The following is a 72,089-nucleotide window of genomic DNA, read 5'->3' on the forward strand; positions in this document are numbered from 1 at the left end:
AAGTCCCAAAATCCATGGGTCAGGCATCAGGCTGGAGGCTTCTCCTGATTCACGTGGTTGTAGGAGCTGATGAACCCAAAATCAGCAGGTCAGACAGCAAGCTGCTGGCTCATGGGGCTATGGGAGCTGGCAAATTCCAAAATCTGAGGCCAGGCAGCAGGCTGCTGGCTCAGGTCCCAAGAACTGCAGTCAGATGATGACGAGTCAGATGTGCAGGATTGAGTAAGAGTGAGTATTGCTGGAACATCCATTTACGTACTGGAGGCAGGCTATATCCCCAAGGAAATCCCCCTTTCAACAGATTGGCTGCTAACAGCAGATCTGATCATAGATGTGATTATATCAGATCTCTTCATGGATGTGATTATATTACATTATGGAAGAGCAATCAGTTCAATGTCTGCCAAATCACTGAGAATCATAGCCTGGCCCAGGTAACATGTAACATTAACCATCACAGTCCACCCCTTGTCATCTTTGCACCTCTACACATCTCCTTAAACAATACATAATCTCTATATAGTTATAAAGTCATACTTACACCCAACATGATACAACTAACGTGCGTACAACCGAAAACACACTAGCCCTGTTCACATCTTATATAAGTAATGGGATAAGGGGGGAAGAAAAAAATGTTGTGTGTGTGTGTGTGTGTGTGAATACACATGCATGTATAATAAAACAAGGAAGAAATACTCATAACAATTACAGTCCTCATTTCTGCAACTGGTCATGTGGTCATAACTGGTATTTAGAACTACCTTCTTCTACCACCCATTCCATATTTCCTTTACCAGCAGCAAGCACCTCAGCTAGTCATGGTTCTTTCCCTGGTGGAGTGAACCAAATCTTCATTCCTCAAGGGTCTAGGCCATTAGCAGCCATGTCAGAATTGGGTTGCTGTAGTTTTCCATTGACTTTAATGACAGGGCTTGGTAATATTAACAGGCGCCCTAAAGGATCTTCTGTATTCCAGACATATTCTTCCTCACCCTCCACTATGCAATAGCAATCTGATTTTCCGTTGGTAATCAGGGTCAATCACACCAGCCAATATGGTAACTCCCTTCTTTGCCTGTTGATCCAGAGGTACAAGGAGACCAAAGTGGCCAGATGGCATCATTAACTTCCAGTTCAATGGAATCACTGTTTTGTCTCCAGGTGGGAGTATTTCACCCTTTGGAACTAAGTCCTCTAGACCCACAGAGCATAGGGTCCCAGGGAAAGGAAGCAAAAACTTTGCAAGTGGGTCACTAGTGGTAATAGTGAGTGGCGCCACTCCCATTTCCACCCCTTGATTCCTGGACCCATGAGTTCTGACTATGGGAGAAACAGTACCATGTATTGGATACTGGTTTAGAGCATATACAGCCTCCTAATAACATTGCCCCAACCCTGCGAAGTAGTCACCTAGCTGGTGCTGTAACTGTGTCTTTAGAAGGCCACTCCATTATTCTATCAAGCCAACTGCTTCAGGATGATGGGGAACATGGTAAAACCAGTGAAGTCCATGAGAAAGGGTCCATTGCTCCACTTCACTGGCTGTGAAGTGAGTCCCTTGGAATTGAGAAAAAGGCATTACCCATACCAATAGCTGCATACCAGGTACCAGTAGATGTATTAATTGCTTAAGCAATGAAACCACATTTGGAACAGCAGCTGCAATTGGAGTCGCCATCTAGGTAAGTTTACAACAGTCCAGTCATTACCCATGATTCATTTGCTTTCTGCATAGGTCAATTAGACGAACTGAACGGGGATGTGGTGGAAATCATCAGCCCTGCATCCTTCAAGTCCTGGATGTTGGCAGAAATCTCTGAAATCCCTCCAGGAATGTGGTATTCCTTTTAATTTACTATGTTCTTAGTTACGGGCAGTTCTAATGGCTTCCACTGAGCCTTTCCTACCATGATAACCCTTACTCCACATGTCAGAGATCCAATTTGGGGGTTCTGTCAGTTGTTGAGTGTATCTATTCCAATTATGCATTCTGGAACTGGGAAAATCAGTAGAGGATGGGTCCAGGGACTCACTAGATCCACGGTAAGTCAGACTTGAGCTAAGACTCCACTAATAACTGCACCTTCATATGTCCCTACTCTGGTGGGTCACAGTGATGTTTCGGGTCTCCTAGAATGTGTCAGTTCAGAGCCAGTGTCCAGAAATCCCTGAAAAGTCTTATTCCTTTTCCCCAATGAACAGTCACTCTCATAAAAGGCCACAGGTCCCTTTGGGGAAGGCTAGGAGAAGGATTAACAGTATAAACTTTTGACAGTGTAGTGGGATCCTTCCTCAAGGAAATCTGGCCTCCTCTTCATTAAAGAGGTTGTGGGTCTAGGAATCAGTTGAGGGGACATGACTCTCTAATCTGGTGATTCAAGTTAGATTGCTGTTCACTTGACCTAAAATTCTTCCACTTGTACAGATCAAATAAGTATTTAGATGGCCCATCTATTTCACTCTTAAGGACACCATGACTAAGTAGGCAATGCCGTAAGCCCATATGGGTCAGATTATTCTCATCACTACTTTGACTTTGCCATATATCATGGTAATCATTAAATTAAATGCCACCACTTGGCCCCTACTACCATGGGGTCCAATCAGCCAGTTTGTGGCTAGTAGTCTTAATTCAGTTAGGGCAGTTCCTACTGCCAAATCTGACTTACATAAAATAGCAATCACAGCACTCTTCAAAGATGCTGGGACTGCCTTCACAAATTTGTTCCTCGCTATTGTGGTAAAAGGTGTGTCCTCTGGGTACTCCATGAGTGGGCCTGTGTGTCCAATCTGATAAATTCACTCTAACGTGCCAACTTCCCTAAGCCTTTGGATACCTTCTTTACAGTATACCTAGGCAGGTCTGGCATTTCAACTTTAGTGTAGGCCACCGCTTAATCCATGCTTCGTTCAGTGAACCAACCAAATAAACTATAAGATCCTTTTCTAGCCTCTCAAGCTGAAACTCTGAGTATTTAGTGGGCCCATATTAATAAACTCAGACTGATCCAACTTTATGTTCCTTGCACGATTATCCCATACCCTTAATAGTCATTCCCACACATACTCCCCAGGTTTCTGTTTGTATAAGAAATACCAAGCAGTTCTTTCGGAGTGTAGCATACCTCCTTTCTGGATTACACTCTGTATTTCCCCTCTTGGGGCTCACTGGAACTTAAGTCTAGTTACCAGTCTAGAAGCAAAAACGGGAGATGGGGTGGGTCCTGGGGACATTTAGATGTCTTGTAAGGCATCTGCCTCAGGTGATGCTCCAGGCAATACCCCAGACATCTCAAAGACTCCAGGCACAGCTTGGTTGATCTCATCAGATGGGGGCGGAAGGGGTAACGATTTTACTAGGTAGGGTGATTTAGAAGACGAAGATGGGAGCAGAGGGCTGGTTCTGCTGGCAGGACTAATTCAACAGAATTTAGGAGCTCAACGTCCCCAGCTTCCTGATTATCTGCCCATATGTCCTCATCCCAAGTTTCAGGATCCCATTTCTTCCCAATCAATGCTCTCATCTTAACTTCACAGACCATTCGAGGTTTGAAATTCAACTGCACTGTAATTCTGCCAGTCTTACGATAAGACTCTGGGTTTGGTTTTCAGCAATATCAACTCCGTTACTAACAAGAAATAAGATTTTCTTTCAGGGTACGAGCGGCAACTTTGAGGCTGTTTATGCAGTGCTAGAGCTGTGACTTTGAAGCTCTGAGCTCTTATCTTTCTTTCACCACTTTGCCTAGCAGAAGTAGGACCAACAAACCAGCTTCCTTATACTTCTCATTTTGACAAAATTGTAGAAAAGTGTCAAAATGCAAACACCCAGAACCTTGTCTCTTACCTGTATTTGATCCATTGGTGGTGATATTTTACGTATTTCTACTGCGACCTCACACCATAGATTAGCAGTGCCCTCTTTACTTCTGGAGGTAGTCATCAGCACCTTTAAACTAGCCAGCCTTGAGAACCAATTGAGAAAACTCATCCTTATGATTTTGTTCCTCTAGAACCACTCTCAGTACCAGACGTCTTAGGCTGGGTTTTCTAGAGGAGTAAAACCAATGAAACACACACACACATATATATATATATATAAACATATACAGAGAGATTTAACTTAAGGAAATGGCTCCCACATTTGTGGAGGCTGATAAGTCTCAAAATTCATGGGTTATGCATCAAGCTGGAGGCTTCTCCAGGCTCACGTGGTTGCATAAGCTCATAAACCCAAAATCAGCAGGTCAGACGGCAGGCTGCTGGCTCATGTCCCAAGAACCAGAGGTCAGATGATGACAAGTTACATGCAGGATTCAGAGTAAGAGTGAGCCTTGCTGGAATATCCATTTATATACTGGAGGTAGTCACACCCCCAAGGAAACTCTCTTTTCAACTGATTGGCTGCTCATAGCAGATCTCATGATGGATGTGATTACATTATATCAGGTCACATCATGGAGATGATAACATTATACTACATTATGGAAGAGCAGCAGTCCAGTGTCTGCCAAACCACTGAGAATCATAGCCTAGCCAAGTTGACACGTAACATTAACCATCACAGGATTTCACTTGGATTTTTAAATAAACTACCCAGGTTTCTGACTACCTGAGAACTAGAAGATACCTACCTGGAAAGGAAAGAGGTGAAAATACCTTGAAGACGTTAGCACCCCTTCCAAACAACTACTGAAATTTACATCGATTTTTGCATATAACGGGCACATTATTCAAAGTTTGAACAAACATCCCATGAGACAGTTTACCATAACTGACCTTTTATTTAAAAAATTACAGGGAGTGATTTCCAGCATATCTCATTTTATAAAAGTACTACCTGTATCAAACATTTTATATCACTGTTAATTCCACTGAAGAGCTGCCTTTTTTTTAAAGGTACTAATTCCAATTAATGGGATACATGCCCTTAAAATAGAAAGTTTCCATTATTCTATCCAAATTTCAAAATTAAAGATTATTGAGTTTATTGCTTTATGGCTGGGCAAGATGCTACTAGCACATTTTAGGTAAATAATATTCTTTGTTAAAAACTATGAGGTCATTCTGTTTAAAACTTTTAGGATAATTCACAGAAAATAGATATATTTATTCAAATTACACATTGGCGGGCGGGCTACTGACTATAGACATTATGTGAAGCAGCTCTTTAAAGAAATAAGATGCACAAATAGGTCTATCTTGGTATAATGTACATAATTGAAATGAATAAAACCTGGAAGACCAATATTGTTACACTACGTTCCGTTAGAATTTAAACAAAAAAAAAATCACAAATTTAGTAGTCCATTTGTGCTTAAAATATTCATACGCATGAGAAGCTTAAAGAAAAAACATCTCTGTACATGATGATCAAAAGTAAGTTATAAATTTTTTTTTGAAATTGCACTGTTATTTAAAACACTTTCCTAAAGTCAAACCCTCCTTTGCAGCTGGCATAATTTTTCAGGTCTAATTGGCAACCTGGGGAGGCCCCTCTGGTATGAGTGAAGTAAAGAAGGTGGTGATAAAAGACCAAGCTGAAGCCATTAATCCAGGCCTTTGAATTGCACTGGCATCTTCCCCTGCATCTTCTCCACTCTCATCTTCAAGCCCATCATCCATAAGACGCTCCTTTCAAACAAAACAAGAAACATACTCCTAAGTGATATGAACTGCTAAATATTAACTCATGACAGAAAGGAGGGAGTTAAGTTCTTTGGTAGCAAGGAATATGAGCATGTAATAAGGAAGTGGTACACAGCTGGTCATTAGAGATCTTTGCTAAGTTCAAAAAAAATCAATTCTTTAGTGTTTAAGTTCAAAGGAGACACATGCCAATTCAGTAAAATAAATTCTCAACGTGCATAATTTTCTTTCTAGGTTATTTTCAGGAATATTGTTAATCTTTCCTATTTAATCCTAATATATGACTGACTCAAAGTTATATTTTAAGTTCTCCAGGATAAAACCACCACAATTCATAATTTAGTTTTTCTTCATGTGCCATTCCACAAATTGAACATGTGGAAGACCCAAGATTCTTTTATTACTTTGGTACCATACAGTCCTGAGGAAATATTTATATTTAAAATATACAAAAACATCATTAACATACCATTTCTTCTAGTTCTAGATTGTTTACATTTTGCCCATCATTGTTAACTTCAGCATTATTGTTGGGAGCCTGTTGCTGACCTCCTTCCTGCCTAAAAGGAAACCATCCAGCTTGGTGTCTGTTCAATAAAATAAAGAGAAAAGCCACAATTGTGTTTATTTGTAACATTATAAAGCGTTAAGTGTCCTATAAGAGAAAAACGATTACAACTATAATAAATGAAAAGACCACATCTCTTACTTCAGGTCAGAAACTTTTCTCTCTCAAAGCAATGACAGCAAAACCAGAACCAATTCAAGTCTAAAAGTCTACTGTGGCTTAACTGGCTCTATGATCTATCAGGACGTATCAGGAGTCATAAAATCTTTGAGATTTTCCCAAATGAAATTCAAATTTATTTACCCCCTGGAGAAAAGGAGGCAAGGGAAAGTTAGCCTACTTATACAAAAAAATCTGACCTATACCCACAGCACTTCCTGTTGAAAACTACTATTAAAAAAGGGCACCCTTCTGTAGGAGTGCATCATATACCTTCTCAAGTTCTAAATAATTAACAGAGCACATCTAGCAAAATTAACAATTTATATAAAAGATAGTACAGGAAATAAATCTGCCTCTACACAATTCTGATAAACATTCTTATTCAACACAACCTGCCTTACTTTTGGCATCAGAAACATACCAGGTATCAGAAGCCTGGCATTCACATTCCTTCATTCAACATTCCCTGTCAGATTACCGTTATGACAGATTCTGTGCTAAGTAGCTTAAGAAAGTAATTGAAAGAAACCACAAAAAGTTAGCGAACATCACTTACAGATAAACCAGTAGCATGGCTCCCATTACCATGATAAACCTACTAAAAGAAGAATAGAAGTAGACAATGCTAAGGAGAATTGCAGCTCGTGAGAATGTGTACATCCAGTCTAGCCAGTCTCGATTGAAATCGTCTTCGTTTAGCACTGGGCCTCCCTGTGCATTCATTTGAACGTTCTCATTCATGGGTCGATTTTCTTGAACCACTAGGTTTGGAGCTGGTGGGGGTTCTTCTCCAGGAACATGTGCCAAATTTAGAGGCTGTGGAGCAGTAGGCTGGGCTGGGGTGGCATTTGATGTGGCCTGAGCTGAAACTGCAGCTTGACTGAAATATTCACCAAAATAAATATTAAAAAGAAAAAAAGTTTACCATACTGTATTTTTTAAAACTTCCTGAAGAGCCATATTTATTTTTCATAAACCCATCATGGAGTACCCCAACTTCTGTCCCACACTCCTTAGATAAGCACAAATTCCAATGGAAAAGTGGTGCAAAGTCTGAGGGTAGGTGCAGGCCTCTCTCAGCCTGGTAGTCCACGATGGTGGAGAGAGGTGGAAGAAGTGAGAACGGCAAGGTTTCTTTTCTCTCTTTCACTAAATTACCTTCTAAGGTAAGAGCCAGTAGGTCCAAACCTTTTCATCTTCACTAAGGGCCCTTTTGTTATTCCACATGAGAATACACTGACGCCATCACCACCTCCCTCCCAGACAATGTCTTGAAAGAACTGTCTAAAAATGCATATTAATTATTGCCTTATGTGTCTACTGTCAACAATAAATGCTTTGTATTCATAATTTAAAATATGACATACATTCCAGATAATAATCCCTCAACCCCCATCTTGGACTTTGGGATCTCCAATTGAGGACCACTGTCAACTTATAAAGGATTGTGGTCCTGAAGTTTGCTTACAATTTGATTGCCTAAAAGTCAGAATAAACTGTTTCTATAAAACGTTCCCAGAAAAATGATATTAAACCTGGATTTGCTTCAAAAGTATCCAGCAAGGGGGATATTGCACAATAAGATTGGCCATGAAGTAACAAATGCTGAGGCAAGGTAACAGGTAACCCAGCGATTCATTTTACTATTCTTTTTACATTTTTATGTGTCTAAATTTATCTATAATAACAAGTTTAACATTCAGATAGCAAAATAAAAGTTTCCCTGGCTACCGAACACTAAGCCAGTATGCTAATACCTTGTGTCTGAATCGGGCTTTGTAGTTTTCAAAACACTGCCTACCTCACAGATATTCTAATACGTAAAGTCCTAAGAGGAAACCCTGGTGGCGTAGTGGTTAAGCGCTACGGCTCTTAACCAAGAGTCGGCAGTTTGAATTCGCCAGGTGCTCCTTGGAAACTCTACGAGGCAGTTCTACTCTGTCCTATAGGGTCGCTATGAGTCGGAATTGACTCGACAGCAGTGGGTTTGAGTTTGGTTTTTTTTTAAGTCCTAAGTAGCACGCCACAATAAAACTCACTTACCTTTCATGGTTCTCACGAGATTTATAAATGACACAAGGGACATAAAGCACCCAGCAGAGTACTGAGCACATAGTAATCACTCAAAGGACAGTTATTACCACAGCAACATACAAGACAGAAAGAACCTGCCTAGAGCCATGGGGTTATAAAAGACAGCATCAGGTTAGTTTTATGGAGGAAGGTCAGAGGAATGATAAGGATTTTGGCTTCACAATGTAGGCAAGAGAGCCACTGGATGCTTTGGGGGTTGGGCAATGGCCAATTCAACTACGTGTTAAGGAAGTTAACCTGGCAGTAGTAAAGCAGGTCTAAAATGAAAAAGCACTGGAAGTAGGCTATAAAGTAAAGGAATGAAGCTTAGCCAAAGATAAAGAATTGCGAGTCATCCGCAGAGAGCTAAGATAACAGCTAAGGTTGTGGAAGCAAGAAATCCAAAAGGCCTGACCCAGGACTGAATCCTGTCTTCCCTACCACACTATGGGTGCTGTGAGGCTCATGGTAAGCACACAAATGTCTGTGAAACTGAGCAAGGAATGTTACCACTAAAAAGAAGGAAAAAATGAGGCTACTAAAGGACAGGAAAAAAGTGACCAGAAAGATAAAAAGAATGAGGAGGATAACAATCACAAACACAAGGAGACAATAACATTAAAGAAGCTAGTCAGTCAATGCTAAATGAATGCATAGGAAGAAAGGTGGCGAAAACGCACTCAGTGCTAAGGCTGTTCCACGCCAACCCAAATCAAGGCTTACTACAATTCTGACAGTCCAGTACTAGCCCACTGGAGCCCTTGTCATGGATTGAACTGTATCCCCCCAAAATATCCATCAACTTAGCTAGGTCATGATTCTCAGTATTACATGACAGTCTACCATTTTGTCATCTGATGTGATTTTCCTATGTGTTGTAAATCCTGTCTCTATGATGTTAATGAGATGGGATTAGTGGTAGCACGGCATGTCCTTTGGACCGAAGGTCCTTGTACTGAGAAGCTCCTTGACCAGGGGAAGATTGATGACAAGAACCTTCTTCCAGAGTTGAGAGATAGAGAAAGCCTTCCCTTGGAGCTGGCACGCTAAATTTGGACTTCTAGCCCACTAGACTGTGAGAAAATAAATTTATCTTTGTTACAGCCAACCACTTGTGGTATTTCTGTTACGGCAGCACTAGATGATTAAGATAGCCCTACCTAGACCTAAGCCTCCCTGACACAGGACTTTTCTATTTCCTTTTTCATTCAACCCTCTTTCTCTTCATGTGGGTTTGATACCCGCCAATGATACTTTCCTAAGTGTTCTCCTCTTAAGGATATGAAGTGTTAGATTAAAAAAAGCATCTGAATATTGCTGCGAAGTATAATTAGTGGGGAAAAAAGGAGGAGCCAAAGTTAGGTTTAGCTGATGTGAACTGGAAATACTAAAAAAATGGACTCAGGTTAACTTACTATTGCATGTAATACTGATGAGCATACATCTGTTGCCACCACAGCATCTGCAGTGGGCTGAAGGCAGGGTACACTGGGAGCCCAGCCGCAGCAGCCTGCCCAGGAAGTTGGTTGTCCACGTTCCTACAACAGAGAGAAGGAGAAAATGTTAATGCTCCAGAAGTTGGGAGCCGGTCTCTCTCTCAATTTTCATTTCCAAATTACAAATTATGCATTGATACAATGTATGGAATCTTACTCAACAGGGAAATACTTATTTTCCACATTATTCAAGATGTTATGACTTACATAAGATGCCCTGGGCTCAAGTACATAGAATAACTACCACTTCAGCCCAGTTTTAATGGGAAAATAAATTAAGCCATCTACAAAATGTATGGCAAACTTCAACACTTATCTTCTCATTTCAGCACACAAGGCCAAAATTACTTTCATTGTTAAGTACATTCTCCTCAACAACTATTCACCAAAGCCCTAAAATAAACTCAATGACAAAATATTTTAAGGAATGAGAGAATGGTGTTTAATATTAACAATAATATACTATTTAAAACAAGCAAAAACAGTTGTAGCAGTACATCAACAGGGAACTGCCAGAAATTCAAGCTGGATTCAAAAGAGGACATGGAACAAGGGCTATCACTGCTGATGTCAGATGGATCCTGGCTGAAAACAGAGAACACCAGAAATATGTTTACCTGTGTTTTATTAACTATGCAAAGGCATTTTACTGTGTGGATCACACTTAATTATGGATAACATTGTGAAGAATGGGAATTCCAGCACACTTAATTGTGCTTATGCAGAACCTGTACATAGACCAAGAGGCAGTCGTTCAAACAGAACAAGGGGACACTGTGTGGTTTAAAATCAGGAAAGGTGTGCATCCAGGGTTGTATCCTTTCACTGTACTTATTCATTACTCAGTCTGTATGTTGAGCAAAAGCATCCGAGAAGCTGGCCTAATATGAAGAAGAGCGAGGCATCAGGACTGGAGAAAGACTCATTAACACCTGTGATATGCAGATGACACAACCCTGCTTGCTAAAAGCGAAGAGGATTTGAAGCACTTACTGATTAAGATCAAAGACTCCAGCCTTCAGTATGGATTACACCTCAAAATAAAGACAACAAAAATCCTCACAACTAGACCAATAAGTAACATCATGACAAACAGAAAAAAGATTGAAGTTGTCAAAGATTTCATTTTACTTCAATCCACAATCAACACCCATGGAAGCAGCAGTCAAGGAGTCAAATGATGTACTGCTTTCTGCATATCTGCTGGGAAAATCGTCTTTAAAGTATTAAAAAGCAAAGATGTCACTCTGAGGACTAAGGTGTACCTGACTCAAGCCATGGTATTTTCAATTGTCTCATATGCATGTGAAGGCTGGACAACAGATAAGGAAGACCGAAGAACTGATGCTTTTGAATTATGGTGTTGGCAAAGAATAGTGAATATACCACGGACTGCCAGAAGAATGAACAAATCTGTCTCGGACGAAGTACGGCCAGAATGCTCCTTAGAAGCAAAGATGGTGAGACTTCGTTTCACATACTATGGACACATTATCAGGAAGGACCTCTCCCTGAAGAAGAACATCATGCTTGGTAAAGTAGAGAGTCAGAGAAAAAGAAGAAGACCCTCAATGAGATGGACTGACACAGTGGGCTCAAACACAGCAACAATTGTGAGGATGGCACAGGACCAGTCAGTGTTTCGTTTTGTTGTTCACAGGGTTGCCAGCAGTTAGAACCAACTTAACAGCATCTAACAACAAGAACTTTAAAAACATACAGCTATTAGCTGTAAAATTTATAAATGAACATTACAAATACCTGCAAGATATTCTTTAAAGAACCAAGATTAGCAGAACATGTATATACATGCATTCTTAGATTAAGTAAAATTTCTATTAAGTTAGTAAAACTTGGGAAAGGTCACAATTAACTTCTCTATGTGTCGGTTTCCTCATCTATAAAACAGAGCTAATAAAAGAACCTTTCTCACAGGGTTGTTATTCAGTACTCAGTAGATATTAACTGTTTTTGTTTTTACTTTCCCCTATCTCTAACTCTGAACATGACTCCAAAATGTGTAATGCAAGATTTGCAGAAATTCACACTTGTATATCAAGATAACTACAGGGAAAAGCACGTAAGTAAAGCCAAAACGCAAACCCAAACCCACTGCCGTCAAGTCGATTCTGACTCATAGCAGCCCTAGAGAACAGAGTAGAACTGCCCCAAAGAGTCTCCAAGGAGCACCTGGAGGATCTGAACTGCTGACCTCTTAGTTAGCAGCCATAGCATTTAACCACTATGCCATCAGGGTTTCCATAAGTAAAGCAGAAGTGGTAAATTCACTAACTCTCCTTTTCTTCATATTACTTGAAATTTATCTTTAGCTGATTACTAGTCTATCCTGAGCGATACAAGCATTAACAAGTTCATGAAATTTATTTTGTTTAGTATTATATTCTAAAACTGTTTACTTAACGTACATTTGGCAATACTCGATTATAGAAACCTAACTTAGAAAAGGTGTGGTGATCCTAAAACTTACCAGTGTTTAATACCTGAGGAAACGTGAAGCTAAAGTGATAGCACCAACTCCCCTGTGTATTACTTGAGCTTTCCTCGCCCTTGGAGGAGTCACGGGAGTCACACAGTGGCTCCCCATTTTCAAAAGACCCTTCCATCTCTTGAATATAGCTCTTCTCCTACTTTCCAAGCCTTCCCCCAACTTACATAAGAAGGAATAGCAGAGAAGCCCCCGTTAGAGTTCCTCCCAACTCTTGATAAATAAGTCCTGTATACAAGAGGGAAAAATAACTTTACCCCAGCTATTCCTTTAGGAAGATATCAGTTAGTTATCAAACCTGGAGAGAAAGCCAGACTACTGGAGCAAAGAAGCATCATACAACATTTCTATAAAGAACTTGGCATTCACACCAGGGAACTGATGCATCTCTGAGTATATCTAAAAATTACCCTAATGAAGTAATGGTAACAATATGAGGCTGTTGCCATATCACACTCAATAAATCTACTCCCACTCCCAGGCCCCTTTCCCGTAACAATAGACGTTCATTTGAGAGAGGGACAACAGCTCATTACATTGAGAGAAATTCAGCACACCATAAGCAATTATTCCCCTTTTGCCCCTCCCTTTCACCCCTGATAACCACTAAGAAACTGGTCTCTATACATTTGCCTGCTCTTCTCTTTTTTTTTAAGTGAGGTCATACAAGAGTTGTCCTTTTGTGATAGACTTAGTTCACCCAGTATAATGTCTTCAAGCTTTATCCATGTTACAGCAGGTATCAAGACTTCATTTCTCTTTCTGGCTGAGTAGTATTTCATTGTATGTATGCACCACATTTTGTTTATCCATTCACATACAATGATGCTCACTTAAGTTGTTTCTATCTTTTCGCTATCGTGAATAATGCTGCAATGCCATCAGAACATTACTGAATGTTCTGATCAAAATTCTATAGAAGAATCCTGATCAAAAGGGAGAATATACAGAACAAAATCTCAAATTCTCACAGAATCCAGACCTTCTGAGGCCATGGAGGCTGGAAGAACTGCTGAAACTACTGCCCTGAAATAATCTTTAATCCTTAAACCAAAAACATCCCCTGAAGTCTTCTTAAAACCAAACAACACTTCAGCTTAACTAGTAAAGAATGTCTGCCTTGAGCACTGTGCTCTTTTAAGAACTATCTATATGGGATCAAACTGACAATAGCAACTCAAAAGATTAGATAGAAAACTTAGGGGAAAGTAAGTTTATGTTAAAGGAAGAGGAACGATTCAGAAAAAGAAGGTGAGAATGGTTGCACAAGATTCATAAAAAGAAGGTGAGAATGGTTGCACAACTTGAAGAATAAAATCAATGTCACTGAACTGTACATGTAAATTGTTGAATTGGTATATTCTGTGTATATGCTCAACAACAATAAAAAAGGGAGGAGGAGAGAGAGAGACCCTTATCATAGTACTTATCATCATGTTGAAATTATCTGTTTTCAATTACCAGACCTAGGTATTTACCCTCTGACCCATCAATCCTACTTCTAGGAATCTATCCTAAATATACCCTGGAAAAAATATAAATGATGTATGACAAAGCTATTCATCGCAGCACTACACATAAAAGAAAAGACTGGAAACAAGTCAAACATTCATCAGTAGGAGACTGGATGTCACAGTTTATACACTCAATTAATGAAGTACTGTGCAGCTGTAAAACGGAATGAAGATCTCAGATACCGCTATGGAGTGACCTCCTGTATCTTACGTGCTATTTTGTTAAAAAGGAAGATGCAAAAGAGCATGTATAATATGCTACCTTTTGTGTAGGAAAGAGAGCAAATACACACGCACACACACTTCTTTGAATTCTGACAAAGAAACAATGGAAGGATAAACCAAAAAATAATAAAAACGGATGAACAGGGGGAGGAGAAAAAATGAAACAGTCCTCTCTAAATGTAGCAGCTTGTTTTACAGTTTAGATGCTGGAACCATGAAAACAGTTTATACAATTAAGAAAAAATTAAATCAAAAAGAAAACAGTAGCAAGCTGTAAAAAAAAAAAAAAAAATCAGAGAAAAGGAACCACACTTGAGTATGAAGTTTTATAGCATAATCATACAGAGACAAATCTTTCTACTGATTTTAAAGCACAGCATTTTAACTATACATCCCTAGTAGGATAAATTCTAAGACAAGAAGGACCAAAAAAATTTTAAGTCACATTATATGAGTGGAAACAGTACTGTTACTTTAAAGCTATTTGATAAAAATAAACACATACTAGATAAAGCAGTAATTATGCTAATCTAAGATTTCATAAAAAAAGATAAATACGTAAATCAAAGAGGTTCTGTAAAAATCCCTTAATCTTTAACCTGAAATATCAGTATGAACTCAGGATTTATTTTTCTTCTTTCTAAAAAAAGCATTGTTTCGTATCTCTGACAACTGAAAAGGCTTAAAGCATGGCAACTGAGTAGCAATGAGGGCTTGTTAGCACCCAGGTTGTGATCTGTAAATACTATTTATTTCTCATCAGGATTCCCCGGAGGCAGGTTCAAGATGAGCCTGAGACATCTTGTCATGCCTGAAATCTAAGACATTATTAAAACCTACTAAAAGTCATGTCAAAAGGACACAGCAGACAAACTGAACAAGTCAAAAAAATGGGACAATGTAAGCATCAAAATGAATGACTACAGTAGACTGAAACACGAATACATAAAAAACTGTAAGTTCATACTGATAACCTATAACGACAACAAAAAAAAAAACCTCATTGGCCACCTTGGCAGGTTACAAGGACATAACTTACTACTCTGAAAATTAATAAAGGTAAAGAATTCAGCATTTATCAGGCTTCTCCTAAATGGACTGAATTCCAAGATAACAAAATAGTTGATAAGAGAATGTTCTTTATACAAGAAGCACAGGCAATAAGCGGAGAAATGATAAAATTAGGAAATTACCATTTTGCAACAACGAATGAAATAATGGATCCAGTCAATGATCACAACCAGTTTCCACTGGGTCGATTCCAACTCATGACAGCCCTACGTGCTGCAGAGTAGAATTGCACTCCACAGGGTTTTCAATGCTGCGACTTTTTGCAAGCTGACTACCAGGACTTAATCATTAACAGCTACTAAAACTATTACCTGGATGATGAAGAACTTAATAATGCATAAATCAGGCTGTTAACATTGAACGCACTGATCAATCCTAACACGACTAGAGGTGAGACAGCCAAATTTTATGTGCCTCCTGGTGTGACACAATAGCAAGGATGTGGCACTACCTATGAAGAATTCTAGGAAAAAAAAAACTGAACGTTAGATCTAACTACCAGTTACAGACAATATGGGGATAGAAGAAAATGCTCAATGATACCATGAGGACACAGCCAACTACAGACCAGGGAAATTACATAGAACAAGAAAAAAGGCATGAAGTAAAAAAGGGAGGTGAAAGGGGATTAGATTAGAAGAGCCTTAAGAAAGATCAACCAAATGCAATATGCCAACCTCTTGAATATCGATTCAATCAAAACAACTATAGAAAGACATTTGAGACAACCAGGAAAAACCAAACACAAACTGGGTATTAGATGATATAAAGATTTGTAATTTTGCTGAATGTTCTAATGGTACTGTGGTTTAGAATATTTAAAGTCCTTATCTGTCATAAAAAAAAAAATAGCTGTTACAGAGAGACAATAAGCATTTACTGATGAAGTTATATAACACCTAGGTTTTGTTTTTTTTAAATATACCCCAGTGTCAGAAAAACAGAGGGCAAACTGGAGTAGATGAAGAATGCTAGTCCAGTAACAGTTGTTGGAGCTGGGTATTAGGTACATGAGGGTCCATTATAATATTTTCTGTACTTTATAAGCATTTAAAAACTATATTTGATTTTTTTTTAATTAAAAAAAAAAAGTGAATACAAATATTGCCTGTTTAACCTAAATATACATCACCAGGGGACTAGTTCATTAAATTATAGTAATCCATATAATGGCATACCGTACAACTGACAGAATGGGACAGCTCTATGTGCACTAATATGACAATCCTTAGTACATTTAGTGAAAAAACGAGGTATAGGCTAGAGTGTATGGTAAGTACGCTACCAGTTGTGTTAAAAAACACACACACATGCTTTGTGTAGGCACAGTTTATCTGGAAGAATACAGGAGAAACAGCTAACAATGGTGGCCTCTAAGGGCAACTGGGTAGCTAGGAGACACAGCTGAAACTTTTGAATGCGTTTTTGTTCCCTTTAAAAATGGTACCACGTGCATGTATTACCTCTTAGAAAATAACTCCAAAAAGAAGTTGCCTATTTACTATCCTGTCTCTCCAACCAGACTCTGTGCCCCTAAGAACAGGGAACAAGCTTTAGCCATTATATTATTATCATCGGTACAATAAATGTGTTGAATGACAGATCATCAAGGTTCATAGCAGGAAAAAGCTGGAAATTGTGATGATTATAAGCAACTATTAAATCTAGTATTTCATTTGAATTTCCCAACTTTAAATGAAAACATATGTTAATGACACAAAAAAATTACAGCTATATTAAAGAACACCACTGCAAAGAAAACGATACTAACACATTTAGGATACTAATCCAGAATCCAGTGCCGTCGAGTCGATTCCGACTCATAGAGACCCTATAGGACAGAGTAGAACTGCCCCCACAGAGTTTCCAAGGAGTGCCTGGCAGATTCGAACTGCCGACATTTTGGTTAGCAGCCGTAGCACTTAACCACTACACCACCAGGGTTTCCATTAGACATGGATAATTTTCCCCTTTCCTTTACTGTTTTTTATTGAAACTCTTTAATATCCATTTTATTACTCAAAATAAATTGTTCTTTTTTTTGGCAAGGAGCCAAGTAAAGTAGTAGAAACATGGGGAAAACATAACTATTTGGAATGTGTAGTATGTCTGTCTCCATACAAAATGTCACATTCTTTATGCAAGTAAAACAAAGTAAAATAATTTGGTCCCTCCTCCCTCTGGCCCTGAACAAGTCAGGGAGAAGAAACTGCTGACAAATACATGTGAGCGGAAATCAGAGATGATGTCAGAAGTTCTGACGGTCCCCCCCGCCAACCCCTTTTTGGAGAGGCTATCTTAGTGCCGTCGAATGAAAGTAAAACACGGGAAAAAAAGGAGGAGGGACAAGTTCACTGGAACAAATGCAACTGGTAAAGTATAATAGAGACTAGGACAAAAGCCAAGAACTTGCAAGACTGCCATTCACAGTCTTTCATAGATATTTAAAAGTTATATCAAAGGACATTAGTTAGTATGTTTTAAAGTCAAGAATTACAAGGCAGAGGAAATGACAGGAACTGGAAACATCAACAATTCGGAAAAAATTATTTCATAGAAAATCTGTTAAATTAACCTTACTTCTCCCACCACTCCACACAAATGATGTAGCAACTGTGTGGAATCCCCACATCATTTCTGGAATATGCCTTTCAAGACTCTCTGAACTTGCTTTGTTCACCCTGCTGCACTCCTCTTACACACGGCTCGATGTTACCACGCATGAAGCCTCCCCATTCCTCCAAGCACAGTCACTCCCTCTCCTAGGTTCTCTCAGTACTTTATTCAAGACCTTAATAGCACACAGGGGATGGTAACTTATTTGCCTATGTGACAAGTACAGAATTCATTTTCTCACCTTCAGTGCCTAGCACATAGCGGATTCTTCAGTAAACATTTACTGAATGAGGTCACAGGGTCCTCCAATGAACAGACTTGCTTACACAGTCACCCACTTAAAATCTGACCAGCAGATCTGACTAGAGGAAAGTTTTAAATGAGGGGAGGGGCGGCTGTAAAAGAAGTCAAAATACAAATGAGAAACTAGGAAAGAATATTGAAACAAATGATTGACAAGGTAGAAAATCACTTCCACAAAGCTAAGAACACAGACTTCTGAGTCAGATAAGCATGTGAATTCCAGTTCTGCTACTGACCACTTTTGTGAACAGAGGCAAGTTACATAACCTTTAAGCCTCATTCCTCTCATCCATAAAATGGGAGAAAATAGTATACAGACCATAGGGCTGGTATAACATTTAATGAAATAAGGGATGTATAAGTGATTAATACAATGCCTATCTCACACTAAGTGCTCAATAAGAATTAAAATCCTTTTAGATTAAAAGAACTGTCAGCACACCTACAAATATGCAAGTCACAAAAACAAAAAGAAATCTTTTTCGTAGTGTCTTATTGAGGACACTCCAATTTATCACACTGGCCAAGTACATATTTGTAAAGGTATGTGGAATCAAACTCTTTAACAACTGTTACTGGGAATGCAAACTGGTAAAACTTCAATATACTTTGGTAATTGTCTTTAAGAGACTCAAAAAGTCTTAAGAACACCTTGACCCAGGAATTCTGCTTCTCAAAATTTATCCTAAAAAAATAATTCCTATTGCATAAGTACATTTACAAATGTTGACTGTGGTGATGTTTAGTGGAAAAAACTTAAAACAACCCAAACATTTGAGGACTGTTCCACTTCTTCACTCCTCTATAAGAGGATTACACACACACACTTAAGTCATACAGTGGCAGAGCAGGCTCATGCTTAGCTCTCAAGAACAGATTGCTAAAGTTCAGGAATTTTGTGAGCCAACCCCTTGGAATCTTGAAATCAGCCACTGTGGGAGTATTTGCACCACAGAAATCAGCAAATGCTACAAATCAGGGCTTTATTTTTCTCCCCAGAAGAGCCATCGGGTAAATATTTACCAGCACATCACTGCTAACTTTGCAGTACCTCCCCATCCCAGCGCAACTGAACTTGGCCATGTGACTTAATTAGGCCAAAAGACTGTTAGTGGATATGACTTCGGTATAAAAGTCTTTAAATGTGCTCAGTAGTTTGCCTGCCCTCTTGCGTTCCTGCCATTTGCCATGAGAAGAACTTGCCTTAGGGAGTTTCTGGTCCAGAGAGAACGAGAAATACAGAAAGACCTGATGTCAACCTGCGGCATAAAGCAAAGCTGCCCCATGACTGACAAACTGAGCAAGAAAAATAAGCCACTGACATCCTGAGGTTGTTATGCAGCAGGACCAACTAACACACACATTCTCCACTGACAGAGAAGGGGAAACTAGCAGAGCCACATAGCAAAAAATCACACGGACTTGCAATGTTATCGATTTATATTTAACCTGGAAATACGCCTAAGCTATACAATTTTTTAAAAGGTTTATAAAAACCAAAAAAACACACGATATTTCTGTTAAAATATATGTACACAGAAAAGTATTCAGAAGAATCTTTACAGAAATGTTAACACCGGTTCTTCCTGAGTGGCAGAGCTACAAGCAGCTTTGACTTTAAAAAATGAGACAATACAGAATGGTACAATGAGTAGATTTTCACTTCTATTAATTACAAAACAAGGCTGTTACTATTTCGGCGGGAGAGAGGACTGAATGTACAAAACAGTGAGTATTCTATAAACCAGCCAGCAACTTTTGGAGCTAAAGTAAATAAATGTGACAGCACAGCAGACTGAATTCAGAATGGTCAGTCAGGATTTATAAATGTCACACTGTAAGTGGACAGTCAATGTGACGATGCACATGTACTGCTTTGGTGTTCTCACGTTTCCTCAAGAGCTTGATGGGCAAATAATCACCTACAAAGTGAGACTCCCAGGGTATTACTAAACTGGCAGATCCTGGGCACCACCTCAAATCTAGTGATTGAAAATCTCGGGGAACAGGGACCAGGATTTATTGATTTTAAAGATTGAGAATACTGACCTATGTGGCAGAAGCCACATGAAGACTAGTTAAATACAAACTGTACTGAAGTTTGACAAAGGACAGCAGAGAGTACACTTTGATGGTGACTTCTTCAAGTTCACTAAATTACTGCTCTCGTACATTGAAGGCTATGTTCAATAAAATTTCCATAAAGACAGATATAAAGTCTTCATTAACAAAAATGACAACTATGAGATCAAGCAAAATTATGTTCATTGTTGAACTAATAATCTACTAACTGACCTTTGATATACATTGCTCTGGAAATCACACAGTGCTCTCTCTAAATATCAAGGTTTTCCAGCATCTCACACTGGTATTCACTCATCTGGACGTTTCAGTGTACCAAACACACATTAGTCTGTGTGCCGAATGAATTTATAAGAAATTGCTAACACATCACTATGTGCCAATTATTGGGCTAAGCACTTACATAAAAAAATCCACACAGCAACTGTGTAAAATAGGTGCCATTATTCCCATTTCCAGATGAACAAACTGAAGCAGAGTGGGGAAAGGGCTTGCCCAAGCTGGTAAGTGGACAGAGGAAGGATTCATACCCAGTCAGGCTGGCTCCAGAGTCTGTGTGACCTCCTGATTTAAAATTAAACATTATTCATCTAGTAATAGCCTCTTAAACGAATCTCAAATATCTTTGAAAGGTTTTGTTGCTTACCATTTTAATAATTTGTTTTTGGCAAAATATATACTATGTCAGACTTTTCTAATCTGTTTAAGACATTTGTAAGAGCTGAATGTCTTTTTTTTTTTTTACTGATTTCCTCAACAACCTAATGTAGAGAAATTATTAATCTTTTCCCAAGGTATCTATGGTCTTAGCCTGAAGACCTGCAATCTTCTCAGGTTTGTTTTGTTTATTACAAAATACATTCACTGTGAATAAGAGTTAAAAAATCTTATCCAGCCATAACTATTAACATGTCATTATACATTCATTCACATATATATTTTTTTTATTTACATGCATAATACTCCCATCTACCACTACCACCAAAAATAAATAAATAAAATACACGAACTCTTTGTATAAACTGAGAATTGAAATACCTTACTCCATACAAAAGAAAGGAAATTAATCACTGTGAAGAGACTAAGTATTTTAAGCTACTATTCCATAATATAAACCCTGAGAACACTGGTTTTTTACATATAACCAAGTTTTGGGTTGTACTAATCATTATCTGAAAACAAAAATAGTTTCATAGGTGCTTTATAAAAGTCTACAGCAGCCTCATCTAAACACTTCTATCAAGAGGAAAGCCTTCACATCTGAGAAATATTAGACAGATCAGTTTTCTTATGTTTTCCTAAATACTTAGCTTTGTTTTCCTAAATACTTAGCTTTGTTTTCCTACATTAAGAATTGAGTTAAGTTAGAAGTTCTAAATAAAAAGTACCTGAATGTTTGTGCTATCCTAATTAGCACAGCACTCGATGGCTACTCCTTAGTTACTTCACTTAATTACCATTCTGGGTCATAGCTATTTCCTCATTTCCAGCCCCATCATCATGGACCTGGAGCACTGCCACACACTCTACAGCATCATGGCTTGCAAGCAACACAAAATTATCATCACTGACCATGACTCATGCTTCCTTTACTCGAAAAGTAACAAATAATAGTTCCCCAGTAAAATACTCTGGTTTCAGACATAACCCGGGACCAAATCATATTCTCCAAGATCCTAGTCTCTGAACTGTTCAAAAAATGTGTGTTACCTGTGGTCGCTGGTTGCATTTTCCCCCTGGAACTGCCTAACCCAAGAAGCCTGCTGTAATTGCTAAGTATACAGGAGCCACACCAAGCTTCTTGAGAAAACTCCTCCAAAGGAACTCTCAAAACAACAAAGATTCTGGATAACATGGAATAGGTGGCATACCCTTTCATAACATGATGGTTTTACTCTACCTCAGCATTACCCAGCCTGCTGATCAGAAACACCTGTGAACTTTTAAAAAACAGATTATTGGGCCCTACACTATTCTAAGTATACTCTCACTCGGCCATTCTTCCAATCCCCAGAAGGTAAACTGAGTACATCTGCAGTGAGACTGAATTTTAAAACAGTTAATTACCTAGATCCTTGCTACTCAAAACATGGTCCAAGAAGCAGCAGCAGCACCTGGGAACTTGTTAAAAATTCAGAATCACAGCCTCCATCAGCCCTAATGAATCAGAACCTGCATCTTAACGAAATGCCCAGGTGACTAGTACAAACATTAACAACTGACCTAGATGATTCTGATGTATGAGCAGCTTTCAATTTCAGTTCTGACTCACAGCGACCCTACAGGACAGAGGAGAACTGCCCCACAGAGTTTCCCAGGGGTATCTGGTGGACTCGAACTGCTGACCTTTTGGTTAGCAGCTGTAGCTGTTAACCATTATGCCACCAGGGTTTCCTTCAAAAGCACTGCTCTACTTAAACCTCTAGCTCTGAAAATAAATTTCAAATGTATTTTAAACTTGTAGCAAAGGGGCTAGAGTGAATATCAGAAGTAACTGATTTTTAAGAGGCCCCGATTATGATGCACAGCTACCACAATGCCACTCACCCTTGCATGACATACGGGAACTGATGACTCTCTGCAGGGTCCGTTTGTACTTGTGGAGCGGTACGTTGCCTCAGTCCTTCTGAGGAAGAGCTGGCACCTATAGACAAGGATTCTTGGCTAGATGATGGAGTTGTTGATCCTGAATGATCCGAACTCTACAAATAAAAATGTAATTATTTTTTCAAGGAGATTTAATTCATTACAATGAGAACACAGACACATTGCTAAAAATATATTCATGAAATTGCTCCGAAAAATAACCAAATGTTAAAATTTACTGATTTGACTCTCAAACCCAGTATAATAGGTATTTAACTCTGATGAGAGTAATGGTTCAAAAAAATCAAAAATTGCTTAATTATACATTGTATTTCTCAAACAGAGAACACTGGGTAGTAATTATATACAAAACAACAGCATACTAAACTGTGAGGATTTATGAATGCATACAAAGCTGCTTTCACGATGTCTGACACATAGAAGGTGCTCAATAAATGGTACAAATTACCATGCCATTTAAACAGCTAGTGCCAGGTACTATATAACATGCTACTGTTACACTGGTTTAAAATTATGAGGAGCATGACAGGAATCAGAAAATCAGAATCTGGTGTTACTACTGACATGAAAGGATCACTTAACCTCTCTCTGAATCTCAGTGTTCTCATAGAAACTGAGGCTGAACTGGATTCTCAAGATTTAGTTCTAAAATTCTACCAGTTTATAGATGCCTCCAATTTTTTTTTTTAACAAAGTGAACAAGATACCAATGAGGATTTTTAAATTCTCATGCTCAAATGATGTCAGTACCTCACTGATTCAATAACCTTAAGCAATAGCCCCTTTGAAGACCATCCCAATTTGTTGCTGTTTGAAAATAGCTTGCGTCATTTAAAACAATGTACATTTTACAAAAATTGTAATTCTCCCACTTAAAAAATCTGGATACAATATCATTTTAACACCCTGTTAAGTTCATTAAAGTTGCACTTTCCCTATTGCCAGGTTGTGTTTTTATATGTGTACCTTCCTCAGTCTTGCCATGTGAAGGGGCCTAAACACACCAGTCTTTAGCAAAACTAACAGCAGCTTTCTCTAATAATCTACTCCAAACAAAATAGATATCAAAATATCTTACTATGAAGTCTGACTGATTCTTAGGGACATAAACTAGGAAAGCTTCTTTTTTTGACAAGATTTCTCATTAAACAGACCATCATAATATAATGTCAGTTAACACAATTAATCATTAAAAAAAAAAAAAAAAAAGGCCTAGCTATTGGCAGCACAACCTAATTTCTCCAGAACCAATGATTTCTAACTTCATCGGGTAACTCTTTCACAATTAGATTTTTAAGACATTTCCAAATCCCTGTGAAATTTCTGAGCCATTAAAAATTAAAGTGAATTCAACTTAACCTTGCTTTGAAACTTTTTATATTTTTATAATATGCTTTGAAAAAAAAAAAAACTGATACATGTTCTAATGATGCAAAAATCATGGCTGAGGGACCACTAAAAAAATTCAATCAAGTGAGATGATTCTTTGCCAACAAAACTGTAGCAACACAACTGTGCCCAAAGACTGCTCACAGAAAACTAGCCCAATGCCAGTGTTTTGTCCCTTCATATGGCAAGGCAAGAAACATAAACGCCCTTGAATTTTATGACAAAGTACATTTCAATTTAATGTAAGCTAAACTCCCATGGTTGGTACTAGAAAATACTGTCCAATGTGGTCATCCTAATATATTAACTAAAGAATCTCGTTTCTTAAAGAAGTAGTTAACTAGAATCTACTAGAACATCTTCCAACTAGGTCTACTCCTCCCTCCTTCCCCCCTTAAATAAGGAAGGTATACTTAGCAGTAAGAAAGCTCCCTGCCCAAGAAATTTATAGTTCACTTCCACTCATCCTTTCCTTTCACCCCCAAAAGTGTCAAAGTTTTTTTGGGCAATCAAAAATAACATAAGCGGATTGGGACACTGACTTTAAAATCTGGAGATAATACCTACACTGAGAAGTTCAACTATTAAAAAATACCCCAAAACAATTTTAGGCAGATAGAAAAGTAAAGAAGGGAGAGATGTACACCCAAGTCTGAAAGAGTTGAGTGTATCAAGTTATTCTTTCCCTGCAGCTGGAATGAATAACCCAGGTATGGTCATTTAAAACACAAAAATTTTAACCAAGAAATCTGCTTCAAGATGATTCAGCATAAACAATTTAACCCAACTGAATAAAATATACCCACTACCATCAAGTCAATTCCAACTCATAGCGACCCTATAAGACAGAGCAGAACTGCCCAATAGGGTTTTCAAGGCTATAAATGTTTACGGAAGCAGATTGCCAAATCTTTCTCCCATGGTGTGGCTAGTGAGTTTGAACTTAACCGCTGTGCCACCAGGGCTCCTCTGAATAAAATACGGGCAGTCCTCGGATTACGAACCGGTTCCGTTCTTAAGTCTGTCTTTAAGTTGAATTTGTATGTAAGTCAGAATAGTTAGGTATGTATCTAACATCAGTTAGTTGTATGTTTGTCTTAGTATATAGTGTACCTCTCTACACATAAAAAACATTAAAGAAACACTTCCAGATACGCTAAAGCATCTTTAACATAATAATACAGTAATAATAATAATGTTTTATACTGGGCACAAAGTAGCACCCATTTGTTATGATGAACCACAGTATTATTGTTATTTTTTTTAAACAAAAGAAAAAGCTTTATTTGGTTGGCCAGGCAAAAGACCACACCAGGACTTGCATCACCAAGATGGCTCCCAGAACAATAGCCAAAGAGTTTATATCGGTGAAGTAAATTGGGTCTTGTACCTCAAATTTTTAATGTAATAGGCTTTATGGAGGTTGGTTCATAACTATGGATTGTATGTTAAGTCGTACGTTCATAACCTTGGGACTGCCTGTATACTAAACTCTTAAATACCTTAAACATCTCTGAAACATCACTGGCCTGAGAGTTTGTGTTATATAACCATAATTTTGTTTTCTGAATATTTCAGTAATTAAACTCCTCTAAATTGGCTCTATTACTGACCTAGCATACAGCAAATTATAACTCATGGTGAACAAGTTTCAAGGAATCACGCTACGTATCAGATCTCTAAAATCAAAGTTTAAAAGCCTAACCTAGCTGTTCAAAACCCCCAAGTACCAATCGTTCAGATTTTTCATTTTATTTTTAGAGGTAAAATAATCAAAAAAACTTCATTCACTCCTCCCAAAATAACTCACAGAATTGCTGCTGGATGCCAATGCTTCATGAGTTTCTCTACTGGTACAAGATTTTGGAGAACTGGGAGGAGTCCGAGAAGTACATACTAGATGAACCATATGATACTCATCTTGCTAAAATTAAAGAAGATTACATTTAAAGGGTAGCACTGGAAAATGCACAGTTCAAAAAATCAGTAGCTTAGCTAATTGAAAATTAAGGTCCCTTCTAGCACAGCCATTTTATTAGTACTAAACTGTCATTTGAAGTTACATCAGCCATTTTGAATTTGGTGCCATTTTGAATTCAATATTTTCTCCATGCTTGGAAAATAATTTAAATACTCTGTGACTGCTATATAAAAAATGATTACTTTGTATAACAAGTAGTGCTGAAGTAAAGAATGCTGTAAATTATATCAACACAATCTATTACTTCAATATAAAAACATCTAGCTCCTTAATATCAAAACTGTAATAGTCACCTTTAAGCTTAGGCCTACCAGCCTTAAATCGTGAAAATGAAATATTTTCATTATTGGAGACATAGCAGCTATTACAAAAAAATTCAAATAATTTCACCATAATCTCATTTGCCTTAATTTTAGCAAGGTGATACATAGTGTTTTGCTTTTTTAAGTCAAAGACTATTTTTTATTTGTAACATTTATATAAAGATATATACAAAAGCATATATTTGAACTATATATATTCTAAATATCCCATGTGTTTCCAGAAAACTATACCTATGAGAGAGAGAAAATATTCTAAGTAATGATTAGGGGAGGCATTTTAGCTTAGTGACATCATCAGTACATTTAAACTTAGTTATAAAGAACAAGCAAGCAAGCAAGATGGAGAAAGGAAAGAGAATAAAGGAAGACAGAGAAAAACAAAGGATGAGTGAGCAATTCAAAAAAAAAAGAGAATGATGGAAAAGGGGGGGGGCGGAGAAGGGAAGGAAGATGTCCAGTGGTGAAGGAAGAACAAAGCTCCCAGAAAGTAAGAAGTTATCAATTGTCTACCATGAAACATAAACTTAGAATTGTGCTTATTCTGTGGTGAATCCCTCCCTTAAAGAGGCTCAAGATACTGTTAAGAGACCAGACCAGCACATTAAAGCCCAATTAGGGAAAAATACAAAACAATCTTTTCCACGAAACTGCGAAGCACAAACTATACTTGCTTTAGCAGTTTAGGGAAGAAGCTCCTGGGGGTCAGAACGCCGGGGAAAGGCTTCACAAAGGCAGTAAGGCACGAGATAGGTCTGACATGGCAGGCTGAAGATGTTTCTAATTTACAATGTCCCTTTAGCTTCTGATACTGAATATTAAAAACCATCTAAGTAGAAGATGTTTATCCTTAGAACCTAGTTTCAAAGGTCATATTAATCATAATTAACTCATAGTATTTCATTCACCTTTAGGGAATTTTTTGTAAAATATTTTATAACTAAACAGGTAAAGCTAGTGGTGGGATTTAATTGAAAAATGTAAAGGGAAACATTGACTTTAACAGAAAGAGTCCAAACAGCCATTCAAAATGTAAACATATTGTTCAAAATGTTTTCTAAAAGGGTACAACAGTCCTTTGAATATAAGTTTTTAAGTCATCTGTGTCTGAAACCATTTCTGCCAGCAAAAGCTTTTTTGAAAGTGTTCATGTGCAGATTCAAGTTACCATTGTTAATAAATACATTTGTATTTCAAAGATCAGAGAGCAGAAAGGTTTTTAAGCATAAAAAGTAAAATTCTGCTGCAAATCCCACTTTTTTTTTTTTTTTGCAAGAAACAGAGAGGTTATTAAATCACTTGGACAAACTGCAACTATATAACTGAAATGAAACAGCAGCAAAAAGTCATACTGGCAAAGCTAAAAGGCCAACTATCAAAGCACAAGAAATACATCTGCATAAATTTTTTTGAAGTTTCCCACCGGTGATCACGAGCATCCAGGAGAGGATATAAATCTTCTAAATCAGATCAGAAATATTAAGAGCAACACGATGGGTTAAGTCAAAGATTTAAGGCAAAGCATAAAAACTATGTATTCAATTCTGCTATATTCACAAACAAAAAGCATTTCAAATGCAGAAAGGTTTTAACAGTATAAAATCCACAAATGAACATGAGCTAAAAGCTACCATTAAAATAACTAGCATTCAAACTGTTTAAAAAAAAAAAAAAAAACACTATATTGAAACATATTTTAGCTCTGGGCACCAGAGTTGAAAGTTTGCTAACTGGTAGACCATTTGGGCTTCATCCTATTTCCAGTTCTGAAATTAAACTCCTAACCCAAGTAACCTGTATTAAAATGTCATGGTTTGGTCAAAAGGGGATTTAGAGAGAGACTGGTATCAGCGAAAATTCTTCTCCACTACTTGAACATTCTACTCCTGCACTACTGACCTGTCAACAGTACTTTCTTAAACAGATGACAAATACCTAAACACCAATATATACTTCTATTTCAGATTTGGCTATCAAATGGGTATACAAAACTGTTACCAAACTCATCAGAACCTATCATCATGTTCTTTACTTTCTAATTTATCTTTACCAACCATGCTACTAAAAGGATTTGTTTTAAGTATCTAAAAACTAAACTGACTGGGTATTGATAAAACTTGAGAACACATCTCCTCTCGCACTCTGAATGTATCTGGTATCAAACAGTCATAGGAAAGCTTACTTTTCTGAGAATGTCTTTCAGCTGCAGATGATCGGGAAGCAGTCTGCCCGAATACACCAATCTCTGATCCTTTGTCAACTAAGAAATGGGACAAAGAGAAAAGTTCAACTTTTTCTAATTAAGCAAATTGAAGGTTGGAAATAACACACCTAAATTTGGGTAAAATAAAACTCCCTTTAGACACAAATAAGTAGAAAGCTGACATAATTCAAGAATTATTGTTTTTCCAAATCCCACTTAAGAAAAGACATTTAAGAGCTCAGCAAACAGAAGTATATCTATTGTAGACATAATAAACTACACATATATTACCAAATAAAAAATACTTGGGGAAAAAGATACATTGGAAATTTGTCTTTTCAGTAATAATGCAATGCGTGTATACTATCATTCAAAACCTTCAAGAATATGAGATTCCCGGCCAACACAGTGGGTATGAGATGGTGGTGACCTTTTATTAAGTCAATAAAGCAAATCCAAGCCCACTGCCATCATCAATCCAACTCACAGCAACTCTATAGAGGGTTTCCAAGGCTATAAATCTTTACAGAAGCCACATCTTTTTCCCATGGAGTGCTGGTGGGTTTGAACTGCCGATCTTTTCGTTAGTAGCTAAGCGCTTAACCTCTGTGCAACCAGGTCTCCTTTCATTAAGTCAGTAGTGGGATAAAAGTTCAAGGTCACCAGAGTTATTCTGGATTGTTTTGTCAGTATTTTTCAACTAAAAGGTAGACAGAAGATTGTTCTTTACTAACATGATGCAGAACAATTTACTGGTTTTCATTCAAAAGAATCATTTGGTTTAGTTAAGTAACTATTCTCTTTTTTAGAATTCTTGCCACACTCACAAATACCTTTGAACGTTTTTCAAAATTACAAGAATAAAGAAAAATCAACACAAGTGCATGGAAATTCAGTCGTCATCTCTATACACAACTCATAATAGGAAATAATGTTCTGGTTATTGCTGTCATATTTTGTACTTGTAATAAATCTACTAAGTTCTCACACTGTTAGCATTAAAATATTTAAAATTAAAGCATTTGTTTATAGTTACTCTAAGATCTCCTGGAAACGCTGGTAGAGTAGTGGTTAAATGCTAAGGTTGCTAACCAAAAGGTCAGCAGTTCGAATCCACCTTGGAAACTCTATGGGGCAGTTCTATTCTGTCCTGTAGGGTCACTATGAGTCGGAGTCGACTCAAAGCAACGGGTTTTATAAGATCTCCTATTTCATAATTGAGAAACGGCCAAATGTTTCTAGAATTCTATCAAAATATTATCTATATCAACAATTTGATATACCAGTTATTTTACCATCATTAAGAATGGAAATGAAATGTTTAGACTGTGAACCATAACACTCATTTAAAACACTTCCTAGTAGTAAACTCATCTGGCTCATTTCTACAAATGGTATTGATACTAGGAGATTACTACGATGGGAGCAGTCATGTAGTTAGTATCCTAGAACCAAATCTTCTCTAAATTAGTGGTCAACTTCTAATAAACTGCTACTTTACCCCTTCACAGCAAGGAACATCAATTTTCAGAAAAGAGAATACAATAATACAGCAAAATTACATGGTACTCCAAAATCCATGACGCAAAAACAAGTGCTGAAGAGAATGCACAGAAATTAGAATCCTGATACACCGCTGGTAGGGCTTTAAAATGGTGCAGCCACTATGAAAACAGTTGGGTGGTTCTTCAGAAAGTTAAACAGTTACCTTAGGACCCGGCAATTCCATTCCTAGGTATACCCAACAGAACTGAAAATATACCTGCGCGTAGCAGCATTATAATAGCCAAAAAGTGGAAACAGCCCCCAACAATATGATACATATGAATACAATGGAATATTATTCATCCATAAAAAGGAATGCAATGCTGATACATGCCACAACGTGGATGATTCTTGAAAATACTATGATAAATGAAAGAATATAGACACAAAAGGCCATATATTGTAAGATTCCATTTATAGAAAATGTCCAGAAAAGAAAAACCCGTAGAGGTAGAAAGTAAATTCGTGGTTGTCAAAGACAACTGGGGATATAGAGTGACTGCTAATGAGCATAAGGATTCTTTTTAGGGTGATGAAAATGCACTGGAATTAGACACTGGTGCTGGCTGCACAACTTTGTGAAACACAAAACACTACTTTATAAAAGGGTGAGCTTTATGTGAATTATTTCTCAAAAAATATATATTGTTACTTAAGTTGCATACTCAAACACCTTCAGATAAGCTGAAATTGTTTCAAAAAGAGAAGGAATTCTTTCAATTTGTGACTGAAAACAAAAAAATTTCTCATGTACCTAACTTAAGCTAAAAAAACAGCCTCTTCAGCTCAGATACCAATTAATTTAGTCTAAACATCAGGCAAGCCAGTTGTCAGGCATGATTTAACAAACAGCACCATGATTTACTGACTGAATTTTTAACTAGTTATTTTGGTACTGTAAGCAACAGCATTAGGAAAATAAAGATTTTGAGAACTCAATTCAAATTCAGTTTAACTTTTAAGAGTAATGCAATTTTGTTTATCCAGATCTGCGAATAATACCACTATCTTTTACTCTGAAATTTCCATTTCGGTATTAAGGTAAGTAATGTTGACTGCTATAACAAACTTTAAGATCTCAGTGCCTTAAAACATAAAAGTTGATTTTTCTCTCAAAAAAGAAAAATGACATGATGTTTAAATATAAGAATTCAGAAGACTCAGGGCTGGCAAATCTAAATAAGGTACCAATTAAATTGTCAATTAAAAATTTCTATCAGTAAGATATTGGCTACACCAGATTAACGTATTTACAGACAAACATAACCACCTCTGTTAACAATACCAGTCTTCCTGTTGCTCAAGCTAAAAACCTTGGACTCACCCTTGACTCCTCTTTCTTACAGCCTAGATCCAAGGGTCATCAAATTCTATCAGGTACACCTTCAACCTCCTCCACTGCTCCAGCTCAGAAGAAGCCCAGTGATATATGGTAGAGCAGAGTCACCTAAATCACCCAACTGGAAACATCCTGATGACAACTACGCCGCTCCAAATAAACAGCTGCTTAACCCCCTGGCCAGAAACCCTGGTGGTGTAGTAGTTAAGCACTACGGATGCTAACCATAAAGGCCAGCAGTTCAAATCCACAAGGCACTCCTTAGAAACGCTATGGGGCAGTTCCACCCTGTCCTATAAGGTTGCTATGAGTCGAAATCGACTCCACAGCAACAGGTTTTGGCCAAAAAAAAAGCTTGCTACCCACTTACCAGACATTGCTAAGAACCACCTGCTGGTACATATGCAAAAATAAACCTTAATCTAGGGAATTTTTTTTCTTCTAGAAGGTCTACATATACCTTTAAGTACTTTGTTCTTTTAATGTTTAACCAGATATCAAAAACAGAAAAAACACTAGGCTTCCCTAATGCATTTAAAATATTCACAAGAATCTGATAGATGGGCTTACAAAGCCAACAATGCTTTTATATTTCAAGAAAGTCAACTACTTGGTATCCAAAAATTAAATTTTTTATGTTAAGGACTAAATGGGTCTCTCATAATTACGTATGACTTAAAAAATCATGTTCATAGTGTGTATGACTTCAGCGTAATCAAATCAATTTCACATGCTAATTTTAAAATATCTAGCATTCTAACAGCTCAGTAAAAGCAATCTTCAACTTACATGTTCAAAGAACTATAAACCAAGTCCCTTGAAACTAGTAACTATTAATACCTCAGTTCTTACATACATAGTTCAGTCCCAAGTCTAAACAGCTTTAAAGAGCTGGTTCTCAGAAGGTGCACAGAATATCTCTTCCGTGGGAAATGAATTCTGTGAATTTGTACTAGAACACCTTTCCTCTCATCACTGGCGTCACTAGGGTTGGTGTCACCCAGTGTGGTAACTCATGGTGGCATCCCCCATGCTGTTGTTGTTGTTAGGTGCCATCCAACTCACAGCGACCCTATACACAACCAAATGAACTAGTGCCCTGACCTGTGCCATCCTCACAATCATTGTTATGTTTCAGCCCATTGTTGCAGCCACCCTAAATACCACGATATTACAGCTAAAACACCAAAATATTTGACAAAACCAGCAACTATAAAAACACCTGCAGCAATGAAAACGACAGTGCATGCTTACAACCCAGACGAAACCATGTGATTTGAAGCGTTGTAGTTGAGTAATGATTAAATGCATCAGAAGGTTCAAAAGTAAATTTAGAATAGAGTTTTAGCCTTGTACGTACACTGATACATGAAAGCTGGGCTTAGGAAATTTTTTTTGTTGTTATAGCTAACTACAGGGATATTTTTACAAAAAATAAATTTCTGCTGAAACACTGCACAAAAATTTTACAGACAACCATTTTGGTATCACCTCCCCACCCCCTCCCAGACAGTGTTACCCAATGTGGTTCGCACCCTCGCACCCCTGTAGCAACTACTGCCTCTCATCTCCCACTAAAGCCACTAGATCTAACATACCAGGAAATTCAAAAACACTGTAAATGCAAACATGCCTTACTCAAATAATCTCCACTCCTTATCTACTTGCACCATCAGTAAGCAAACCAGCACACAGAAGAAAAGCAATAGCTCTGGAACTCCAAGGGGTATTCCAATCACAGGCCGTTCATAAATCAGGTGTTTATACAACAGAGAATGCCAAAACACACAATGGCTATGGTTCACAGAACTAGCAGCGATGTGAAAAGATAGTGCAAAGTCAAAGTGCTTTGAGGACTTTAGATGTTACTTATGATCTTATAACTTCTCTACAACTTATAAGAATAAACAGAACTGCACCCTAAGCTGATGAGTGTTGTAACAGTGTAATGGCTATGCTATCCATTCATTGTAGCTCTTGGACACAAACCATTTAAACACACACATCTCTTTTAATATTTCAATTGCTTCCTTTTAGTTTTTCCTTGTAGTCTTCAAGTACATAATTGAGATGGCCAAGTCCTTAAGATCTTTTCTTCATCTTTTTACATATAATGTAAGCAGTAACAGTAAACGGCCTAGCTTTCAAGTTAGACCAACCTGGGTTCAAATTTCAGTTCCACGGTTTACAGTTATATGACCTTAAACAAACAAAAAAAATAACTAAACCTCAGTTTCCTCCTCCGTAAAATAGCTAATAATAAAACTTACATCATAAGGTAGCTATGAGGAATCAATGTTATAAAGCATACAAAGTCCTTAGTAGGATGCCTAGCTCACACGGCAAACATTTAGTAAACGGTAGCTTAAAACCATTCAGAGCCCCAAGCATGACTGTTAAATAAAAGCAGTCTAGACAATCAAATTAGTAACATTATGTAAAGATGGGAAACTTATAGTCTAAAAGTTCTAGAAAAGCCCTATGTTGAAAAGCAATGAATGATTTTAAAAAATCTTATCTTCATAATACCACTATTTTCCCAAAAGGCATTAGGAGAAAGTTACAAAGGAGTTAAGAAAACAAATTGTAGTCAGCACTCATTCAATACTTTTTGTCTGTTTTTCATCAACGTTTACATACAATTTAATCATAGCCTTTGTTTAAAGAGTTTTAAATTTTTTGAACTATTGCTAGGTGACATAAAATCATCTTAAATTTTTGTATTCAAATGTTCTAGACACTGGTTCAAAATTATTTATGTGTATGGACTATAGACCCTAATGCAACAGTTCTGAGGTGATTAAGCTGGCAGGTTTCAGAGATGACTTGGCAAAGTAACAGGGTAAGGTATTACAAAAATTAGAGATATTAAATCTCAAATTATATATTATAAACTATTCCTACTGGTAATGAAAATAAAAGACTTCCTCTGGATGGTAGGCAATTTAGTTATGGAATGTTGTATTGTCCAACAGAACCTATACAGCTGGTTCTATTCTTGGTTCCTTTAATTTTAACACAATCTCAGAGCCAAGGAATAATTGCAAAAAGCAGCACAAACCTCCCAAGCTGATCTGGAAAGGTCGAAGGCCTAAGTAATGAAAGTGACTGCTTTAATTTAATGGGCTGAACAGCAAAGGTGGAGATCTTCCCAGAAATGAGGGACACAATCAAGGAGCATTCTAAGTCCAAGACTGAAAAATGGGGAGCCAAGATAAGCAAGCCCCCAGAAGGGTTGCCTTCAACATGGAATTCAGGATGAGTCGGGTCCATCTTAGTTACTGTTTGTGCATAAGACCAGATAGTAAGAAAGAAGAGCTAACGAAAGGGCCTAACTGGACTTAGAGATTCACATTTTTTAAGTTTTCTCTAGGATAGTCCATCCTACTGGATGACATTAAGTTCAGCCATCTTGATATTCACATCCCTAATAACTAAGTCTAAACTAAGATTAAAGTCTAAAACTCAAGTAAATGTGGTCTTCTTGGCAGTTATCTTCATCCCCTAGTAGGAATGTACCAAAATTTCAGAATAATTATTTGACACTATGGATCAATTTCAGGATCTGAAAGACTAAAGTGAAGAAGTGATGACAAGTGTCATATATAACTCACAGTTATCTACATACACTATCAACCTTAACTGGTATACCTCCCAGTCCCTAAACCAAGTCCTAAACCAGCTACCAATACCACCCAAAGTTAAACTCCCAAAGAGCTGAACTCCACATCCAAGGTTTTTAATGATGACTTTGTAAGCACATTCACAAATATGGCAACTGCTTCACTTCCTAACTGGAAAATACCTTCCCCTTTGTAGCCCATTAAAGATCTATGATCTTTTTCATTAATACAGCATTACTTGGTAATACTAAATATACTAAGTATGTTGTTGTTAGCTGTCCTCAAATCAGCCCCCAACTCATGGCAACCGCATTCACAACGGAACCAAAGGCTGCCCAGTCGTTCACCATCCCCATGATTCATTGCAGATTGGACTGTTGTAATCCACAAAGTTTTCAATGACTAACTTTCAGAAGATCACCAGGCCTTTCTACCTAGTCTGTCTTAGTCTGGAAACCCCACTGAAACCTGTTCAACATCATAGCAACACACAAAGCTCCACTGACAGATGAGTTGTGGCTGCATGTGAGATGCACTGGCTGAGAATTAAATCCATCTCTCCCACATGGAAGAAAAGAACTCTATCTAATATAGTAATGTAAAGCATTTAGAGACATCAGTACAACATTAGCTCTAAATGAATAGTTAAAATTAAAAAAAAAAAAAAAGGAAGCTGTCAGATCCTGACTTATTTAGTCTGTTTAAAACTGTTACCCAATGTTTAGAAACACTTGAATGTCCTTGTGGACCTTTTCTTTAAAAAAGCTACATATTCCCTGACCCCCACTCCAGAGCAGACCGATCTCCCATTCTTGTGCTCCTACAGCACACTGTCTGGTCCTCTTGTATAACACTAGTCACACAATACTGTTGTTATTTACTTAGACATCTGCATCCCCCACTGGACACAAGCTTCGTAAGAGCAAAGGATCTTGGTGTTAAGCATATAGACATTCAAACGCCAGATCAATAAAATTCTAGTTAAATAAGTGAAGACAAAGCGTGTTTGGAAGGTGGGACATGGGGTACAGATTTGTTATGGGTTCATTTGGGTGAGGCGTGAATCTAAGTATCCATGTGGAGATAATTTGTGATTGAGTCATAATCTGACCGTAAAATTTTACCCAATTAGTAGGTTAGCCAGAATTCCATTAACAGCATGTAGACACGTAATCTATCCTTGTAGACATGTAACCTATCCCTGTCCCAAATGACAATTTTTGAATTTCCATTTTTCCTCCACCAGGAGTTACCATTTATTTTCATAGAAGGCAATGCCTCTAATCCACCCGACCCATGACACCCAATTAGAGCAATGTTGACCACAATTATCAACTTTTTACTTCTTACTGGGAGGTGCCTGCTCCTACAAGGCACTGGAGCCCTATTCTGATTCCAAGTCCACCCACCTCCACCAGGAAACCAGGCAGATGTGCAAGGAAGAGGAATAGGAAATGACTTCTGTTAAACATCAACCAGAACTTGAAAAACTTAAAAACACAAAATCAATCTTAAGTAGACCTGTGTCCTTCTGTATAATGTTTATATTACAAAACGTTTTGAATTCTAAATAACAACCTTACAAAGTACACTTGTAGGACTCCAATTCCTACGGTGAGGACTACCTATGGCAGTACTTGGGGTACAGTGAAACAACTGATCTGCCAACAACTGTTGACACTTCAAATTACTTCTCAAGTGATAAATAAGTCAAAATGTAAATGTGTCAAATACAATAACTATACAAACTTTTCACTGAAATTCTATGAAAATAAACATGTGTACTCCAGCCCCCACCCACTCTGAACCTAGAAATGAACTTTAGATATTATTACAACTCATTTGGAGAAGACTTACTGGAGGAGAAAAAGAGGTTTGCCACAAGATAGGTCATTAATATGCGGCATATGATTTGGTACAGCCTCCAAAAATGTCTTCAATGTGCACAAGGCAGTTGGAAGGGAACAGAGGCGCAGAGAAGTTTGCACCTGATCTAGTCCTTAAGCCGCTGACTAATACACCTGGGCACTGAGCATCGTCAACTGGTGACAAGTGCTGCACTGGCAGAACCCTGCCAAAAGCAGACTTCTCCCACGAAAAGATAAGGCAAATAGGGTCATTCTTCTCCCTCACATAATATTTAAAAGAGAAAAACTTTAAAAAAAGGGTAACTCTTGGTCTGCCACACCGCAGACCAAGTCCTTTTTGGTTTAATAGTATAACATAACACAGGTAAGTACGAACGTCAGCAAATAGGTATATGCTCAAGAATGTTCTTTGGAACGGTGTTCAGACTACATTATAAACGGTACTGCGAAAGGCTGTAAGTTTCAACACTGTCTATTCTGAAAAGCTTTTTCCACTTTAAAAATGTATAAAGCTAACCACTCAAATCTAATACGAACTCTTTTATAAAGCAGAAATTTTTCAAATTGTTACCCCCATGTAAATCTTCACTTTCAAACAAAAGATATGAATAAATGAGAGCTTCAACCAGTTTGTTTGAAGTACTTAAGGACCTTAAAGCACTCCTATCACAAAGTACTGATAAAAATACAGCTAATGCCAACTAATAGCTGTTTTCCGAAACCTCCCATTTTTGCAATAACTGCCCTATTTCTGTGGTTATTCTAGAAGTCTAACAGCCTAACAACTAAACACTACAACACTGAAACAGTCCTAATTCATAAATATCTTACTATAAATCAAGTGCTGTCCTCACTACCTGCATAAAACAAGTAAAGCCTAGGAAGCATAGCTGCCTTCCAAGAGATCCATGCCTTGGCCTGATGCCAAAAATACTTCCCACCCTAAAATCCAATCCTCATTAATGACAAGGCTCAGTAATTGCTGAACACTACTTGTTGGGGAAAGAAAAATTTATACAGCAGAGAATGTCAAAGCTTCACTTTCATACACTCTACATTATATTACACTTGTTCTTTCTTATATATCTCTCCAAGGCCTATGGCTTCTTTAATCACCAACTATGTACTTTGAAATCTGACTTTGGGGACAAATGGAGTTGTACTGTCAATCTTTATTTTATTTATTATCTTTGCAACATCCAAAAATGATTCAGAATGGAAAACGTTGCCATATTGATTTACATATGGCCATATAAAAGGAATATAAAGATGCAACAAATTGTGGAGTAGGGATAGAAGGATGGTTCTCTTCTAAATTAAAGAAATTTACACTTGCCCGCTACAGGGGAAGTATCAGAAGGGGGTGGGGACCATAAGAAAGTGAATCTATGACTTAAAACTTCTGGAAACATACTAGTCTCAAAGGTACACCTTTCAAGGTCACTTATTTTTAAGAAATAATTGCTCTTGAACAGTGAACAAATTTCCAGGCCGGACATTGAAAGCAAAATGGAATTTTAGTCTAATAAAGCAACAAGAGCTTTAATACTGGTTGCAGTTCACCTGTCTTAAAAACAGCATGCATCTGTCATCCCATACTAAACTGATGACTTTAAGTCAAGGAAAATGGTCCCTTTTCCATGCCTGCAAATTCTTACCTCTTGATATTTCTGCATATTCTAATTAACTGAACGTCACCAGGAAAATATTAATGATGGTTGGGACACTGAAGAGACACAACCTCAAAACTGTTCACAATCTACTAGAACAGACTTATTTGATCCAATAAACGAGGAAACGCACAGGGAAGGGAAGCGGTGGGCATGGCGTGACAAGCTGCTAGCCAGAGCAGACAAGCCCAGCGTTTAGACACTTACTGGTTTGCTAGGGTACACGTTAGATAGATGCGTTTTTAGTTTCCCCACGGTCCAGTTCAAAAAGCAACTAATAGTCTGGTCACTGTATTTCTGATTCGGTGCTTTAATGATGAGGGTCACAGGAATCTCCATCCCACTTTGGTCCATGGCGTCCCCAAAGTCGGACAGAGTCAAAAGCAGCAGCAGTTAAACCCAAGTGACCCGAGGCGGCTGGTTAGCGCCTGCGCCACTGGGGTGGGGGACGGAAGTGAGTTCTTAGTATTTCGTGTCCAAGTCAGTCACAAGTGCATCGGGCGATACGAAGGCCATCGCAGGTACCAAGGCTGGACAAGAGGCAGAGACAGCGGCGGCGGCGAGGTCTGGGGGCCGGGCCGTGGGTGCAGATTTCCCCGCCAGGTCCGGGCTCCGCCTGGCTCCGGACTGCGGAGGGAGGCGGATAAAGAAAGAGAAAGCGATGAGAAGGGCGCGTTGTGCGGGCGCTAAGGGCCGACTCACCCCTCCGCCCCCGCCACGACCCACAAGCTGAAACGCAACAAGGCCCCTACGCGACGGGCCGCCGAGAGGGCCGGAGAAGGGACGGGGCAGCCAGCCGGGGGAACGGTACCTGACTGGAGGTCGCAGGGCCCGCCACCGCCGCCCTCTGTGCGTGACAGGGCCGCCGGACTTAGAGTCCGGCCGGGCGTCCTCCGCGACGGCCGCTCCCTTCCTGCTGTTCGGCGGTGACCACGGCCCGGCCCCGGGTCTCGCGAGGCGGCGCGGGTGGAAGTAGGGAGAAGTTGGCCAAAGGGCGCGGCCCCACTCTCCGCCTGACCCTTCGGGCTGGGCGGGGCAGGGCGGGGCCGGGCGGAGCCGGGCGCGGCAGAGGCGGCTGCAGGTGGCAGGAGGGTGGGGACGAGAGCCGCGACGCCGGCCGCGCGCGCAGGTTTTGTTGTTGTGCGGAGGGTCCGGGTCCCCTTTAAACCGGAAGGCTCAGGGCGGAAGTGCGTCACGCGCGGCACGCCCCGGCGCGTGACCCTCCTGGCCCCGCCTCCGTCCGCGGCGTCCTGGACACCCGGGGACGCCTGAGATCGCGCTTCCCGCCGTCGAGAGGCTAGTCGGGCGCCTCGGAGCCCCGCTGACTGACGGTTCGTTGGCCCCCGGCCCCCAGGGGCTGACATTACTCTGTCATGACTACACTCATCTCCAGCTTGACATTTCCCTCTGCAAAAGTAACTGTTCCTCCTGATCCTTGAAGTTCTAATCCTTAATTTTGAAATTAATCAAAATATCTTGAGTGTGGACTGTTTGCAAAGCACGGGGCCAGGAGCTTTGGCGGCGAAGAGACTGGTGTACGTTGAGTAAAGAGCAAAGGCTTTCAAAGTTAGACTTGAAGTCTACCTCTGGTCGCTGCCTGAGGGTGGCCAACCTTTCTGAGTCTCAGTTTACTTCTCTAAATGGGGACGGTAATGCCTACCTAAGTGCTTGCTGATCAGTAAGTGAGTTAGGTGTGTATGTAAACCATTTGGTACTGTTCTGGCTTATGGCAGACTCTCAAATGTTAATCTTCATCTCTTCCTCTTAATGGTCACAAAGTTGGTGTTTATTGAGCACCTACTGTATGTTCAGTACCGTGGCAGATGGAGAGGGATGACAGAGTTATTTTTCTGCTTTATAGCTTAGACATAAATAATGCAAAGATTAAGCCCACTGTGCAAAGTTGGCTTAGGGGGTTTATGAGTCCAGTGCTGTAAATTACTACCAACTGTCTGTCAGTTTGTCATAGTGGTGGCTTGCATGTTACTATGATGCTGGAAATTATGACACCGATATTTCAAATACCAGCAGGGTCATCCATGGTGGACAGGTTTCTGTGGAGCTCCCAGACAAAACAGACTAAGAAGAAAGGCCTGGGACCTGCTTCTAAAAATTACTCAGTGAAAATCTTATGAATCATAACAGAACATTGTCTGACTTGCTTTCTTTGGAACACATCATCGAGAGGGATCAATTGCTGGAGGAGGACATCATGTTTGGTGAAGTAGAGTGGCAGTGAGGGTATGAGAGACCCTCCGTGCGATGGATTGGCAAGTAGCAACAAAGATGGTCTGGAATATGCTGGCAGTTATGAGGATGACGCAGGAATGGGCAACGTTGTCTTTTGTAGTACATAAGGTTGCCATGAACAGAGTTCAATCAAAGGCAGCTAAGAACATCTGTAAGTTAAAGTTTGTTAGATGTGCATCTTCATAGCTCCAGGCTTCCATTTACAGGAGAATGCAGACATGATATAGGGGGCTTTGGGGAGCTGGTCTCTTTCCCTCTCAGCTTCAGAAGGATTTAGAGCTACTACTGGATTAGCGACCAATGGAAAGTTATTCTCTCGACAGCTAATGCAAGGATCCTTTACACCCTCCCCTCCCTCACCTGGTTCTTTATGGTAGGACGCTGAACCTTAGCTATACCCTCTCAACTGCTCTTCTGAAATAAGGAGTGAAGTTCCCTTCATGTCTGGTCATAGATGATAGTAGCTTGCTCTGATTCAGGTTTTCTATGGCTGACTTTGATCCTTGCCTCCCCGGTATCTGTTTATCCCTAATTTCTTGCTAACAGAACCTTCATGTACTTCCAGCTAAAAATACTTTTTCAGACTCCCTTGCCTCTAGGGGCAACCTTTTGACAGTTCTAACTAATGAGATGAAGACTAAAGTTGTTACCCCAGATTTCCAGGAAAGTTTTTAAGATGGACAGGCTCTACTCACCAGAACTCATTGTTGCCCTAGACCTGTCTTGCTTTTGGAAGTTCAACTGCCGTAGTTCAGTGGCGAAGCAACAAACGAGAGGACAAAGGCCTACACGCCAAGGATGGCAGAACAGAAAAATTGAAAGAGACTGTGTCCTTGATGGCATCATTGTGCCATCACACAAGCCCTAGGCTGTCTATCCTAAGACCTCTTGTTTTTTTGAAACAAATTCCTGTTTAAGCGTCGAACTCTTAACCTCAACTACCACAACCACAACCACCACCACCCAATCCTGCAGCTCTTGTCACTTATGATGGGGACTCAGACTTTCATGACTCCTATAGAGGTAATGTGGCCATCTCACTTGGCACTATGACATGTACATTATTAATATTAAACACGATGTGCATTTCATTGTGATAAGCACTACCTAAAACAGGGTCCCTCAGAGGTTCACTAGCATGGACAAAAACATTTTAAAATATAATGAATATTCAAGAAATTGTGGGTATAAACATAACTTGGTATTAGACAGACAAAAGTGGTATTTTTTTTAACTTCAGAGCGTCCTGAATTAAGTAAACCCATTGCTATTGAGTTGATTCCGACTCATAGCTACCCTTAGAACAGAGTAGAACTGTCCCATAGGATTGCCAAGGAGCAGCTGGTGGATTTGAACTGTTGACCTTTTGGTTAACAGCCGAGTTCTTAGCCACTGTGCCACCAGGGCTCCCCCCTGAGTTAAGTATTTGCCTAAAAATGCTTTTGATGCTGTTGAACTTGGCCACCATAAAAACTGTGTGTAAATATGATCCCATTTTTGTTAAATTATGTGTATATGTACATAGAACTGGAAACCCTGATGGAGTAGTGGTTAAGTGTTACGGCTGCTAACCAAAAGGTCACCAGTTCAAATCCACCAGGCGCTCCTTGGAAACCCGATGGGGCAGTTCTGCTCTGCCCTGTAGGGTCACTATGAGTCAGAATTGACGGTAATGGGTTTGGTTTTTGGTTTGGGTACATAGAACAGTGTATGAAAGGGTGGTTCTCAGAATATTGCAGTGTTTGAGGCTACTGTGAGCATTGAGCTGCCTGTTTAAATCACTATGCACGTTGCGGACAGGAACTGGAAATGTGAAGGAACAATCGCACATCTCAGCTATTATTTGTTATTTAAAGACAGCCCCTAATGAAAATGCTTAAGAGCACAATGCTAGTAGATAATAAAGGATCTGTGGTTAATCCAGTTTATATTTATTTTTGATTGAGGTGAAATTATACACAAAACATATACCAATTCAATAATTTCTATATGTATAATTCAGTGACATTACATTTTTCAAGGTGTACAACCATTCTCGCTATTCTTTTCTAAATTATTCCAGCATAATTAACCTAAACTCAATGCCCCCTAAGCAAAACACCCCCTTTCTCCCTCCCTCTCACCTCTGGTAACCACTAATAATTTTTAGTTGCTATATATTTATTTCATATAAGTGATATCATACAGCATTTGTCCTTTTGCAACTACTTTGCTCAGCGTAATATTTTCGAGGTTTGCCCATGTTGTGGCATGTAACAGGACTTCTCTTTATGGCTGAGTAATATTCCCATTGTATGTATATACCGCATTTTGTTAATCCATTCCTCTTTTGATGGACATTTTGGTTGTTTTACCTTTTGGCTACATGAATAGTGCTACAATGAAAATCGGTGTACATGTGTCTATTCCTATCGCTGCTTTCAGGCCTTTTGGGTATGTACCTCAGAGTGGAATAGCTGGGTCATATGGTAGTTCTATATTCAACTTTTTTAGGAACCACCAAATTATTTTCCACGGTGCCTGTATCATTTTATATTCCCACCAGCAATAGATGAGTTTTCCTGTTTCTCCACAACTTTACCAACACCTATCATTTTCGTTTTTTGTCATTGCCATTCTAAGGGGAGTGAGATGGTATCTCTCTTGTGGTTTTGATTTGCATTTCCCTAATAGCTAGTGACACTAGACAGCTGAACATGTTTTCATGTGCTTATTGCCCATTTGGATATCCTCTTTGGTAAAATATTCAAGTTCTTTGCCCATTTTTTGATGGAACTGTCTTTTTGTTAAGTTGTATATGTATTTCATATATTTTAGATACTAGACCCTTAGGGTTCCCAGAAATTTCTCCCAATCTGTAGGTTGTCTTTTCACTTTTTTGATAAATTCCGTTGATGAACAAAAGTATTTAATTTTTATGAGGTCCCATTTTTCTGTTTTATCTTTTGTTGCTTGTGCTTTTGTTGTCATATAATTAATCTTATTTATTAGTAGTAATAAATCTACTCTGATAATATTAACTATATAAACTATTCAGTATACATAATTTTAGTAGCTAGTTCAGTAGTTGAGGGTGATTTATGCCCATTGGGTAACTCTTGTTAACAAAGTAGAATTTAAATTTGAATAGAATTATTTGTAAATAATAACAGTTGATTTCCAGTATTTTTGGGATGTGTATTTACTTCTAATTCTTTTCATCTTTGGTGTGGGAAGGAGGACAGAGAAGCATATATTGACTTATTTTGTAAGATACCAATTCCTTTTAAAAATTCAAAGAAAAGTGGCTTTTTACTGGGCTTTTCTTACTGAAATTTGAAATACTTCCCAGTAAGGTAAAATAGTTTTATGATGTTGGATAATACATTTTGGTTGTTATTGGGTTATTTTTGTTTGTTTTTTGAAATAGCTCTCCTGAGAGGAAAGACTTCAGTCAAGCAATAATCTTGCAGTTGCAAATTTCAAAGATGATGTTGGCCATCTGGCTTCTGATTCTTTCCATTTCCCCATTCCCCACCCTTGTCATTTTTTAAAGATTCTGTGCCACAAAGCATCTAATCAAACTTAATCAAGTTCATTATTTTTTTTTTTAATGAATTTCTACTCTTGAATCCTAGGAACATTAGCTCTTTTCAACACTGTACTTTCAAAACCTTAATTGGTCCCAGATGTTTGATTATAAATACTCTTGCAGAAACTAGAAGGAAGAAAACCAACACATGTATTAAATGCCCAGTGGGGACTAACTGGGTGTTTTAGTGATGTGTTATCTAATGAATTCTCAGAACAACCCTGAGAAGCAGTGAGGATATGAAAGCTCAGAAAGGGTGTGCTAGCAAAAATACAGAGAGAGGCATATGGAGCAGGCTTTCAATAAAGGGTTGACATGAACCACTCTTGGGCAAACAAGGGAGGGGATGAAGGAGAAGTAGTTGTACAGGGAATGTTCCAGGAAGCATGTAAGAAGATGTTCTCAAAAATTGCTTACCCAAACTATTACCAGGAAATGCTTGTCAGAAAGTAGATTAACCAAATGAAGAAAGATACAATTTTTGAAATGTCTATGTTATTGGTCATGCTGAACCCTGAGTATAAAAACTGTGCCCTTTTTCACAACGGCAGAGCACTCTGTTCTTTCACTTAGTGCTGCTGAACTTGGATTGTAATATTCTTCAATAAAACTCTTTGCTTTTAATTTTTACAGAGTAAGGATTTTGGTTTGAGCACGATGACATTTCTGGTGCCAGAAGTGGGATTTTGAAGATGCATTATTTTTCGTGACCCTGAGACATTGAGGACTTGGGCCATTGTACTAGCCAAGCTGTTTGGGCTCTCCACTTCCACAAATTCGCAGGAGTAGCCTTAAGATAAATAACCTCTGAAATCTGAGCTCTGCTATCTTGAATGGTAGCTCTTTGAGTTTCATTGTTGAATTTGTTTTGTACATGCACATTTTGTTTATCTGGTGGGAACATGGGAAATGCCAGATCTAGGAGTAACTTGAAGCCACCCTTCAGGACTCCTGCTTACTACATGAACAAGCACTTTTGTTCCCTAATATGTACCATCTTGTCTGGCTGGTATAACCTTACCAGAGAGAGTTTGGAAACTCAGTGGCCACTTTTGGGGGGTCTTTTGACCTTTTGGTTTTTCTGCACAGTAAATTAGAAAATAGAGGCTCCCGAATTAAACAATCTCAATGGAGTGTCTATTTTGACCAGTATCTAGAAGCTTCTAAAAGACACCAAGACAGTAAAATAGCTTCCCTGCAGGACACAGTCTCTAAATTGACCAAACAAATCAGCTACAATCCCAAAATTTAACTCTTGCCTTTCTGCACCATTGCTGGCTATTACCCCCTTATGCCCTCTATGCCCTCTTACTCTTCTGAAAATCAAAATCCATCCTAGTACGTATGCTGAAGTTTGTCAGTATTGTAAGAAACAAGGTTTTGTATGGTTGTTATAAAGGAATCCCAGAGTCTTTAAGTCGCTAAAATATGTAGGCAGGGGTCAAGCATCTTAAAAGTTTCTAGGGTGCTCACCACTGACAGAAAGACACCCATGAAAGGATAAGCTGGAACATGAGACAGGTCAAAACACTAGGCTGTCCACCAACCACAAGAAAACTTGCAAGCAATGGAGGCACACTGTGAAACAAAACACTGATATAAACCTCGCATCAGACTCAACACTACGAATTTTCCTTGACCCTGGGAGACCAAAGTTTCAACCTATTCTTAACGTGCTTCATGAATGAGCCTGGATTTCCACACCACCACTGGGACACTGGTTTGGGGTTGTAAAAATGGCATGGAAGCAGTGTCTGATCTCCTCCAACCACACAAGGGGGAAGGAGAACCAAGATCAACAGCGCAAACCTGACTCCCATGAGGCAGAGGCCAGAGAAGCCTCCTCTCGCCTCCATCTTCACTAATTCTCACATCAACTGTCCTTCACAGCACTCTCTACTTCTCCACTATGTTCCATAACCCATTGCAATGGCCACACACAGCTCAAAGACCATACTCATGATTACACTGTTTATCATAAAGGAAGTAACAGTTAACCATTCAGGCTCATGAACAAGCAGGATACAGTTCTTTCATCAGGATCGCCTCTGCACAGCTGTGCTCGCAGGCACACCTCTCCCTGGCCCTTGGCCTTTGCCCAAAGGCACTCGGCTTTCTCTCTCCATGGCCAGGAAGCCCACCATGCTGTCTCCTGCTGCTGAGTCTCTGCTGCCAGGTCTCTCCTGCTGGTCTCTACTTCCTTTGTGGTAGTGGGCTTCTCCTCTCTACTCTGGAATTGGCTCTCCTTTAAGGCAAAACTGACCAATCCTTACATAGGCCACAATTACCCTATCACACGGTCACCTGGGTGGGAGTTACAAGACCGTGGCTAGAGATTACACACAAAAGTAATTAATCACACCGCAGGGATTCATGTTTAAAAATGCTATAAGCTGAATATACTTGAAGTAATTTAGAACTTCAGTGATCACTTTGGGAACACGAGTTTCCATCTGCTCTTTTTACTTCCATTTTTGGAAAATGAGTTCTCATTTACATTGTTTTTTTCTTTCCTCTGGGGAACCTTTGTTTGATGCCCAGATTTTGTGAGATGGTCTGATATTCCTCCAACTGAGACTCTGGCAATTTAATGAGTTTATCTAGGAACTGTATTTCTGTTGACCTGAGTTGATCATACGGAAGAATTGCTGTATACGTTTTATGAAACTGGGTTGTTTAACATGTGGTATTACATTTTTTTTTTTTTTATAAGCGTGGCTTTTCAGCTGGCCTCACAAACCAGTGAACTTATATGGTTTTTGTTTCATTTTGTTCTGAGAACTTGCCCCTTGTCTAGAATATTGAGTCCAACTTTCTGTCTCGTATCAGGTTACAGGCCATGGATGGCAGTTGCTGTATTTTATGAGGCTGCCTTAAATCTCAGATCTTTTCTTTTCCAAGAAAATCTTCTTTTTGTGCCTATCTTATGATCTGGGCTTTCAGTAGCTACTCTTAGAAACTTTGATATAAAAATGGATTGTTTCATAACGCAAATAAGAAATGACATGGGTGATATCACAACAGACCCAACTGAAATTAAAAGAATCATACCAGATTACTACAAAAAATTGTACTTTAATGAATTTGAGAACCTTGAAGAAATGGATGAATTTCTAGGAACACACTATGTACCTAAACTAACACAAACGGAGGTAGAACAACTAACTAAATAAACCCATAACAAGAGAAGAGATGGAAAAAGGTAATTAAAAAACTGCCAACAACAACAACAAAAAAAGCCCTGGCCTGGATGGCTTCACTGGAGAGTTCTACCAAACTTTCAGAAAAGAATTAACACCACTACTACTATGGGTATTTCAGAGCATAGAAAAGGGTGGAATATCCCAAACTCATTCTGTGAAGCCAGCATATCCCTGATACCAAAACCAGGTAAAGACATCACAAAAAAAGAAAATTATAGACCTATATCCCTCATGAACTTAGATGCAAAAATCCTCAACAAAATCCTAGCCAATAGAATTCAGTGATGTATCAAAAAAATAGTTTCCCATGACCAAGTGGGATTCATATGAGGTATGCAGGGATGGTTCAACATTAGAAAACAATCAATGCAATCCACCATATAAATAAAAGACAAGAACCACATGATCTTATTAATTGATACAGAAAAGGCATTTGACAAAGTTCAACACCCATTCATGATAAAAAAAAAAATTCTCAGCAAAATAAGAGTAGAAGGAAAACTCCTAAACTTAATAATGGGCATTTATACAAAGCTAACTCTCCTAAATGTAGAGTCTGTAAACATTCCTCTTGAGAACAGGAACCAGACAAGGATGCCCTTTATCACCACTCTTATTCAACATTGTCCTGGAGGTCCTAGCCAGAGCAATTAGGCTAGATAAATAAATAAAAGGCATCCAGATTGGTAATGAAGAAGTATCTCTATGTGTAAATGACATGATCTTATGTACAAAAAACCCTAAAGAATCCTCAAGAAAACTACTGAAACTATTAGAAGAGTTCAGCAGAGTATCGAGATACAAGGTAAACATACAAATATAGGTTGGATTCCTCTTTACCAACAAAGAGAGCATTGAAGAGGAAATCACCAAATCAATACCATTTACAGTAGCCCCCATGAAGATAAAATACTTAGGGATAAATTTAACCAGGGACGTAAAAGACCTATACAGTGAAAACTACAAGACGCTACTGCAAGAAACCAAAAGAGACCTACATAAGTGGAAAAACACCTTGTTCATGGATAGGAAGACTTAGCATTGTAAAAATATCTATTCTACCAAAAGCCATCTATAGATACAATGCAATTTCTGATCCAAATCCAATGACATTTTTTAATGAGATGGAGAAACCAATCAACAACTTCATATGGAAGAGAAAGAGGCCCAGGATAAGTAAGACATTACTGAAAAAGAACAAAGTGGGAGGCCTCACACTACCTGATTTTAGAACCTATTATACCGCCACAGTAGTCAAAACAGCCTGCCACTGGTACAACAGGTACATAGACCAATGGAACAGAATTGAGAATCCAGACATAAATCCATCCACATATGAGCAGCTGATATTTGACAAAGGCCCAAAATCAGTTAAATGTGGAAAAGACAGTCTTTTTAACAAATGGTGCTGGCATAACTGGATATCCATCTGCAAGAAAATGAAACAAGATCCATACCTCACACCATGCACAAAAACTGACTCAAAATGAATCAAAGACCTAATTATAAAATCTAAAATGATAAAGATAATGGAAGAAAAAATAGGGACAATGCTAGGAGCCTTAATACGTGGCATGAACAGTATACGAAACGTTACTAACAATGCACAAACACTAGAAGAGAAGCTAGATACTTTGACGCTCCCAAAAATCAAACACCTATGCTCATCCAAAGACTTCACCAAAAGAATAAGAAGACTACCTACAGACCAGGAAAAACTTTTTAGCTATGACATTTCCGATCAGCGTCTGAACTCTAAAATCTACATGATACTGCAAAAACTCAACTACAAAAAGACAAATAACCCAATTAAAAAATGGGCAAAGGATATGAACAGGGACTTCACTAAAGAAGACATTCAGGTAGCTAAAAGATACATGAGGAAATGCTCGCAATCATCAGCCATTACAGAAATGCAAATCAAAACTTCAATGAGATTTTATCTCACTCCAATGAGGCTGGCATTAATCCAAAAAACACAAAATAATAAATGTTGGAGTCGTTGTGGAGAGGCTGGAACACATATACACTGCTGGTGGGAATGTAAAATGGTACAACCACTTTGGAAATTGATTTGGCGCTTCTTTAAAAAGCTAGAAATAGAACTACCATACGATCCAGCAAACCCACTCCTTGGAATATATCCTAGAGAAATAAGAACCCTCACACAAACAGATATATGCACAGCCATGGTCATTGCAGCACTGTTTACAATAACAAAAAGATGGAAGCAACAAAGGTGCCCATCAACAGATGAATGGATAAATAAATTATGGTATATTCACACAATGGAATGCTATGCATTGATAAAGAACAATAATGAATCCATGAAAAATTTCATAACATGGAAGAATCTGAAAGGCATTATGCTGAGTGAAATTAGTCAGTTGCAAAAGTACAAATACTGTAAAAGACCACTATTATAAGAACTCAATAAATAATTTAAACAGAGAAGAAAATACTCTTTGATGGTTACAAGAGTGGGGAGGGAGGGAGGGAAAGGGGTATTCACTAATTAGATAGTAGACAAGAACTATTTTAGGTGAAGGGAAAGACAACACACAATACAGAAGAGGTCAGCACAACTGGACTAAACAAAAATCAAAGCAGTTTCCTGAATAAACTGAACACTTCGAAGCCCAGAGTAGCAGGGGCGGAGGGTTTGGAACCATGCTTTCAGGGGACATCTAGGTCAATTGGCATAATAAAATCTATCAAGAAAACACTCTGCATCCTACTTTGGAGAGTGGCATCTAGGGTCTTAAAAGCTAGCAAGCGGCCATCTAAGATGCATCAATTGGTCTCAACTCACCTGGAGCAAAGGAGAATGAAGAACACCAAAGACACGAGGTAATTATCAGCCCAAAAGACAGAAAGGGCCACATAAATCGGAGACTGTATCAGCTTGAAACCAGAAGAACTAGATGGTGCCCATCTACAACTGATTGCTGTCCTGACAGGGAACACAACAGAGAATCCCTGATGCAGCAGGAGAGCAGGGGGATGCAGACCCCAAATTCTCATAAAAAGACTAGACTTAATGGCCTGACTGAGACTAGAAGGACCCTGGAGGTCATGGTCCCCAGACCTTCTCTTAGCCCAAGACTGGAACCATTCCCAAAGCCAACTCTTCAGACAGGGATTAGACTGGACTATAAGGTAGAAAATGAAGCTGGTGAGGAGCAAGCTTCTTGGCTGTAGCAGATACATGAGAGTATGTGTGCAGCACCTGTCTGAAGAGGGGATGAGAAGGCAGAGGGGGACAGAAACTGGCTGAATGGACACGGGAATACAGGGCAGAGAGAAGGAGTGTGCTGTCTTATTATGGGGAGAGCAACAAAGGGTATATAAAAAAAATAGCAAGGTGTATATAAGTTTTTGTATGAGAGACTGACTTGATTTGTAAACTTTCACTTAAAGCACAATAAAAATGTAAAAAAAAATTTAATGGTTTATTTGAAAAGTGCACTGAAGAAGGATGGACTGTTTGTTTTGATTGGGACAGATTATTCTAAGTTGCTTCTCTAAAGAGAATCCTATAAAGCATACAAAAGATAGGGGTATGAAAATGTAATAATTTTCTGCCTTTGGATGGCATTTAAATTAGATCATAACAGCCCTTTGTTGAAAACAAAACAGAGTTTCTGTAAAATAAAATAAGGGTTTTATTCAGATTCAAAGATTTGCAAATCTTGAAGCTCCAAAATGAAAGTTTAAAATGGCATTCTAAAGAGGGAGCATAAGTACCCATCTTTTCTCAGAACTTTGTGCAGGGTAGGGAAAGAGTACGGGGGTACATTTCACATTCAACATGCTCTGTAATGCTCATTTATCAAGAATTTCTATTGGCCGGAATACTCAACCTCAGCCACAGTTTTCTGTGTTCCAGAGTTGGCTCCTTCAACAATCTGGGTGGGCCACCTCAGAATGTTGCAGAATGAGTTATTTTGATTGAAGACTGTAGTCATGAGTCACGTGCTCTAAAAAGCAGAAGCAGGGGCCTAAGACAAAATGGAGTCTGATGCAGATCTGTGTCAGCCATTTTAATCAGATCAAGCACCTCAGTTTCAGAGTGCTCTTTCACACTTCCCCTTTCTGATCATGAATCTCTGTAGATATTCCTTGATCACTATTGTAAGAATGTTTTCTTCTGCGCAGACTTCTCTTTGGACCTATCTTTTTGTAAGTTGGATCTTTCATCAGCCTTTTCACCATACCATAGCTCTGACACTCTACTTCTGTGATCCTCCAGTTGGGCCGTATGTGGGGCAAAACCATATTTGGAGGAATAAAACATCCAAAAGGGATAACTCAAGGTGTGAAGGTGTTCTCTTCTAAGAACTTAGTTTCTTCAAGATATATAACCCTCTGTGTAGCAAGTTTGGTTACAAGCATTAGACAGGCATTTCGTACAACATTTAATTAGACCTATAATAATTATTGTTGCAATCAAGAAGATTAACCTGGCTTATAGTATAGAGCACAACTAGAAGCCAATGCCATTGGGTAACCAACTAAAGATAACTAAAAAGGGAGAGTCAGGCATAGGAAGTACTGAATGTAGCCAAGTAGCCTTCTAGTGGATTTTTCTAATATTTTGTTCTACTTTTCACGTGGTATTTATCCAGGTACAGCAGAAGGTATTAGCAATGGCACAAACTCCTCCATGTTGGGCTAGAAAGAAATCAAGAACTATTCTATCATCTAATACAACTTTAACAAGAGATTCTAAAGATTTCTTTTGGGCTGACATTCCATCTGAAATATCAGCAATTTGAGCCATTGTAGCAGATAAACGTCAAATAGATTTTGCAAGCTGAGGAATACCATAGTTGAGTAGAAGTGTTCAAGGGAATATCCATTCTATCTTAGGTTTTTTGGCTACTGGAGTATGTTGTGGCGTAAAGTCTCTCTTACTCTGAATGAGGATTGTTATATCATTGACCCAGTGAATGCTTTCATTATAGGAGTGGACAACACCTAAAGGAACTCCTAAAAGACCTAATGTGCATTGACCCACCATGTTCCAGGTATTTAAGCAAGGTAATGCCCAGACATTAGGTTTTTCACTTGGGTTTGGTCCTTTATTGTGGGATAATTTGATCCTCCATACAAAAATACATATCCACTAGGAGCACAGATCATGCTACTTCCAGTATAATTGTGTGTAAAGTTTGATTGATTTTCTCAAGCCAATTTTCTATTAAAGAGCTGTTACAAATGCACAATTGTCCCACCCTAAGTGGGTTCCAGAGCCTAATACAGAGTGGGAGACAAGTTGCTTAAATCTGTTTAATTTCCTTTTAGGCAATCTGGTAGTTTCATTGCCTGTACTGATTGGAAAGCCATTTTGGCAACAACGATAATGAAATGTTTCTTTTGCCCTAGAGCAATTTTGGATTCTTTCTACAATTTGGGTTAGACTAAAGCCTGGTACCTGAAGCTGGGCCAACAATTCATAGCCTGATACATATGATTCTTTTAAAGGTGATGTCGAAGTTAGTATTAGCATTAGGTACAAAACTGTAATTTAACATAGGAGTCACTAGTGGATTTGAATTTTCATGCCCAGATCCTGCAGGGGGATGACCATCCCACATTCAGTCAAATTACTGGCAATAGCTACCTATTGGGCTAATTTAACAAATACATTTTCTCTCTAAGTGTTAGAAGAAATTGTTTAGGAATAAAAGAATAAGGCTTAAATGGACTTTCATGTTGAATAAAACTACCAAGAAATAAGACCACAGGTGTATAATAAAGCTAGTAGCATAAGAATAGCTACAAAGCAAAGTGCACAAAAAATCAGCAACATGCATGAGGTTTTGTTCTGTGATCTTGAGGCTAGCTATGTACTTCTGCAGTCATCTGCTTCTGGGCAACCTCAGCGTAGGTCAAGTTTGAGGTCACCTGCTAATGTATTTCATCTAATGATCAGGAGGTACATGTTTAAGGTGACTTGTGCATCCACAGGATGATATCGTTGAGTTTGGCTGCACACAGGTTGGTCAGCAACACATGAAACAGTCCCTTCCAGTGGGCTTCTAAAGTTTTGGAGCTGAAACTGTTCTGGTAGAGTAGGTCTCCAGGTTGCAGGCCATGGTCAGAGAAGTCAGGAGCCTTGAGATGTGTGTCTGTGAAAGACTGTTTTACCTACGAGACAGAAGCTTGAGAATAGGCCATCAGTCCTTTGCAATACTTAAGGATATCTGCATTAACATTGTGCAGATCAGTATAAGTAATGTGACTAAAGATCATAGGTCTTCCAGTGACTATTTCATGAGGAGACAGCTTGTGTTTTCCAAATGGAGATGATCTAAGATTTAATAATATCAAAGGAAGTGCTTTAGGTCATGGCAACTCTAGGCTCTCAGTTAATTTGGCTAACTTTTGTTTAATAATTCCATTGGTAATAATTCCATTGGTATGTTCTACTAATCCAGAGGACTGGGGATAATAAGGAGTATACAAAAATTGAGTGATTGGAAATATTTTCCAAATTTCTTTAATAACCTATCTGGTAAAATGCATTCCTCTGTCACTGTGGAGTATGCTGGGGTACTCCATTTTTGTAAGATATTCTCTACAGCCTTCTTAGAAGGTGGTAGTTGCTTGATGAGTGGAATAAGCTTCAACCCAATTAGAGTACATACAAATTGGGAACCGGGTTCAAGATGGCAGAATAGACAGACACTTCCAGCGAGCCCTCTTACAACAAAGACCTGAAAATAACAAGTAACATGAGTATATTTATGACAAGCTAGGAGCCCTGAACAACAAATGCAAAGTCAGAAAACAAACCGAGCAGCAGGATGAGGGAGAGATGGTTCAGAAGCAGAGAGGAGTTACTAACCTGAATTTCCAGGAGCCCTTAGGAACTATTCCTGGGAGCAGCGGCAGCGGGCTGCTACTAGCGTTTAGCCGCAGTTTCCTCAGGGAAAAGCAGCCAGCCACACAGCCTACTCACACCTCCAGAACCAGAAAAGAATGGCACTCTCAGCAAAAGCTAAGTACTTGCGTATATTTTACCACGCCCCCCTGCTCCCAAGCCAGCTTCAGTGGCTGTTGATTTCCATGGGCCTGAGATAGGCCCTGTTGAGTTCCTAGAGCCATCCTCCCAGCCTTGGAAAAGGAATAAATTTGCAGTTCGGGGAAAAGATAATTTGCCAGCTCCACTAACCTGGGGAGCTCAGGACAGAAGTGGCTCCTGTCGAGGCAGAAATGGTCTGTGGACTTTGAGTACTTTTCCCCCTTGCATGGACCTACGTGGGCCTATTTCAGGAGAATAGGCCCTTGCTGGCAGACTACAACTGTTTCAGCTGTGGTGAAGAGGTGGGTGTTTGATGTTTGACACCACTTTGCCTATTAAACAGGGTCTTCACCTACCCATATCAGGGGCCTAAGGACTGGTAGCTCCACTCAGGCCACCCAGCCACACACGACAGGGGTCCAAGGATAACTGGTACTTCCCAGTCCTTACAACCAAAAACATTGGGTGCCCATGGTCCATCTGCAGAGCCCACCCACCTGTATGCTCTAGGGAACAGGGACACGCTTTTCTCAGAGACACGTAGGAGACTATTCCCAGCCCGCTGCCTTGTTCAGACCATGACCCCCTACTGCAACCAAATACCGGTACGTATGCCAATCACCCCTGCCCCTCTAAGGCTATAGGACAGAGTCTGTACCACACACTTGATGAGCAGCTACCTGGACACCTGAGCTGAATCCATACAAGAAAAGCAAATGGACTCCTAGGCTGATATACCTGATAACAGCTCTAGCCGTCTGGTTACAGGATGTCAGAGCTCCAAAGGTGAAAATATTCAAGCTAGCTCACTCAAACAGCCCATTCGGGCATATCAAAATAAAACAAAGCAAGAAGCTAGGATACAGTAAGCAAACATAAAATAAACTAATACAATAACTTACAGATGACTCGGATACAACAGTCAATATCAAATTACATAAAGAAACAGACCATGATCACTTCAGCAAGCTCTCAAAACAAAGAATCAAGGGATCTTCTAGATGAAAGTATCTTCCTGGAATTACCAGAGGCAGAATACAAAAGATTAATACACAGAACACTTCAAGACATCAGGAAGGAAATGAGGCAATACGCGGAACAAGCCAAGGAACACGCAGATAAAGCAATTGAAGAAATTAAAAAGGTTATTCAGGAACATAATGAAAAATTTAATAAGCTGGAAAAATCCAGACAGACAGCAATCAAATTCAGAAGATTAACAATAAAATTACAGAATTAGACAACACAGTAGAAAGTCAGAGGAGCAGAATTGAGCAAGTGAAAGGCAGAATCAGTGAACTTGAAGATAAAGCACTTGGCACCAATATCTTTGAAGAAAAATCAGATAAAGTAACTTAAAAAAAATAAAGAAACCTCAAGAATCATGTTGGACTCTATCAAGAGAAATAACCTATGAGTGATTGGAGTACCAGAACAGGGAGGGAAGAGTAGAAAATACAGAGAGAATTGTTGGAGATTTATTGGCAGAAAACTTCCCTGATAATGTGAAAGATGAGAAGATATGTATCCAAGATGCTCACCAAACTCCACATAAGGTAGATTTTAAAAGGAAGTCACTAAGACATTATAATCAAACTTGCCAGAACTAAAGGTAAAGAGAGTCTTTTAAGAGAAGCTAGAGATAAATGAAAAATCACCTACAGAGGAGAGTCAATAAAAATAAACTCGGACTACTTGGCAGAAACCATGCAGGCAAGAAGGCAATGGGATGACATATAAAAAATTGCCAGCCAAGAATCATATATCCAGCAATACTGTCTCTCAAATATGAAGGTGAAATTAGGACATTTCCAGATAAACAGATATTTAGGGAATTCGTAAAAGCCAAACCAAAACTACAAGAAATACTAAAGGGAGTTCTTTGGTTAGAAAATCAATAGTATCAAGTATCAACCTAAGACTAGAACATTGGACAGAGCAATCAGGTGTCAAATGAGACAGGGAAATCACAAAAACAAAAACAAATCAAGATAAAAAAAAAAAAAAAACGCTCAAAACAGGGAAACAGCAATGTTATTATATAAAAGAACCCAACATTAAAACAATGAAGAGGGACTAAGAAATGTAGTCGTAGATCTTTCATATGGAGAGGAAGACAAGGTGATATAAAGAAATAAAATTTAGGTTTAAATTAGAAAAATAAGGGTAAATATTAAGGTAACCACAAAAGAGACAAATTATCCTACACATCAAAATAAAATACAGGAAAAAAATAGAGACTCAGCAGAAACAAAATCAAGAACAATGAATAAGAGGAAAACACAATATATAAACTACTCAGCAGAAAGAAATTAAGTGGGAAAAAGAAACTGTCTACAACACACAGAAAAATACATCAAAATGACAGCACTAAATTCATACCTATCCATAATTACACTGAATGTAAATGGACTAAATGCACCAATAAAGAGACAGGGAGTGGCAGAATGGACAAAAAAAACACATGATCCATCTATATGCTGCCTACTACAGTACATACAAATCACTACTAAGACAAACTGATATCCCATAGAGGGAGGAAGTTGAATGTAATTCTACCTGCCATTCCAACATTGAACCCAGAGGTAGAAGAAATTCTCCTAGTGATATCATCAAGGGCTTCCCTGGATAGTCATGTCTTAGTCATCTAGTGCTGCTGTAACAGGAATACCACAAGTGGATGGCTTTAACGAAGAGAAATTTATTTCTTAACAGTAAAGTAGGCTAAAAGTCCGAATTCGGGGTGTCAGCTCCAGGCGAAGGCTTTCTCTCTCTGTTGGCCTTCTCATCAATCTTCCCCCAGACTAGGAGCTTCTTTGTGCAGGAACCCTAGGTCCAAAGGACAGAATCTGCTCCTGGCATTGCTTTCTTGGTGGTATGAGGTCCCCTCTTCTCTCTGCTTGCTTCTATCTTTTATATCTCAAGAGATTGCCTCAAGGCACAATCCAATCCTGTAGGTTGAGTCGTGCCTCACTAACACAACTGCCGCCCATCCTCCCTCATTAACATCTTGGAGGCAGGATTTACAACATATAGGAAAATCACACAATTCTGGGAATCAGGGCCCAGACCAACTGAGACACAGGTTTTTTGCAGGGACATAATTCGATCCATGACAGTGACTTTGATATGTTTGACACGGTGTGTGACTTGTTTGCTCTACAGTGGAAATTACCCCATCAATGTTTTTCCATAATTTGGACCATTTTATCAACTTCATAGTGGCTTAGAGAATGAATTGTGTTCAACAGTCACCTTTAGGCTTTCTGGTAGTGTAGGTTTTTTACTTGACCCCGTCCATTTTTTTTTTATAACTTTAGATACTTGTCATATTTGCACCCTTGTGATTTCCATTCATTTTATTCCTTACTAGGTGCTTGTGACTGTTTAGTGGCCAATTTGTAGGATGGAACTCACATGCTAGGGGCAATTACTTCATTCAACTCATACATAGCTACATGCTGAGTTACATTTGCAGCAGCTCTAGCAGCATGATCTGTGAAAGCATTTCCTTTAACCTCAGGAGAGCTTTCTAATATATAAGTAGTTAGCATATCCAGCTTGGTAAGAACCATTATAAGCCCTTAAATAAGACCCATCAGTAAATAAAACAAGATCTGGATTATGTAAAGGAACATCTTTAAGATCATCCCTGTAACCAGATGGGAATAAGTCCCACCCTGAGTCAATTGAGAGACACCAGGCCTTTGAGAAAGAGAAAGTGGAATTTTTCCAAGCTAGTCAAGCAAGGAGTTTGGAGACTAAGTCTCAAATCAAGCTCCTCGAATTTGGGGATTTTAGGGCAGTTATAGGGTTTATAGGGTTCAGGATAGGGAACTCATGCATAATTTGTGAAGTTTCTGGGGATAGGTAGGCAATTTCAACAACTAACATGTATGGGGGTGCAATATGACAGATGCGGGGTATGACACATGAAGTTTATCTAAGGCCAGTTTTGCAGCTTATTGCTCATGACTGAATAGAGGGGGATGGGGATGGTTGATTAGTACTAAACTGGCCTTGAGCAAAGACGCAGTAAGGCAACCTTGTGTGGCTACCCAGACAACACAGAGATGTCTTATGAGGAACTCAGAGAGCCTGGCTGGGATAGGAGGAGAAGAGGGGAATAGTTTAACCCCATTGGTTACATTTCAGAAGGGAGAACAGTTTAACCCTGTCAGTTACAATCTCTAGGAATTAGCAGTTGTTCTGTCAAAACTAGGCAACCATGCCCAGGAGTTCCATCATCAGGCAAAGGTAAGAAAGTCATAGGATTAAGTAGTTTGCTGTGACACTGATGAATGTGTGGAGGGATGTCTTAGTCATATAGTGCTGTTGTAACAGAAATACTACAAGTGGATGGCTTTAACGCACAGAAATGTATTCTCTCACAGTCTAGTAGGCTAGAAGTCCAAATTTAGGGTGCCAGCTCCAGGGGAAGGCTTTCTCTCTGTGTCAGCTCTGGGGGAAGCTCCTCGTCATCAGTCATCCCCTAGTCTAGGAGCTTCTCAGGTGCAGGGGCCCCGGGTCCAAAGGACGCTTTTTGCTCCCAGGGCTGCTTTTGTGGTGGAATGAGGTCCCCTGTCTCTCTGCTCAGTTCTCTCTTTTATATCTCAAAAGAGATTGACTCAAGATACAACCTAATCTTGTAGATTGAGTCCTGCCTCATTAATGTAACTGCCTCTAATCCTGCCTCATTAACATCATACAGGTAGGATTTACAAAGCATTGGAAAATCACATCAGATGACAAAATGGTGGACGGTCACAAAATACTGGGAATCATAGCCTAGCCAAGTTGACACACAATTTTGTGGGACACAATTCAATTCATAACAAGGGACTAAAAGGAGAATTTCATAAGTGAGTCAGCTAACAGAGAGATGCTGAGTGAGAGCAGAATTTAATAAGGATTCTACCATATATGGGACTAGCACATCTAAATCATTTGCCATAGCAATGTCAGCAGTGGCTTCAACCAGTTAGGCAGTAACTGCAACTCCTCTCAAACAAGGTGGATTTAATTGGACTTCAGGATTTAACTGGACACTATAGTATCTAATAGGCCTCTGCTGATTTTCATGTGGATAAATAAGGATACCTAAGGCATTTCTGTTTCCTTCAGGAACAAATAATGAAAAAGATTTGTTATAGCTAAGTAGGCTTAAAGCTGGAGGATTGGTTAAATTCCTCTTAAGTTCGTGGAAATGCTCTGTTTGTTCAGGAGTTCATCACAGAAGTTCTAGGTTCTCTAAAAGCATAGAATGGTTGCACAATCAAAGAAAAGTTTGGAATACAGTTGCAGCAGTAGCCACAAAGGCCCAAAAACTTCTAAGCTTTTTTTTGGGGGGGTGGGGGGAGGCAAAGGAACTGCTACAAATGGTTTGAAGTCTTTGTGAAACTGATTGAATTCCCTGTGAAGTTAGAATATGGCCTAAATATTTAACTAGGATTTTAACCAATTTAAGTTTATTGTTAGGGGCTGTTATGGATTGAATTATGTCCCCCTAAAATGTGTGTCGACTTGGCTAGGACATGATTCCCAGTATTGTGTGGTTGTCCTCCATTTCATGATCTAATGTAATTATCCTATGTGTGGTAAATCCTAACCTCTATGATGTTAATAAAGCAAGGTTAGAGGTAGTTTTGTTAATGAGGCAGGATACATTCTACAGGATTAGGTTGTATCTTGAGTCAATCTCTTTTGAGATATAAAAGAGAGAAGTGAACAGAGAGACAGAGAGACCTCTTGCCACTGAGAAAGAAAAACCAGGAGCAGAGTGCACCCTTTGGACCTGGGGTCCCTGCACTGAGAACCTCCTAGACCCAAGGGAAGATAGATGACGAGGACCTTCCCTGATAGCCAACATAAAGAGAAAGCCTTCCCTTGGAGCTGGCACCCTGAATTCAGACTTTTAGCCTCCTAGACTGTGAGATAATATATTTCTGTTTGTTAAAGCCATCCACTTGAGGTATTTCTGTTATAGCAGCACTAGATAACTAAGACAGAGGCATTGTGTCCTCTAGCAGAGCCAAGCAATTAAGCTGATATACAGAATCTTCTTCACAGTCTGAGGAGTTCCTCAAGCAAAGTAGCAAATCATCAACATATTGAATGAGGAGAGAATTATCTGGAAACAGTAGATCCTCTAAATCGACTCTTAAGACTTGGGTGAACTAGATGGGAGATTCAGTAAAGCCCTGAGGCATGATGGTCCAGGCAAATAAATATTATCAGAGTGATTGTTGTTGTTAGGTGCCATCAAGTCGGTTGCAACTTATACCGACCTTATTTACAACAAAACCAAACTCTGCCCAGCCCTGTGCCATTCTCACAATCATTGCTATGTTTGAGCCCATTGTTGCAGTTGCTGTGTCAATTCAGCTTGTTGAGGGTCTTCCTCTTTATCGCAGACCTTCTACTTTATGAAGCATGTTGTCCTTCTCCAGGGACTGGTCCCTTCTTATAACATATCCAAATTACATGAGATGAAGTCTCCCCATCCTAGCTTCTAAGGAGTATTCTTGCTATACTTCTTCCAAGACAGACGAGGATGCTAAAGAAAGCATCACATAGGTCCACTACAGTAAGGAACTTAGCCTTAGGTGATACTTGAGACAACAAAAGATGAGGATTTGGAACTACCGAAAATCGGGAATCACCAGATGATTGATGGCCCTAAGGTCTCGAACGAATCTCAAATTCTTAACAGGAAGAATTGGGGTATTACATGGGCTATTGCAAGGTATTATTAGCCCTTTATAGTTAAATTCCTCAACTACAGAGGTTAACCCTTGAATTGCCTCCTGCCTTAGAGAGTATTGGGAAATCCTGGGAAGTGGTTTAGTTGTGTCAGTTTGAACTTTAATTGGTTGTGCACTATGTATTCTTCCCATGTCTGTGGAGGAAGAAGCCCATAATATTGGGGTCACAAAGGATAACAACGGTTGCTCTGTTTTTGCAGTAGAGGTAACCTTTTCCATTGTCAAAGTCTCTAAGTGACATAAAAAGTCTGTTGGGCATTTCTCCAGAAATTGTAGGGTCATTGCCCCCTTTTTTTCAAAGATTATAGAGCAGTCTCACTCACTTAATAAATCTCATCCTAAAAGATTGACAAGTGTAGTATTACGTAGGAAGGAGTGGCTTTCAGATAAGGGTCCTGAGGATGTTGACACTGGCATAGATTGGGGTGTATGTTGAATTTACAACAGTGCTTTTTCCAGTGTCCAAGTATCTTGCAATAATGGCACACTCCAGAAGAGGGTAGCCTAGGATTATTGCCTATAAAAGGAGTTTGCAGCTCTGTTGGAGCTGCAGAGCCATAATGTGATTTGGTTTCTTAGATGTATCTGTTTGGAGGGTGTCGGCCATTTTTTGACTATGTTTGTAAGTTCAGTTATGGGAATAGCCTTCTAGTCCAGGTGATGGTGCATTACTATGGTTGTCAATTCTGGTTTGAGACCATTGATAAATATAGAATTGAAAGCTATTCTGTTTTTGCAAACCCCAGACCAGAGTGCTCAGAGAAAGACGTGGTAAGTTTTTCTTTGAAGTTACACACAGATTCATCAGGTTCTTGTTTGCATTCCTAAATTATTCCCCTATCAGTTTTACAGAGTAAACCCTTCAGAATTGCATCCAGCGGTTCTTTAGCAATAGCTTCTGATTCATCATGATAGGCTGCTGAATTGATATGATTTTTGAGATTAGTTTTATCGGCATCTTTCCAACTGGTAAGTCTAACCCAATTTTGTGCTTCTCCTAATACAACTATCTTATGGATTAACCGACACAGATCAGCCAGACTCGGCTGGGAAAATGAAAATGTGGGATTCCTCTTTAGATTTTTGAGGGTCCTTCATAGGTTTTGGAAAATCCTTAGATATTGGTCTTAATTTGGCTCTAGACCAGGGAGAGAAAGTAATTACAGGGGGGTTGTTCTCTCACCCTTCAGCTCTTTTAACCTTAAAGGGCACCTGAGATACCAGAGGAGGCTTAGGGTCAAGCAACAGATCATTGTTTGCAAACGGCATTTAGACAAAGCAGGATCTCTTCCAGGATACGGAGGGAGAGTAGGGTACAAAGACAGAGAAGGAGCAGCAGGGTCAGAAGGAATGGACTCGTCAACTGTCTTGTGTGTTTCCTCCTTAAGAAACTTATTAATCTTGGTTAATTTCGGTACCATGTCTTGAAAAGAAGCCAATTTAAAACCGACATGTTTTCAGAAGCTTCTAAACTCTCATTAAAATAAGCATCCTAAACTTATTGTTCAGTTCTACAGTTCTCTAATTTAGATCTCAGGTATACCAATTTTCTCAATTTAAATGAACCCAAAAGTGGCCACTAGTCAGACAAACTGTCTTTGATTAGGGCATGCAAGAGTTCCAAATACAGACAATGACCAAGGCCCGTAGGTCTGGAATGTGTAGCAGGAGATCCACTAGGGGAATGTGTAGGCTTAGATTTGGCAGAACCCATGACCACCCAAAAAGACAGATACAAAATCTGCAAACACAACCCAAAATCCAAATAAAATAGAGCTGAATGCAACATAACAAGATGAAGCTCGTGATCCTAGAGGACTTATCAAATGGCCTCCAAGGCTCCTCATGGAAACGGAGAACTCAAAAAGTCTAAATGGGATCCTTCGCCCATGTCCAGTGAGGGTTTTGAGGCCTTTGGCTGGTTACTTTAGTCCTGCTTCTGATGCCCAATAACTGTTAAAAACTAAACAAAGTTTCTGTAAAATAAGAGTTTTATTCAGATTCAAAGATTTGCAAATCTTGAGGCTCCAAAATGAAAGTTTAAAATGGTATTCTCAGAAGTTTGTCAGGGTAGGGAAAGAGTATGGGAGTACATTTGATTAGCTGACATTCAACATGCTCTGCAAGCCTCATTTGTCAAGAATATCTACTGGCTGGGGTGCTCAACCTTAGCCACAGTTTCCTGCCCTCCAGAGTTGGTTCCTGCAACAATCTGAGTGGACCACCTCAGAATATTGCAGAACAAGTTATTTTAGTGAAGAGCGTGGTCATGAGTCACATAGTCTGAAGAACAAAAGTAGTGGCCTAAGACACAACGGAGTCCGATTCTGACCTTTGTCAGCCATTTTAGTTATGTCAAGCACCTTAGTTTTCGAGTACTTTCATACCTTCAAAGAACTTATTCTGATTGGTTTAATGATAAATAAGCACTTATATAAATAGTTCCTAATATTCCCAGGACTACGCCTCCTCTATCCAACCATTTTACCAATTCTGCCACCAGCTGTCCCTCCCATGGTACTCTCGACTTCTCTGCTGGGTTTGATAATTCATTGCAATGGCCACACAAAACTCATGAACAATAGTCACAATTATGGGGTTTATTAGTAACTGGTTACAACTTATGATACAGTTCTTCGATCGGGACAGCCTCTTCTCAGCAGTGGCCACAGACAGGCCTCTCTCTGACCCTCGTCCCCTAAAGCTTTCAGCCTGGCCTTTGTCCTGCTCTGGCAAATGTTACAAAGCTCTTTAGCTCTGCCAGTAAGTGCCCAGGTGCACCTCACTCAGGGACAGATTAGCCAATAAGCAAGGTAGGCATGGGCTAACTTGGGCTTATTTACTAATCTGTCATGACAATTTTACCTTTTTTTCACCGGATCTAAGATTGGTGAAACACCATTAAAAAAAAAAAATTAAGTAAGCACAATTAAGCCCACGTGTACCTTGCTTACTGTGAGCCTTTCTGTACCTTGTTTACTGGTTAATCCACCCCGACTCCACTTCTCTAGTAAGCTTCAGACCAAAGGTGCTCAACTTTCTTGCTCCTTGGGTTGGTGAGCCTAACTCCACTGACAAGTGTCTGGAGACACCCCACTCTGCCTCCTGCCCGAAGGCTATCGGCTCTCTCACACTGTGGGTCAGCACACCCACTATAACCACCTTACTCCATGGGCCAGGAAGCCCACTGTGCCGTCTTATGCCGGTCTCTTGGTTCTGCTGCCTCTGCTGCTGTCATTTCTCTGCCACTGCTCCTCACCATCTCTAGCTGTCTCCAATGTTACAGCTCTCTCTCTCTCTCCGTCTCTTGAGTCTAGAAGGTTCTAAGTGCAGTGATCCTGGGTCCAAAGGATATGGTCCACTCCTATCTTCTTTCTTGGTGGTAGTCTTTGCTTCTGAGATGGTTCATTTTAATCCTAGTGGGATGGCAAAACTGACCAAACCTCTTGTTAGGGTTCCCTACACCTTAGTTGCGTGGTACCACCCCCACAAGAATTCCATGCACCTTATTTTCATTATTATCAAGGTAATCCCCTTGGCAGGACACAAGTACCTCATTTGCATAGTCGTATTCAGTCATTTGGTGGGAGTTATAAAGACTATGGCTAGAAGGGCCATATTAAGTAATTCACTGCACTACAAGTCTGAAATCCATCATTTCATACAGCTCTACCACTTATTAGTTATAAGATATTGGGAAAATCATTTAAGTCCCCCAGCTCTCAATTTTCTTATCTATAAAAATAAAACAAAATTCTAATTACAGGATTTTTAGAAGGGTAAAATGAAATAATGTACAGAAAATATAGTGTCCACACCTACCACTGAACCTCATGGTTTGGTGGTAGAATTCTTGCCTCCCATGTAGGAGACCCAGGTTCAATTCCCAGCCAAGGCACCTCATGTGCAGCCACCACCCATCTATCATTGGAGGCTTATGTGTTGCTATGATACTTAACGGGTTTCAGTGGAGCTTCGGGACTGAGATGGACTAGGAAGAAAGGCCTGGTGATCTACTTCTGAAAATCAGCCAGTGAAAACCCTATGAATCACAACGGTTCGATCCACAACCCATCATGGAGATGGCTCAGGACCAGGAAATGTTTTGTCCATTGCATATGGGGGTCACCATGAATTGGAGGCCAACTCGATGGCAGCTAACAACGACAACCTGATTGTATCTTCCTACCTTATTAAACAGTGATGCTAATGTACAATAAATAGCATATTATAGAGGACTTTAGAGGGAATATAGACCCTGAGGGATAAATCAAAGAGGCATGGGATTCTTAGCTCAACTACAAAAATACTTAACGCCCACAAGTTAGATTAACACTATTTGCGTTAGTCACGATTGTAGAAAACAAAGAATTGTAAGATATACTTCCCTTCAAGGAGTTTGCAGGCTAGTAGGAGAAAATAAGACAAGCACACAGGTGACTGTAAGGCAAAAAAATAGAGTAAGGAAAGCACCCCAGGCCTTTCTACACACCCAGCTGGCTTATGTCTCAGCCAAATGCAGATGAGGAAAGTATGTGATCTGCTACATCAATGTGGGCCAGGGTCATTTCTGGGTTCTGAGGAAAAATGGCAACCAGTAATTTGACTCACTGGCAACTGTTTTTGTTTTTAATTTGACATTATTCTTCCTTTGCTCAGCCTTTCCTGACTTTGCTCATATTCCTCCCAAATTATGTGCTCTTTAAAACCTCACCACTGCATTTCTTCAGGCCCAGCTGATACTCTTTCAGCTCAGCCACTAGGGTGGAAAGAGATCTAGCTGTGTTACAGGAAATAAGATGGACCCCACTCTATTAGGCATACAGGTCCATCAATTGCCTTTGGGTCGATTCTGACACATGGTGACTCCCTGGAGTAGAATTGTGCCCGTAGGACTTTCAATGGCTGATTTTTTAGGCCTTTCTTTTCGTGTGCCCCTGGGTGGACTTGAACCTCCATCCTTTTAGTTATCAGCCTAGTGAGTTAACTGTTTGCACCACCCAGGGATTCCACACATGGCTGCCTCGCCCTTATTGATGCCTTCTTCCCTTCTGTGCTGTTTTTAAGAAAAAGCTCATCCTTTTTCATCATATTCTCCATTGTCTTCTCCCCATTTCACCTCTAGTAACTACAGCAATTTCTTTATGTTGGTAGAGGCTTCCTAATGAATTTTGTTAAGAATGATTCTGAGGACAGCTCTAGAATCAACAGAATAATTAATTAATTTGGCTGACAAGGGTAATGAAGAGGGAATGACAGCTAAGCTGAGTGTTTCCAAGGCTGTACACTAGAAAGCCATTTTATTAATTATTCTAAGCCTTTACACTCCAAAGATACTTTTTACCTTACCTTAAAAAATATTTCCAAAAACATGCATAACAAAATTTAAATAGTTACGTAATGGTCAAGAGAAAAGTCAAAGTTGTTGAGAAAAATCTTGGCTAAGTTCACATTTTTTCCCTTCTTAGTTTCTTTCTTTGTGTATTGCTTTTCGTGACTCCCTAGGGTTTGTAAACTAGTTTGTATCTTTGAAATAGCAAGCTAGCTTTGTCTAAGAAAACTTGTTAAATTCCAGACTTTAGAGAGTAATAGGACAGCATTTTGAGTGTAGTTTTTGTAACATTCCTTCTTAAAGAATGCAAGAGTTTATCTCCCTGAAGGGATTTGTGTTTTACAACTTTGAAGTTGCTCAGTGCAAAATGTTCAGTTCTGTTGCAAGAATTTGTAACTAAGATCATTCCAGGATGAAGACAAAGCAACCTAACATTAGTGGTGTGTCTATTATAAATGTGGAGTGGGCTAGGTGCTTTTATAAAATGATCTCTTTGAATCCCTTCAAGATGAACCCTGAACCCCTACTCTCAAACTTACACCGCCCCAATCTTTTCATGCTTTCATGGAGTCCCTGGGTGGTGCAAACAGTTAACGAGCTAGGCTGCTAACCAAAAGAGTAGAGGTTTGAGTTTACCCACAGATACCTTGGAAGAAATGCCTGGTGACCTACTTCCAAAAAAATCAGCCATTGAAAACCCTACCGAGCACAATTTTACTTTGACACACACGGGATCACCATGAGCCGTCACAGACTCTATGACAACTGGTTGATTCTATGCTTTCGTATGAAATCCACCATTGCATTTACCGTATGATAATCACCCCTTGATAAACTTGTCTCCCTCACCAGACTATGAACTCCCTGAGGCCAGATATTATGCCTTAACCATTTTTATATCACTATCCCCCCACCCCGACACACACACAATGCCTATTATATAGTAACAAGAAATATTCTTGACTAACTGACGATATTCATGTACCCAAACCAAAAAACCAAACCCACTGTCCTATAGTGAACCTATAGGTCAATGTAGAATTGCCACATAGGGTTTCCAAGGCTGTAAATCTTTATGGAAGCAGATTGCCACATCTTTCTCTTGAGGAGTGGCTGATAGGTTCAAACCGCTAAACATTTTGGTTAGCAGCTGAGCGCTTTTAACCACTGCGCTGCCAAGGCTCACTCATTGTACAGAGAAGGGAAAGGAGCCATAGAGAAGTTAAGGTAATTTGCCTAAGGTCACTCAGCTAGTAATTGATAGAGCCATTTGTACAAAAGCCCTTGAACTATATGGTGTTTCCTATTTGTTTCTATTTAATAACACTTGGAGCTGCAGCTCTGTAGGGTTTTTGCGTAACTATTTTATGTCCTCTATCATGAGTGTGGAGACCTGGTGGTGTAGTGGTTAAGCATTTGGCTGCTAACCAAAAGGTCGGCTGTTCGAATCTACCAGCCACTCCTTGGAAACCCTATGGGACGGTTCTGCTCTGTCCTATAGGATCACTGTCTTAGTCATCTAGTGCTGCTATAACAGAAATACCACAAGTAGATGGCTTTAACAAAGAGAAATTTATCTTCTCACAGTCTAGTAGGCTAGAAGTCCAAATTCAGGATGTCAGCTTAAGGGGGAGTCTTTTTCTCCCTATTGACTCTGGAGAAAGGTCCTTGTCATCAATCTTCCCCTGGACTAGGAGCTTCTCCGCACAGGAACCCTGGGTCCAAAGGACACACCTGCCCCCGGCACTGCTTTCTTGGTGGTATGAGGTCCTCACTCTCTGTTTGCCTCCCCTTCCTTCTATCACTTGTAAGATAAAAGGTGGTGTAGGCCACATCCCAGGGAAACTCCCTTTACATTAGATCAGGGATGTGACCTTAGTAAGGGTGTTACAATCCCACTCTAATCCTCTTTAACATAAAATTACAATCACAAAGTGGAGGACAACCACACAATACTGGGAATCATGGCCTAACCAGGTTGACACATATTGTGGGAGGACACAATTCAATCCATGACAGTCACTATGAGTCGGAATCAACTCAACAGCAATGAGTTTTTTCTTTTATCATGTGCATAATACCAAAAAACACCAAATCAATTGCCATCAAATCAATTTTGACTCATGGTGACCCCATGTGTTGCAGAGTAGAACGGCCTTCCATAGGGTTTTAAAGGCTGTGACCTTTTAGGAAGCAGATCACCAGGCCTTTCTTCCAAGGCACCTCTGGGTGCGGTCAAACTGCCAATCTTTCAGTTAGCAGTTGCATGCTTAATCGTTTCCACCACTGGATAAAGAACACAAAATAGTTACACAAAAATTCTACAGAGCTGCAGCTCAAAGTGTTGTTAAGTAGAAACAAATAGGAAACACCATATAATTCAAGGGCTTTTGTACCAGTTCTATCGGTTACTAGTTGATGACCTTGGACAAATTACTTCTCTACAACTCATTTCTCCTCTCTGTACAATGAGTATCATCAGTTACTCAAGAATACTTATTGTTACTATATAACATGTCTTCTATCATTTGTGTAAGGTTCCTAGCTGGGATATCAACTGCTAATCTAAGGGTTGTAGGTTCAAACCTACCCAGTGGTACCATGAAAGAAAGGCCTAGCAATTTGCTTTTATGAAGATTACAGCCAACTAATATTGTATTTGATGGACCTGTTATACCTCCTAGTTCCTTGTGTAGTGCCCCATGTCTTAAGTGGTTGCAAGCAGCCATCCAAGGTACAACAGTTGGTCTCTATTCTCCTGGAGGAAGAGAGGAAGGAGAAGAGTCAGGAATTATGACTCTTTGTTGTTAGGCACCATACAGTCAGTTTTGACTCATAGCAACCCTATATACAATGGAATGAAACACTGCCAGGTCCTGTACCATCCCACAATCATCGTTACACTTGAGCCCATTGTTATAGCCACTGTGGCAATTCATCTGATCAAGGGTGTTCCTCTTTTTTGCTGATCCTCTGCCTTACCAAGCATGATGTCCTTCTCCAAGCATTGGTCCCTCCTGATAGCATGTCCAAAGAACGTGAGACAACGTCTCAACATCCTCTCTTTCAAGGAGCACTCTGGCTGTACTTCTTCCAAGACAGACTTATTCAGTCTTCTGGCAGTCCATAGTATACTCAATATTCTTCACCAGCACCATAATTGAAAGGCATCAATTCTTCTTTGGCCTTCCTTATTCACTGTGCAGCTTTCTCATGCATATGAGGTGACTGAAAATATTATGGCTCGGGTCAGGCGCACCTTAGTCCTCAAAGTGACATCTTTGCTTTTCAAAATTTTAAAGAGGTCTTTTGGAGCAGATTGGCTCAATACCATATGTTGCTTAATTTCTTGATTGCTGCTTCCATTGGGCATTGATTGTGGATCCAAGGAAAATGAAATCCTTGACAACTTCAATATTTTCACCATTTATCATAATGTTAATTATTGGTTCGGTTGTGAGAATTTTTTGTTTTCTTTATGTTGAGGTGTAATCCATACCAAAGGTCGTAGTCTTTGATCTTCATCAGTAAGTCAAATTCCTTTGCATATTCAATAAAACACAGGTAAACATCTTTCAGGTATTCTCTGCTTTCAGCCAAGATCCATATGATATCAGCAATGATATCCCTCGTTCTACGTCCTCTTCTGAATCTGGCTTGAATTTCTGGCAGTTTCCTGTCCATGTACTGCTGCAACTGCTTTTGAATGATCTTCAGCAAAATTTTACTTGTGTGTGATATTAATGATATTGTTTGATAATTTCCACATTCTGTTGGGCCTCCTTTCCTATGAGTGGGCACAAATATGGATCTCTTGCAGTTAGTTGACCAGGTAGCTATCTTCCAAATTTCTTGGTGTAGATGAGTGAGCACCTCCAGCACTGCATCCATTTGTTGAAACATTTCAATTGGTATTCTGTCCATTCCTGGAGACTTGTTTTTCACCAATGTCTTCAGTGCAGCCTGGACTTCTTTCAGTACCATTGGCTCTGGATCATATGCTACTCCCTGAAATGGTTAAAGGTTGACCAATTCTTTTTGGTACAGTGATTCTGTATATCCCTTGATCTTCTTCTGTGTTGTGTGTATGTGTGTGCTTCAGGTGAAAGTTTACAGCTCAAGTTAATTTCTTATACAAAATTTTATGCACATATTGTTATGTGACACTAGTTGCAACCCCTATAATGTGACAGTATACTCCCCCTTTCTAACCCAGGTTTCCCGTGTCTATCGAACCAGCTCCTGTCCCTTCCTGCCTTCTTATCCTGCCTCTGGACAGGAGGTGCCCATTTGGTCTCGTGTGTCTACTTAAACAAAGAAGCATACTCTTCATGAGTATTATTTTACGTTTTATAATCCATTCTAATCTTTGTCTGAAGTGTGGGCTTCAGGGATGATTTTATTTCTGGGTTAACAGTGTCCAGGGACCGTGGCTTCAGGGGTTCCTCCAGTTTCAGTCAGACCATTAAGTCTGGTCTTTTTACGTGAATTTGAGTTCTGCTCCACACTTTTTTCCTGCTCTGTCAGGGACTCTCTGTTGTGTTCCCTGTCGGGGCAGTAATTAGTGGTAGACAGGTACCATCTAGTTCTTATGGTCTCAGGCTGATGGAGTCCCTGGTTTATGTGGCCCTTTTTGTCTCTTGGGCTAATATTTTCCTTGTGTCTTTGATATTCCTTATTCTCCTTTGCTCCAAGTGGGTTAGGACCAATTGATGTATCTTAGATGGTTGCTTGCAAGCTTTTAAGACTCCAGACACCACTCTCCAAAGTGGGATGCAGAACATTTTCTTAATTAACTTTGTTATACCAGTCAACCTAGATGTCCCCCAAAACCATGGTCCCCCAGACTCCACCTTCCATCTTCTTTTAATGTTTTCTGCGTAGTTCAATATTTTCCCTGTAGAATCCTTCAATCCTGCAACTTGAGGCTTGAATTTTTGCTTTAGTTCTTTTAGCTTGAGAAACGTAGAGCATGCCCTTCCCTTTTGGTTGTCTAACTCCAGATCCTTGCACATATCATTATAATACTTTATTTTGTCTTCTCGAGATGACCTTTAAAACCTTCTGTTCGGCTCTTTTACTTCATCATTTCTTCTGTTCGGCTCTTTTACTTCATCATTTCTTCT

The 72,089-nt window shown here is 39.3% G+C and overlaps 1 protein-coding gene across 5 annotated transcripts; it reads right to left on the reverse strand.

The window, feature by feature from the left end:
* Nucleotides 1-4,767: 4,767 nt before the first annotated feature.
* Nucleotides 4,768-39,866, reverse strand: HERPUD2 (HERPUD family member 2). 5 transcript variants are annotated; one of them, XM_064290137.1, is made up of 9 exons: nucleotides 39,625-39,857; nucleotides 39,021-39,440; nucleotides 28,748-28,825; nucleotides 26,075-26,188; nucleotides 22,816-22,970; nucleotides 9,871-9,993; nucleotides 6,939-7,262; nucleotides 6,122-6,239; nucleotides 4,768-5,637 (listed from the first exon to the last, which is right to left on the reverse strand). In XM_064290137.1, exons 2-9 carry the CDS (start codon nucleotides 39,165-39,167, stop codon nucleotides 5,476-5,478), a joined length of 1,221 nt encoding a protein of 406 aa, XP_064146207.1. In that variant the 5' UTR covers nucleotides 39,168-39,440; nucleotides 39,625-39,857; the 3' UTR covers nucleotides 4,768-5,475. The 5 variants fall into 5 exon arrangements, with proteins under 5 accessions (XP_064146207.1, XP_064146208.1, XP_003407002.1 ...); XM_023544298.2 differs by having other exon boundaries at nucleotides 5,502-5,637; nucleotides 6,982-7,262; nucleotides 39,625-39,861; XM_064290138.1 differs by lacking the exon at nucleotides 26,075-26,188 and having other exon boundaries at nucleotides 39,625-39,865.
* Nucleotides 39,867-72,089: the final 32,223 nt, after the last annotated feature.

This window comes from Loxodonta africana, chromosome 8, assembly GCF_030014295.1.
Source record: "Loxodonta africana isolate mLoxAfr1 chromosome 8, mLoxAfr1.hap2, whole genome shotgun sequence".
NCBI lineage: Eukaryota > Metazoa > Chordata > Mammalia > Proboscidea > Elephantidae > Loxodonta > Loxodonta africana.

What these genes read in the sequence shown, in the direction of transcription:
- HERPUD2 (XM_064290137.1), bottom strand. Translation starts at nt 39,167, where the DNA reads ATGGACCAAAGTGGGATGGAGATTCCTGTGACCCTCATCATTAAAGCA. An exon ending in TGGCATCCAGCAGCAATTCT is followed by an intron (nt 22,971 to 26,074) that starts GTGAGTTATTTT and finishes TTTTATTTGTAG; the next exon opens with AGTTCGGATCATTCAGGATC. An exon ending in TTCCCGTATGTCATGCAAGG is followed by an intron (nt 9,994 to 22,815) that starts GTGAGTGGCATT and finishes TCTCTGTTGTAG; the next exon opens with GAACGTGGACAACCAACTTC.